Source organism: Arvicanthis niloticus, chromosome 3 (genome assembly GCF_011762505.2).
Source record: "Arvicanthis niloticus isolate mArvNil1 chromosome 3, mArvNil1.pat.X, whole genome shotgun sequence".
NCBI lineage: Eukaryota > Metazoa > Chordata > Mammalia > Rodentia > Muridae > Arvicanthis > Arvicanthis niloticus.
In genome coordinates this window covers 37271262-37343350 of record NC_047660.1, presented here as the reverse complement: position 1 = coordinate 37343350, position 72089 = coordinate 37271262, and positions in this window count along the sequence as shown.

The window sequence follows — 72089 nt, the reverse complement described above, 5'->3', positions numbered from 1 at the left end:
TACTTATCTGCAGATAATTAAAAGTAAGCTCTATATTTTGTTAGCCCTTGGAGGGGAAATATTTCCCCAGTTTTTAACCCAGTTTTTCAATCATGGTTATCAGCTTCACTTCTTTAATCAATGTGGAATCATTCTTGGAGACAGTGACACTCTAAGATGGCCAACATTTTGATCTTGTTGATTTTTAAACCTTGAGGTATTGAGGTAGAAAATGTTGCCGCACCAACTGTGAACAGTGTCAATTCCAGCCCTTTAAATTTTTATATCCCATTCTTCTACAGGCCAAAGCAAGATTGGGAAAGTTAAGAATACATCCATCCATGCCATTTATAAAAATCATTAAATTATTCAAAAAGAAATTGTTTCTGGTAGCCTCTGAATGCACCACAGATTTGCTAATACTGGTATAAAGAGTATTAATAATAAGTGAAAAGAGAACATATATGACTCTTTTTAATTTGTAAGAAATGTAATAAAATATAATTTACCAGCATCCTACATACTTTCATTAATATGCAGAAATCACTTATAAAGATTTTGTCAGTCAGTTTATTAATTTTTGGTAGGAATTATATTTAATCATTACATTTTTCTCTTAAAGGTTAAAATGTAAAACAAGTCTTAGTTTTCAAGTGTATAAATCATACTTTAAAATTATTAAATTGTAGCTTTTAGATATTCATTCCACAAAACATAATACATATTTTAGGTGATTGAGATAATTACATTTAATTATTCTATAATATCAATTTATGTCAATAAATCATTTTATCTCCCTCTCAATTATATATTATACATATATACATATATATATTTGTATATATACACAGAAATATAATTATCTAGTAATTTAAGAAAGCAAACATTGATACTTCTAATCTATCTGAAGGATTCTTCAGTTTGGATAAGTACATGCATATTTAAAGCTCTTTAAATTTTATTTCTCTATTTGTTTCTCTTATGCTTGGCATCTGCATAGGTGAAAAATTTAGGCTTATGAATAAATCAATTCTCTCTAGTGAATTTAATACTTATATGTAATAGTCATTTTACCAAGCATCATATCCATCCCTCTGATTCTTTCTCTACATTTAACTTTAAATAGGACATCCCTAAAGCTAACCTAACTGAAAGATCCTGTCATTTCTCTGATCTGGAGCCTCTTTAACATTTGTTATGGTTCTAGAAATAAAGAAATCTCTCTCTTTTTTTTTTTTATCTAGTTTTTGTCTTCTGGAAAATGAGTCAAAGATTCCTAAGTAAAGTTTCTGTTGATGTAATTAATATGGTTTTTTTTTTTTTTTTTTTTTGAAATTATGCTCATAAGGACCCAAGAAGTGTTGCAAGCCGCACTACCCCAAGTTTGGGGGCCAAAATGTTGCTGACCACTCTGCCCCAAGCTTGGGGGCCAAAATGTCAGGGACCGCTCTATCAGTGTTGGAACCCACACTGCCAAAGGCCTTGGAGACTAAATTGTTAGAGCCCGAACTGCCCCAAGCTGCTCCGGTTTGTGGGTCAGGGTTCAGCAAGAGAGAGAATGAGGATGTATGAGAAGAATGGAAACCAGACAGAGTGTGATTCAATCTCGTTTATTCTTCAGTCTCTCTTCTTCTTTCCAAGTCCCTAGTTCCCAGTCCCTAGTTCCTGGCACCTAATCCTAGTTTCAGTTGCTAGTCTCTTTCCCAGTTCCAAGCGTCTAATGCCTAGTATCTAATAATTTCTTCTGTCTGCCTCTTATATGTCTCACTTCTAAGTCACTCCTTTAAGTCACGCCCTTAAATCACCACGCCTTTAAGTCTTGTCTCTAAATCTGATCTTTAAGTCACGCCCTTAAGTCACACACCTTTAAGTCTCACACACCCAAGGGAAGATCCTGGGTATCTAAAACAAGATGTTATCAGAGTGTGCTCAGCTGTTGTAGGTGATTGTAAACAAGTCTCAAGATGGCTGCAAGGATGATGATAGCCGCCTTCTGTTGGCTCCCCACAAAGAACTTGAATGTTAACGTGAGGTGCTATTGTAAAGTGTGCTTTGATAGCTGTGAATATTGTGTTTTTAATATTGGCCAGAATAACAATCATTTTTAAGTTTTTTAACCATAAAATTAACATGTTAACTTTAGTTTTATTTTTTAATTTATTTTTTAACTCCATTTCCTGTTTTCCGTTTTTAACTATAAGCATAGTTCTTTTATCCCTTTCTCTAATAACCAGCCACATATTTTTGTGTTAGGATGACAGGAGTCAGAATTTATTTTCCTACATTTCTACGAAAAGGTTAAACCTCCAAAGAAAGAGAGGAGACATTTTTCTGCCCTTAAAACTGACTCTTTTTGCATTATGTTTCTTCCATTCCCAACATATGTGAACACTGTGAACAAGATGCTATTTTAATGTGGTTAGACCTTGCTCGTAAATGCTGCTTTGCAAATTTAGTGTTCAAGAATAAATTATCACTTCTTCCCCAGATATCCCAAATGGAATTATGCTGGATCAATGAAATAAACTATTTTACATTTTTTAAATTATTTTTATTTATGCATTTTACATTTCACTCACTGCCCCTCCAGGCTCCCGGTGTGTGTACTAGGTTACATCATGTCTCTGCAGGGCTAGGCATATCCTTTCCCACTGAAGCCAGACAATATAGCCCAGCTAGAAGAAATTATCCCCCAGACAGACAACAGCTTTTAAGATAGGCCCACCTCTAGTTGTTGAGGACCCACACGAAGACTAAATTACACATCTGCTACATATGTGAGTGTTTGGGTGGGTGACTTAGGTCCAGCCCATGTACCGTGTATGCTTTTTTATTGGTGGTTCAGTTTCTGAGAACACCAAGGGTGCTTGATAGTTGACTCTATTTGCTTCCTGTGGAGTTCCTATGTCCTTCGGGGCAGGGCATCTCAAGGACATGACAAAACCTGGGATAGGGGAGGCACCTAAGAATCCATGGGGATGACTATAACTGTGAATCACAATTTTGGAGATGTGGAACCTGCAGAGGCTACTTCCTGTATCCAGAGAGGAACCCCAGAGGAGCAATAGGGACACCAAGCTACTCACAAAACTTTTAACCCAAAATGTATACTGTATACAAGAAACACAGGGAGGATGGATCAGAGACTAAGGGGATAGCAAACCAATAACCTGCCCAACTTAAAACCCATCCATGGACAAACACCAATCTCTGACACAATTAATGATACTCTGTTATGTTTGCAGACAGGAGTCTAGCATGGCTGTCCTCTGAGAGGTTACATCCAACAGCTAACTCAGATGGATACAGACCCACAGCCAAACACTGGATAGAGGTTGGTGACTCTTGTGGAAGAGTTGGGGAAAGATTGTGGCCATTTTACATTTTACCCCTTTATTGTCTATTAACCACTATTAAATTCTTTAGGAACAGTTATTATGAGTACCACATGATTAATTATAAAATTAAAAAGTCTCTAATTGAACTTTATTGGTTTTTAATTTTTCTCTCTCCTAATCAAGACTCTGAATTTTTTATTTAATATTTTATCAATTTCTCCATTACCTTGAGGAAATTTGAGTCTCAAAGGAAAGTAATTAGGATCTAGAAATATATATTTTTGCTTATTTAGTATTTCTGGTTGTCCAGTTTTACAGCTATTGAGTGGGCAAACCTGAATCACTAAGATCTTGATAACCATATTAAAGAAAACTTTCAAGAATCCAAAGAGATAATTTAAATCCAAACAAGTTTGTCCGTTAAGAAATCAACCTATATCCTGCCTAGCAATCCTAAAGCATTTCTACCATGATGTTCTGACCTTCTGTGAAGACCATGACAAGTTATATTAGCTGGAAAGTTTAAAGATATCTGCATAAATAATTTTCTGATAAATTGTGAGTGATCTTTCTAATTTCATTATTCTTTTAATCCTCATAATTATAATATAATTACTTCATTCCCTTTCTCTTTTCTCTGTCAAAATCTTTCCATATAACCCCTCTTGCTTTATCTCTTTAGCTGTGTGGCCTCTTTGTTCAACTGTAATATACATATACATATATAATATATAAAATATATAACATATATTATGATGATATTATATATATATATATATGTAATATATATTACAACTGTGTTAAGGTACATTGGATGTCATCATTGATTAATACTAAGAACTTGAATGTCTGCTTGCATTCTTTTTCTGCAAATCATAATAAATTCCTGAATCACCTATTTAAACTTAGTGTATTCTCAAACACTAGTTAAATATTTATTAAATATTAAAGATTAAGTAATGTTTGTGGGGTGACAACATGAATTCACAACAGTATTTTTTATTTTCCTCATCTACTTTTTACTGAGGTACAATTTTGTAATGTGATGACCAAATATAAGAATAACCTGTAAACACTGAAAATGCTTTGGCAATAGAAATGTCTTATTCAGAAGCAGTGATAATAAAATGTGATACAGCAGAAACATCATCCCATACAATTTTTCTTGCAACCCAGAAGATTTTTGCTGCTGCATGGAATTGCTTTAACTTTGAATTAGTCAGTGGGTGTGACTTTCTCCAAAGAATGAGAGAAAGTTGAAAAATTCTGTGATACAGTATGATGTTCTTGTGTCAGAGAAAAAATTTTAAAAAATATTCAAAACTATAGAATATATATGTATATATCTTGACCTTTTCTGATCTTGTTTTTGCATTTTAGAGTAATTAACTATGCTCATGGTATGGGCATGCTGGGAATATTCTCTGGGCATGCTGCCTCTTGTTTATTTAACTTAAACCTACTTTTAGTCAAGGGAAAATTAAAATGCTTATATGTATATATTACAATTAAACTATATTTGAAATATTGTCATTCCAAACATAAATAATTAAAAAAATAAAAGAGGGAATTGATATCAAATGACAGTACATAATTTTAAAATTAAATAAGGGCTTAGCATTTTTAATTCTGTATTTGTTTCACATTTATTAACCCATTCTTCATGGTTCTACGATCCACTAATATGTTGAACTTGTTAATTTTTTTTCATTCTGCATGTGTCTATGTGTGTGTGTGTGTGTGATTGTGTTTATGTGTGTGTTTGTTTGTTTGTCTGTATATGTGTGGTGTCTGTATATAAGACTGTAGAGGAATGCTCTTGAGTGCTCACCTATAGAACCCAGAGGATGAAAATGCTGTCTGACACTACTGCTCCTTGTGTCATTGTTTAAGACAAGGAAACTCACTAAAGCAGAAAGCAGATCTTTTGACTTCTTAGTTTACCTAAATCCCTTCTGGGTTCTCACTCTCCCTGATCTCCAATATTGGAACTATACGTTTAATGATACCAGGATTTTTCTTAAATGGCATTAGAGATTTGAACTCAACTCTTCACCCTTGCACATGAATTTGCCATGCACACTACCTTCCTCACTTTTCTATAGCTGTGCTGAAACACCATAACCAAGGCAAATTTTATTAAAAACAGTATTAAATTGGGGGATTGCATACAGTCTTATAGTATCAGTCCATGATTAACATGATGGAAACATATAAGGAAGGTGCTGGGGCAGTAACTTAGAGCTCCGAGTCCTGATCCCCAGATAATAGGGAGCAAAAAAGAAACATTGGGCCTGGTGAGAGGATTGTAAACCTCATAGTCACTACCTGTCCTGGCCAGCAGGGCATTAAACAGGGGTCGGGAAGGTCACCTGAAAGAGAGCAGGGGTGGTGGGGTGGGGAAAACAGGCAAAGACACAAAAAATGTCTATCTGTCTATAGGCTGATCTAATTTCAAATTTTACTTTTTCACACAGGGGTTATATACACAAAAAGGCAAGATGTGGGGAAGGGGATGACACAGGAGTGTAGGTGTTCAGGGGGAGTACAGATATCTTCCAGAACAGAGTATCAGCTGGGCGAAGGTTCAGGTGATAAGATACTATGACTCTGCCTACGATTCACTTGTCCTTATCTAAGTTGGTACTATCCACCAAGGCTACCCAAGGTCTATGACTATTTAGGCTGACAATTTTCCACCAAAGCTGCTTGTTTGTAATAGTTGTGTCAGTGTTTTTCCACAGAGACCCAAGTCTTTGTGTTAGCAGGCTGACTTAGGCCTATGGCTGATTTTAGTCCTTCAATGTATAAACAAAACTGCCCCTGACAACTACCAATGACAGACTCCACAAAGCAAAGCTTCCCAATTCTCCTGAAACAGTTCCTCTCTCTGGTGACTAACCATTAATATACAGGACCATACGGAGCCCTTCTCATACAAAGCAATATACACACTAAGCAACCTCCCACTCCTTACTAGTATCTATAATTTTTCTATATACTTACATGTTTAAATTTATATTTGTTTAATGATGTTATGTTTTTTAAGGCAATCTAAAGGTATATGTATGTATTTAAGACATATTAGATTATTCTCTTCTCAATGAAAAGCATTTTACACACTCATATTGGACTTACATGTTGTAAACAAATGTCCACATTTTGACAACCCAATTTAAATGGCTATTGACCAAAGGCCTGTGGTTGCACAACCAGTTTAGTAACCATTGCAAGAACTTCTGAGTTCTGTTCTAGATTTTGCTTTTGCACACCCTTAGTTGCCTTTCTATGGGGTCTCTATTATTTTAAGCTTTAAATTTTATTTATTTATTTATTTATTTATTTATTTACTTATTTATTTATTGAGAGTAAAATAAAATGAAGTGAGTAGTTAGGAATGTGAGGAGACTATGAAGAATTGGAGGACAAGGAAGAATATGATCAAAATATGCTGTACAATTATTTTAATTAACAATGAATGAATATACATACTGTAGAGAAACTATTTGGACTCTTCTCTTATATTTTTATGTTAAGTATGCCATCAAATAAACTGAAATAGATTCTTGTTTCTCACCCACATCTATTTAGTAGCTGGGGCAGTCTAGTATCTATACACTATTTGATTATAGTACTTTCTTATTACTTGTGTGGGGTAGCTCTAATACTTTCCTGCAACTGATGTCTACTGTGTCCAAAAGAAATGTTCTTCTGTGAGAATCAGATTGAATACTAATTGTTTCTTAGATTGGAAGTATGGATGGGTTCTTCAGTGAGCAAAATCAAAGCAGAGAAACATTGTCACAAAGCTAGGTAGGTGTTTCATCAATGTTTGCTTTAAATAGAAACTGATATATACATGGGTAATGTAAACTATATAGAACAAAACTTGTTAAATCACCAAAACTGAAATACAGATGCAAGGGGAATGATTTATTTTAAACATGTTACTTTTAAAAAGTCAAAAGAAAAAAATATTATCTAAAATTTCCCTCATCACCCAAAATATATTTTTACTTACTTATGGGAAAACTGAGGAAATAGTTCTTTTTTATTTTTCAGTCTTTTAAAATTAAAGTTGCTTCACATCATGGTTCCCCAAGTCAATCAGTTAATGGGACATCTTTCTTCCTAGTGAGTAACTTAGGAATAGAATCATTCTAACATTCTATCCTTATTATTTATTTAATCAAATTACTACAGCTGGCACCAACAATTTTTCTTTGAATATATAATTATATGCAAATTAATCTTTCTACATTCATATATAAGATCAATTATTCTGTGCTTAGAGATTTTCCAGAATAATCATACTTCTCCCATAAAAATTTAAGTGGGTACTAATTCAAACATACAGTATTTATGTGAGCTTTTCCTGTATATAGGTGACTCATGTTTACATTCTTTGCTAGCATTTTTAAAGAATGATAAATGATTTAAAAATATGGTAATGGCCCCATAAAGTTAAAAAAGAGACTATAAGGTATTATCTAAATATAATGAAGTATTTTTATACTACAGATAACATATTTTATGTATATGAATATATATACATATATTATGTAAAATGCTTCTATCTATCTATCTATCTATCTATCTATCTATCATCTATCTATCTATGCTGTCTTTCTTATCCTATTCATCATTAAAACCTTTAGCTAGTGATATCAACAATCATGAATTAATGTACTTTATTTAATTTGTTAATAATCAATACATAGGAATTGGTTAGGTGGTTTAGATGTTAAGGGCTCATACTACTCTTTCAAAGGATCAAATTTGGCTCCCAGCACCCATGTCCAGCTTCAAGCATGTAATTTTAAATCCAGCCACAGGGAGTCTGAAACTTTTTTCTTTAAATTGTATTCATCTGAGCTTACAAGCACCACTTACCCACATATCCCATGTATTTAAAATTAAAACTAAACATTTTAAAAGAAGAACTTACACATATTAAAATATAAAAATAACATTCTTATGGTTTTTAAATAATTTTCTGGAACCCTACATATATCATGGATGCATTATGCCAATCATATGTTTCATGAATTTAACAATTCTGTTCATAATATAGTAGTCCATTTTCCCAACAGTGAATCTGTAATCCTTCTTCTTATCTTGTTAGAATTTTCTTATAGTCTCAACTTTATATTTTTTTTTCAGCCATGTTTCTTAAGGATGAAATAGCAACTCTTTTGAAATCTACCCAAGTAAAAAATATCGCACTGAAACTTGTTAAGAAATCTTTGAGGCTCTCATACTGATGTTCAAAGTCATTTCTTGTAGTCACTTTGAATTAGATGCATTTATTTAAATCATTTATTTAAGTCTTTGTTGCTTTTTAAAATTTATTTCCTTGAAGAAATGACCTTTTTCTTATTTAACCTAGTCCTTTTAGAATAAACCTTCAACACAGTTGACAGACTCATCTGAGACGGAGGTTTTCCCTGTTATCAGTTATTATCAGTTTCCAGCCCAATAATCTCTACTACACCTTCATTTAATTTTTTAAGACAATAGCTTCGTTGTGTGTTCTATTTGTTACAGATTTTATTTATATATCCTTCGTGGCATTTCAGTTTGCCTCTCATGCCTGAGAATATCACTTTTAAATATATTGTCAAAGTTATACATTCAGTATTTTTCTTGATTTAATAATAAGATCTTAAATTTTTCTCCTTTGTTCTATCATTACAAGTTTCCAGCTTAGTTAATGTCCTCTTTAGATTTTTGCCAATGCCAATTTTAAAAAAAAAAAAGAAATCCAAACAGTCTTTTATACCCAAATGATGTAGAAATTGTGTCTGGACCAAGAGCCATACCAAAGGAACGAACTCCAAGGAAAATCTATGTTGATGAGTTAAACTGACTTGATGTGACCTTGGATATTAGAAAAGTCTTTGTCCCCCAGGCTTGTGGAAAGATGTTTCCATGAACCACAATATTCAACAAGGATAGGATTATCCTCAGCATAACTCATGGGCTTCAGCTAACAGCCAGCAAAGACATTACAGTCACACCAATTTCAGTCACCTAGTATAATATAAACTTCCTTTCCTAGATGCTTTCAATACTCCCTGCCTACATATCAAGAGTAGAGGTAATTTGAAACTTGTAAAAATGTTTTTCTTAGTAAAATACCAAATGCCACTTTGAGCATTCACCTGAGATGAAAGGACACTTCAATGCTACATATCCGGATGAAGTAAATTTTCATTTCCAACCAGAAAATCTGGGAAGAACCTGAGTTGTTTCTCAATGGCCTGCCTTGTAAAATGTAAGCAGGTAATCCAAACTGTTGGAATTTCTGGTTTATTCCGAAAGCAAAAAGTGGAGTTCAGACAATATTTATTTTTTTCCCCAGATCATTTGTTTCACACACTATATTGTCTTTGTTTAGAAGGATGAGGCTAATGTATTAAAACAAAAAAGGATGGCAAGGCTCAAATGACATCCATTTTCCTCAAACAGTAACTGTTCCCTCAGAAAATCCTGGAATACTTAGGAAATCCTCTAGATTGGGGGATGTATCAAACATGACTGATGACTCAGATCTTTCTATATGACCCTCAAGTGTTCTATCAGTTAAAGACAAATTTTGTTTTGAAATTTTAGAGGAACTTCAGAAAAGTACCTACACCATATTCACTCCTTAGCTTGATAATACACTGTCATAACCATGAGCAAATACTCATTTGTTAGAAGATCTGTATATGCAATATTTATACCCTAAAAAGACTTCCCCTACCTGGGTGACTGTTAAAAAATATGTTAATTTGAAATTTGATTTTGATGTTTTGTTGCTATAATTAAAAATTTGAATACCAAGAAAAGAAGCAATGGAAACAAACTCAGACACTTTTACTTAAAATATATTTTCTTGAATGATAAAAGCAACAAGTCATGTCAATTTATAAAATGAATTTTTCCCAGTATTTTGATGAAGAACTATGACATTAAATTGATTGGAAACTGCTATTTTATTTTTCTAGTTTGCTAACAATTATATACCAGGAAATGAGAAATTGAAATAATGAAAAATAATATATAAAATATGTGATGACCAATGAAACAAAATGGCCTAGATTCTAATAAAGCAAGGAAGAGAAAAGAAAATAAGAAGGTATGAAAAACCCATTATTTCCCTGAAAACGTGTGAGAAGAAGAAATGTATTTTCTTCCTCAGAAATGACAGCCCTCTTCCATCATTATATTTATTATTTTATATGTGATGGCACTACTTAATACTTTCTTACTATAACCCTCTAACATTCTGCTTATGGTTATGAGAATCTGTTAATAAAGCATATGAAAATTTCATACTAGTTCACTTCTTAGTTACTTTTCTATTATTATACTAATAAACAATGAACAAAAGTCTTGGGGACAATAAAGCTCCAGAGTGTTAAACTCTAAAGACATCATAGTGGGACTCATGGCAACAAACAGAAGGGATTTCATTGGAAAGGAGGCAGAGAGCTTATATCCTGATCCACAGTAAGAGGTATAGAGACCTAATAGGGAATGATGTGGCTATTTAATCTCAAAGCTACCCTCCCCCAGTGTCAAACCTCCTTCAAGTATATACCTCCTAATTCTTCCCAAATCATTTCACCAACTGAGACTAAAAATCAAACATATGATCATATGGGAGGTATTTTCTTTCAGACCACCACATTCTACTCCCTAGTTCTGTTACTTTTGTGAGAGCCATATCATAATGCAAAAGAAATATATTCCAACTTCAGATTTCTCCATAGCCTTACATATTTTCAACATAGTCCAAATTCAAAGTTCAAATTCACTTCTGGTACACAAGCCAATATTTCATAGTCAAATTAAAATTAAATTTAAAAATTACACATTTCTATTATGTGATGACACAGAATATAAATTAGTATTATGAAAGGTATGAAAAGGATCATAGTGTAAAACCACTGGGCAAACACAGACCAAACAAAATCCAGCAGCATACACCCAAATTCATATAATTTTATGCTTTTATGTCAAAGATCTGAGCTTTTTATACCTTTCTAGCTTTGCTGATTTCAATAAGTTTTCTAGTCTGAAGTAGCAATCTTTCTTTGGCAGATACCCATAACTCTAGAAGCTTCAACATTTTGATGCATCCAACAAAGTCCAAGTGTCAATCTCACTGCTTCAAACAATATAGCCTCTGTGGTGGTTTGAATAAGGATGCCTCTTTACCTGCCTGTGGTGGTTGTCCATACCTTTCATGGCAGCACTCAGGAGTCAAAGCCAAGCAGATCCACTGAGTTCTAATACACTCTGTTCTTTAGAGAAAGTTCTAGTACTGTCAGGAGACTACTCCAAGAATCTAAAATAAATAAGTAAGTAAGTAAGTAAATAAATAAATAAATATGTAATTGAAATTACACATACAGTTTTGGCAAACATCGTGAATGAAAGGGTCCTTAGGGAAGGAGATTATACTCAGCAAATCAAAGAAGCATACAGGAGTTGTTAGTGATTTAAGGAGACACCATAACTAAGGCAACAATTATAAAAGAAAACATTTAATTGGGGGATTTCTTACAATTTCAGAGGTTTAGTTGATTCTCACAACCATAGAACCATGGCTAGGCAACCTCTGGGCCTCCATGTGGGGACAACCAACATCCAAAGTAGTGTTCCTCTGACTGCCAAGCACATGCCCACATTTACTTATTGAATAAGAGCATACACACACATAAACACATACATACATACATACATACATACACACACACACACACACACACACACACACACACTCACTCACACTCAGACACACACAAACACACAGAGAATCATAAAATTGGAAACAATAGTATATAAACTAAGTCCACTAAGACAAAGTGTCAAAATGGGAAAAAAAATACAAGATCTCTAAAAACTTTAAGAAATTAATCTGAGGCATGTTTTCTACAGATGCAGAAACAATAATCCTTATCAAAATATCACAAAAATATCTGTATTCCTGTAGGACCATGATAGGATAGCTGGCGCTGTCTGGAAAGCCCAGAGACCCAACAGGTGTCCATTGCCTTTAAGGGATGGACATCTATTCCGCTGTGCTCCCAGAATCTAGGCACCTAACAGTGGCGTGGAACTCCATTGACTTACACTGTTCCAGCACATTCAGGGCAATGCAGCCCCACCCAAAGAGCACAGATAGAGGGCAGGGTGTGACTACAGGCCTCAGGCCCTAGAGAGATTTACATATGAATGGGATGCTTGAAGAGCCAATTTAGCATTCTTCCCTAGCCCCTCTCCCTCCCTATTTAACTCTGGTCTTCCTTGAATTTCACTGGGGTGGGGTGGGGTGGGGGGGGGAAGGGGTGCATATCCAGACTCAACTACCATCCCTCATGAAAATAAAGCCTGTAAAACTCATGGACTTTCTCCTGTCATTGGGCTGCCCAGTGAGGAATTGTGGAGAAGGCCTTTAATGAGCTGCTGCCTTACCAAACTTCCTGCCTGGAGAACCTTTCTGAGATCCCACATAGCCCAGTTTTTAATATTGCTTTCTTCTGAAACCTCTCAAGCTGGGCTTTCAAAGTCCACATTACTCCCAGCTCTACTGTCACCAATATTTTACTAAAAAATCCAGTAAAATCTGGGTATAGCATTCAAACATTATTTTTTTCTTTTTAGTTCAAAGTCACCAAGTCTTCTAAATGCCTCCAAAAATCAGCATTGTCAGGGTTGTTACAGTTATACTCCACACCTGCTACCAATTTCTGTCTTAATTACTCTTATATTACTGTGCTAAGAAATCATAACCAAGGCATCTTATAAAATAAAAGTAATTAATTTGGGACTCATGATTTCAGAGAGTTAGAGAGACCATTATGGAGAAAAGAATGGCTGCAGGCAGGCATGTTGTAGAAGCAGTAGCTGAAACATATCCTTATCCTCAGGTTGAAGGCATCCATCAAGAGTTAATTGTGAGCAATATTTGTCTTATGGTTATTGCTATGATAAAACACCAATGCCAAAAAAGTTGCAGAGGAAAAGTTTCTCAGTAATGTTTCCATATCACAGTTGACTAAAGGAATTCAGGACAGAAACTAAAAGCATGACAGAGACCTGGAGGCAGGAGCTGACACATAGGCCATGGAGAAATACTGCTTACTAACTTGTTCTTTAACCTCTTGTCCACTTTCTTTCTTATACCACACAAGACTACCAGCACAGGGATGGCACCACTTAAAATGCATTGGACCCTTCCTTATCAGTCATTAAGAAAATACTCTTTAGGCTTGCCTACAGCCTGATCTTATGGAGGCATTTTCCTAATTGAGGATAGCTTCTCTTAACTTACTTTAGCTTGCTTCAAGTTGACATAAAATAGCAACACAGTGTGAGTTATTGAAACATCAATTCTCACTTACCAGTGACACATATTTTCTATCAAGACCACCTGCTAATGCTTCTGAAACCCCTCCACAAAGTAGGTACCACAGATGCAATTGTATGAGTTAACAGGGACCAGTCTCATTCAGTCACTCTGGTTTCTTACTGTAAATATGTTTTGTTTTGTAATTCCTAGCAAATATATTTGTCAGAATTATCAAGATAGTGTATAATTCAAAGTTGTCTTGAGCATGCTCACAGTTTTAAAGAAATAGGATATTGCAAGTGCACAATTTTCGGTACTAGATTGGGTTTCATGAAGGTGTGGCCATATTTCTGAGAGCACATGAAGAAAGATTGTAAGGTATGTAATCTAAAAAGATCATATTTAGCTCCCCAGAAATGGTCATTCTCTACCTACATCTAGAATTGTGTATAGATATTTACTAGTGTATATGTACATATTTTCTACCCCTCCTAAATACAAGGTCAGTTCTGTTTTTTCCTGTATACCTTTTATCCATTTTTCAGGATTCTGCTTAGAAACCTTGCTCTTAAAACACATTTGTTCAGATGAATTGACTCTGTATTTCTTCATAGCTAACTTAAATATTTTTCTTTGTTAATCTTTTTGTTCCTTGGAAGTATTGACACTATAAGGATGAATGATATTTCTCTAATTTTACTTTTATTACTGCTAAATGAAGATTATAACTTGTTATAAAAAATATTTGTTGAAAATGTTGTATCATTACAATCAAATATAATTTTTGATTGATAAAATTAAAATTTTATTTTTCAAATATTATTTAAATAGTTTTATCTAGTGAGTATCTATCTCATTGAATTACTTCTTTTTAAAAATCATATTTTCCTCATTATTCTAGTGAAATGACACAAAAGAATTTGAAAGTATTCTGTAATAAAATGCTGGGCTATATCATGATACCTTCAATCTCATTTACTGTTAAGTATTTACTTTCTTTTATGTGCAAAGCTTAAGGGAGCAATCTTTATTTATTACTGAAAGCAAAATAATAGTGGATAGTAGTTAACTGTTGTACAAGCTATTGATGTTTTAATTAGCCATGGTAACATATGTAGGGCTTGAAAGAGGAAGCCTTTGTTATATTTTCAGTTATCAGTCTATCCTAAAGAGCTTTTATTTTGCTTTATGTCTCATATTTATTTTAAAAAGGAGAGAATTTAATATACTGAATTAAAGTTTCATTGGCATATAATAATTATCCATTTTAGTACATGTATCTGTAGAAAGTTATGTATGCATCACTTAAAATTAAAATCAAGAAGCAACGCATACTGTAAATGAATTATATCTTCATATATGCTATTATTACCAGTGAACATAACAGATTATATAAACTATATAGTTATATGATATAACATAAAATTTATCTTTTCACTAAAATGTTATCACCATTTAGATTTATGTTGGTTTAGACTATACTGAAGCTTTTTTCTATTGCTAATAATAGCTATTGAAATATGACATAATTCATTAAACAAAATTGTAATATGCAAAACTATCATTCAGAAATCAGGTTTTTTTTTTTATAGAAAGGCATGACATGTTTCTTAAGTTTGAATTCATCATTGTAAGCAACTGAAATTTTATTAGGTGGCTTTATGCAAGAAAGAGAACAAGAAAGAAACTTCATTTGAAAATAATATCACATCAGTTTTTATAATAAAGCGAAGTTAAAAATTCAATGCCTGCCAAGTTCTTCAGTGTCAGTATTAAATCATTGGTATGTTGATATTTCAATACATTTAGACCACTCCCATTCACTAATGGACAAGAATTTTCAATTTCATGGTCTTCATCTTCTAAAGTTATGATTCAAATGTTACTTGTCTTTCTAATATCATCTGATATTTATACCTAAAATCTAATGCTATTTTACAGCAAACACTCTAAGCACCTTAATTTTATTCCTCAAATGTTTTACATGATACATTATGCAGTTTTATGAAGAACTTATGCTGATGACAGTTTTTAAAATTTCCAACAATCAGTATTTAATACTGGATAGGTATAAGTCAAAAACATGAATAGTAATTGTGAAAGTACTATAGCCATTAAATATCACAATTTAAAGATTTATATTTATTAGTGGTAATGATGTCTGGATATTTGATACTTTTCTCCTAATTTTAGTCTTTTATTTTTCAAAGTGATATTTTAAATTCAGCTCAGGCAAGTAATTGTTTCACAAGATACTTTTAAGGACACTAGGGTAACAGTATCTTCTAAAATATTTAATTAGTGTTTACAGTGAGATGTTTATCCATTATTAATTTGATTTAAGCAGACAGAAATTTTTAAAAATATGAGGAATTTGCTATGTGACATATCAAGAAAACACATGAGTTTGGGGGCAAAAGAGTTAGTTGAAGTAAAGTAGAATTTTTAACACGTATCTGTAAGATGAAAGTTCTGAACCTCTGTGTTTTAGTAGAAATTGCATACAAATAAACAAAACTATAACTATCTGTACTGTTTAAGATAAGAGTGAGATTTTTGTGAAAATACATAATTGGAGTTCTTATTCTTTCTCTCCCTTTTTTTCCTCTCTGCATCTGTCTTTCTTGTTCTCTGTGGCTTGTTCTCAGTCTCACTTTCTGTTACCTCTCTTTCTCACATTTGCACACATCTGTACTTCCATGTTAAAAACTCTCAGAACCCCAACTGTTCTCTAAAAATGTAGGTCACCATACATCTGTATTCTCAGATAATGCAGATTTACCATCCATGCAGACTCTGTAACCTTTCATCAATTAAGGTATTATGCATCCCGAAGTTCACCCTTGACTAAATAGGGTATTTCTTGTCCAGATTATAGGAAAGTGTCGATATATATGTAGACAATAAGCAGTTTTATTTGATTTTTAAAAATTAAAACCACTATTTACTTATATTTATTTCTAGCTCATTGAATACAAACATGAATTTTGTTTAAGTTGTCTGACTTGGCTTTTCCTTTCAATTTCATATTTCTTGTCTCTCTTGTTAATTGACCATATTTATGACAACTTCTGAGTTGTTTTTGTCAACATAATCCAAATATTCGGAGTTTGATTTCTAGCAGACAGATAGTTTTCGACACAACATTTTATCTTCACTGTCACTTTCTAGGTGTAGACCCCAACAGAAAAAGTAAATATAACTTTTGTTCAGATTTAATTAAATGTTATTAGGGATATGTTTTGCCAGCCAGCTTTGTGTCTTAGTAATTACATTTTTAAATTTAAAAATAGAATGCCAGAATTAGTGTTTGTCAGATGCTGTTTATCTCGTATTCTGACCCTTTAGTACAGGTGTGGCTCTGTGTAAGTCTTGTGAGATCTCTGCCCCTGATTTTTATACAAATGCTTAATGAGATGATGCTTGGAAAATATGCACAATTACTAATATCTACTGTTAGTTCACATAAAAAAATGGCTAGCCCTAATAATAGACAAGAAAACTAAATATTTATCTTATAACACATACACATAAAATAGCTAAAATATTAGGTAAAAAAAATATACAAAAATTGAGGAAACTTTTAAATGGAGTAAAAATGATATTTATATAGGAAAGAATGTCTTTACTCTAATTCAAATAATAAACTTTGTCTTTCAGTATTTTTAATTTTAATGGGATCAAAATAATTTTATGATAGTATTGAAAGTAGAAAAGACCCAAAATTACATAAGATAAAGTCAAAGGCAGGGGCCAGACTAAAATAGAGAAGAAATAAAAAGGAAAAAACAAAAGAACAAGAATATTGGGGGTGGGGAGAAGGAAACTGCCAAATTAGCCTACCTCCATCTTAGTCTTAAAAATCATCATATAATGAAGTCAAATTGGCTAATTCTGGTTTAGAATTAAACTTCTATTTCTCAAGGATCTGGCTATTCCTCACCTGTATTCTTAATTACAAATGGCTCTGTACGTCCTGTTCCAGAAAATGGCAATTATGTTTATGTTTCAAAAAATATAATAACCGTGTTGCAACCCTACCTTTGTTTTAACAGCTTATTGTGACCACCTATGACTACCTAGTTATGTCCACCTTCAATCATGACTTGTTTCCAGAGATCATTATGACTAACTTATACTTATATTCCAATCCTAGAACTTTACCTATTTTATCCCACCAAATATCCCATTTAGAAAATGCATTCTTCTGAAATAGAAAAGCACTGTTTTTCTCACATCAAATGCTGACCTCTTGAGCTCTCCCTTAGAGGAGTGGCAGCTCATGTACATGAATAAAAGTCCTTGCTTTGATTAATTGCTTACTTTAATTAATTTAGCCATCATAAACTGGGATCACAGTCATTCTCCTTGCATCTTTTTGGGATTAAGAAAGAGAAGAGGAAGCCAACAAAATTTCATATACTCTTTGTATCAAGTAGACAATGTAAAGGTTTTTAATATGTAATGATCACAATCTTGAAGACTAGATCTAGGTGATATAGCAGAGAAAACAGTGAATGATGTCAGCACATGAGCAAAAAGAAAAATGAACTGGGGTTTACCTGTCAAAATCAAAATACCTACTCTCATCCTTGCTTGTTATGAGATGTATAAGTGACCTTCTGGAGTTTAATGAAATTATGGCTACAATCCTCATTGCATTGGGGTTAAGGACCTCAATACTCAGGACCTTTTGGATGTAGCCTTTCTGCCATGGTAGTGAGTGTGGGGCCAGAAACATAACATAAGGCAAGATATCTCAGAATTTGATTGTGATAGTACTATGCGAATAATAAATTAGAATAAAATATTATGTCATCAATGAACAATGGCAGTCTTCACTAATATCTCTTATTGTTAATTCAGTTCCAGATTCAGTTGTTTCAAATTGAAATTGTGAATTGGTTCACATGTACTTTGTTTAGATGTGTCTCTGAATCCCTGTCCTGGCAGCCTGGTGTGTCATGAATCTGTTACTGCTCCTGATGCCACTGTCACTATCACAAGGCTTTCTGGATTCAATATCCCTTGAATCTCAGGAGCTAAAAACAGGAATTCCTCACATATCAGTTCAACCTGCTCTTGACTTCCTGGCTTTTTGTAGCTCATTTACTTTAGAAACTTTATGACAATCTATTTCTTCTCTGTTCAGTTGTGCTATATTTCTGCCTCTTGCTGCCCCTTGACAGTTTTAAAACCCAGAATTTCCTTCTCAGACACCATGAAGCCATGTCTTTGAAGGATAATATTAAGAAATATTGTGCTGCTACCTTTGAGGTGGAAAGCAGCTTCAACTGGGTCAGTGTTGATAAGTCAATTAGCAAATACAAATGATAAATCACACTGATAAGCTCTGCTCAGCAGCTGAAAAGCCTTCAACCTTTTCTTTCATATAAATCAGACTTTAAATGTGGGTCTTTCTCTGAGGACAGTATTCTGAATATGTTTTAGCTAGTCTTTATCATTTTTAGTAAGTGACCAATGATGTTTTTCAACAGGTTTTTTTTTTTTTTTCTACCTCTTACATGCTTTCACCTTTAAAACCTCTATAACACATAGTTTGGGTAAGAAAGAAATAGTTTGCATTGAAGGCATATGGTAGACTATATCTTTCTTGGATGATGAAGTTATTTCCCTTCCTTCTTTTTCTAAAGTAGATTTTTCTGGTCCCCAACTTAATCTCACTCAGAAGGAAAGAAAATATGACATTAAGATGTGCTTTAGTAGGATGTGGAAGAAAAGGAAGTGCTACTGTAAGTGAAAAGATCTCAGCAGGATGTGTTAGTGAATCTGGCTGCTGTTGCATTTCCCCTTTATATTCAAAGCAATCATAATGAGGAATCAAAAGCTGAAAGATATGCAACCAGGAAAAGCCTGTGAGACATTATGCCAAGAATAAGGGAAGTGTAACTTATAACAGGAAGTAATCTGCTGGCTTTCTTATATTCAGGTACTTAATTTAAAAAAAAATAGGTAAATACATTATAGGAAAAATCATTACCTAGGAATATATCAATTAATTGACACGGTGAAGAGAAATAAATAGAGCATTGTGTAAAGCTACTCTGATAAAAATGACACACAGCATGGTCACTTTAAATCTGCAACAACCCTTATATATTTAGATCAGTTTTCAAGAAATGAAATATACCCTTATTTCTGAATCAAAATAGTGTTTTACCTTCACAATGACATAATGCTCTTTAATGTGTGGAATGTTTCTTATAAAGTCATGTTTCTACGTATCTTCCATTGAAACTGAAAATAATATTTTACTTTTTGGTAAATGTATTTTACATTTAAATTTCTCTTGATTATTTTAATATTTTTTCTTACATTTCAATATATTAAAATTTACTAAAAAATAATAAATGATAGAAAATTTAAAACAAATAACATACATGTAGACTTCTCTTTCCCAAGAATATGAGTCTGCTAAAATGTATCATTGTAGTAACTTAGTTCTTTTTGTTTAGTATGTTTCTTATCACATATGAAGATCTTTACTTCTATTTTAATAATAGTGTGGTTATGGAAATAAACAGGTATGTCTTATATTTTAATGAAACAAAGAATATAAGTGGAGAATATAAGAGAATATAAGCATCCTTGTGGATGCTGTTTTGCCATAGATATGTAGAAAAACTGGTTTTAAAAGAGCAGAAAGGTTATACAAATTCAAAGGCTTTTTAAAGATAACATTTCTCTTTGTCTTTGTTAAACTGTTTTTCACTATCTTAAAACATTTAATAATGAAACTCTTCTTTTACATATTCTGTAAAATTCAATTAAAGCAATACATATAGTAACTAATCCAAAGTACTAGAGCATATCTTAATGTAGAGCCACTTATTAAAAAAAAATAACTTTCTGCTGTCCACTTATGACAACATTCTATGGGCTTCTGACCATTATCGATGTCAAACACTTCCTTGTTCTTTATTGTTGCCATTTTGTCGTTTCATGCAGTATATTCACTTTTCACTGTTGCAGTAAGACAGAACTGATATTGGCTATGGTTTCAGAGGGAGAGACATAATTATGGATGAGACACAGTGTTGGGGGCTGACTTTTAGCAGAAAGAGGCTATCAGCTTTGCAGCCATCTTGAGCCATATACCCTGACATGAGACTTGGATTGCAATAGCCTACAACAGCTGAGCACACTCTGATGATCTTGGTTTAGATACCTTGGGTGCGTGAAATTAAAGGTGTGTGAGATTAAAGGTGTGTAATTTAAGAGTGTGACTTAGAAGTGTAGAGATCAGATTTAGAGACAAGGTGTGACCAAAAGGCATGGCTGAGAAGTGAGACATATAAAGGCAAGAGGCAGACAGAAGAGAGATCAGAGAATCAGACTATAGGGAGAGAATCAGACACTTAGAGGAAGAGAGACTGAAGAATAAACGGGATTGAAACACACTCTGTCTGGTCTCCATTCTTCGAGTCCGTCCTCACTCTCTCTCTTGCTGAACCCTGACCCTAGGAGCAGAGCGCCAGCTTGGACCAGGATACAGTGGCCGCCAAATGCGGGGCAGCCTGGACCTCAACATTTTGCTCGGGCCACGACATTTTTGGCACCCAAATGGGGGACTAGTGCAGTTCTGGACAACACAGCAGTAAGAATCCAGAGGAGAGCAAGACGAGATGAAACCTTCGCACACACATACCAAGCAAAGAGTGCCAACTGAATGTTGGGTGACGACAGAGACTCATAAACTCATACTAGCAAGTACTCCTCCTCATGGAGGATCCAAGACCTAAACATTCTAAAACTTACCCAAACAGTACCAGCAAGTGGTCAAATACATGAACTAATGAAGTTCATTCTTATTCACACCATCCAAAGGAGAATATATGAAGTATCATAAAATATAAAATTTATTTATTTACATTCCAAACACTGTTCCAACTCCAAGTCCCTGCCTCTCAGAGTCAGTTCCCCCCAACTCCTACTTAATTTTGTATTAATTGGTTACAATACAGATGTTAGGCTTTCTCCTATTGAAGACTGAATCCAGGTTTGACAATTATAAGCAGCACTGTTATAAAGATAAACAAATGTATTTTGTATGTCTATTACTATTTTATTATTTTTATTGGATATTTCATTTATTTACATTTTCAAATATTATCCCCTCTTCAGGTTTCCCCTCCAGACCACCATCCCATCTCCCCTTTCCCTGCTCTATGAGGATGGCCCCCCACCCACCCAACCGCTCTGGCATTTCCTATACAGGGGCATTGAGCCTTCACAAGACCAAGGGCAGCTCCTCCCACTGATGTCCAACAAAGTCATCCTGTGCTACATATGCAGCTGGAGTCATGGGTTGCTCTATGTGGACTCTTTGTTTATTCCAAAGGAAAAATGCATAAAATTTGGATTTGGGGTCATGTGTAGTTGATTTACAGTATAGTAGAAAAATTACATTATTCCAAATATTAGGATGTTCTTTTCCTTGTCACCCATGTCTTTTTTTGCAATGGACATTTGTAACACTGGTTTCAAGTTTTTACTTTTGAAAGTTTCTAGTATGTTGGAACAAGGGCAAAAGAGTGAATATGATGAAAAAATATATACATATATATGTATATATATTCATGTTTAAATCTGCATATGTAAGCCTAAAGAGTGTCAAAAACACAGAAAAGAAAAATACTAGAAAATGTTTTAAACAGCAGGTTAATTGCTGGACAAAAAGGTTATCTTAAATCTGTATGAAAGAACATAGAGAAAGTTCAGGAAATAATAAGCTAGAATATAGCATATGAAAAAAAATCAAATTTCAATAAAAATAAATTAGGGCAAAAAGCTTGAATGTAGATTATTTGAAATGATTGGTGAGACAAGAAAAATTTATTAAATATGTTCATTAATCTAAGCAAATTAGTTGTAAGTAAGTAAGAAATTTGTGGAAAAGTCAATCACATATAAAACACATATTCAATAAAACAATGACAGTCTTTCTAATTGATTCACATAAGACTTGAGTTTACTGGGAACTAAAAAGGACAAAGAAAATAATCTAACTAAAAATAAGTTATTAACACCAGTAATTAGAAATAAGCACAGATGTACAGAAATTATAAATATATTCAAGATCTTTAGGAATTCAGATGAAGTGACAATCGACAAAATACAAAATATGACAAATGTAAGGTTTACAGTAAATAAACACCTGAATAATTTACCATGAGTGTTTTATAATTTATTAATAGCTTTCAACAAAAAAAATTGGGATTATCTTTGCATCAATTTTATCATAATGTTTTTCAAATATTTATTGTTATATAATCTTAACTGAAACTTATTTAGTCATCTAAACAATAAAAATGAAAACAATATGCTATGTTTTAGAAGCTATTATGCATTTGATTCTAAGATTTTTTTTCTTTTGTCAAAGTATTGAAAGAGAATATGTGACAGATTGGTTTTAGAGTAAAATTGTGCTTACAACTTTTTTCTTTCCTAATATATAAAGTCATACTCTTTTATCTCCGGAACGATGTGTCTACAATGATACAGCTTAGCATACTTTTATAAAGAGATATGTAAATTCGAAGTCTGATGGCTAATATATTGACACTGTAATGATTACAATACCTATGATAATACATGTATGTGAATATAAACATTATATTTATTTTAGGTAAACATTTATATGTACACACAAATTTATGCACATATATTAATATACTGTGAGAATGCACAATAAACTTCATAGATCTTAGCACATACTAAGTGCTATCGATATGATAGTAGTAGTAATGAGTTTGGCAAAATTTTCAGCCAGGATTTTACTCCTGTAAAAAGACAACATGATCAAGGCAACTTTTAGAAGGACAACATTTAATTGGGGCTTTCTTACAGGTTCAGGGATTCAGTCCATTATCATCAAGGTAGAAGCATGGCAGTATCCAGGCAGGCATGGTGCAGGAGGAGCTGAGGTTTCTACTTATTGTTCCGAAGGCAAAGAAGAGAAGACCAGCTTCCAAGCATCTAGGACAGAAAAACTAAAGCCCACATGATCAGTGACACATCTACTCCACCTTCTTCAAGAAGGCCACACCTCCTAATAGTGCCAAACCCTGGGCCAAGTATATGCAAACCATCACAATACATATGCTTTCATATTGGTAAATATTAGCATCATCATTTTCCTCAAATACAAATATATCTCAAGAAAAATATAAATTTTGGGAGCTCTTCAATATTCTCCATGATCTTTACACATTTATGGTGAAAACATGCAGAAATCTAATTTTGATAATAATTTTTTTTTTGACCTTAAAATACCTTTTATTGTTTGGATTTCATTGCAAAACTTCTTTTTCATCAGGTGAGTAACATGCATTTTTACTATATTGGTCATGAATAGTTTTAAATTTTTTATTAGATATTTTCTTGTTTACATTTCAAATGTTATTCCCTTTCCCTGTCCACCCCACAAGCCTCTACCAGTAAGACCGCCTATCACATCCTCCTTTCACTGCTTCTATGAGGGTGTTTACCCAACCACCAACCCAGTCCCTCTTCTCTAACATTAAATTCCCTTATACTGGAGCTACTAGCCTTTAGAGGATCAAGGGCCTCTCATTCTACTGATGCCCATCAAGGACATCCTCTGCTACATATGCAGATGGAGCCAGGAGTCCCTCCATGTGTATTCCTTGGTTGGTAGTTTAGTCCCTGTGAGCTGTGGAGAATCTGGTTGGTTGATATTATTGTTCTTTCTATGGGGTTGCAAACCCATTCAACTCCTTCAGTCCTTTCTTTAACTTCTCCATTGGGAACAACACTGGGAACCCTGTACTCAATCAAGTGGTTGGATGTGAGCATCTGCCTCTGTATTTGTCAGGCTCTGGCAAAGCATCTCAGGAGACAGCTATATCATGTACTTCTTGGCATCCACAATAATGTCTGGGTTTGCAGACTGTATATGGAATAAATCCCCAGGTGGGGTAGCCTTTGGATGGCCTTTTCTTCAGTCTCTGCTCCACACTTTGTCTTCAAATTTGTTCCCATAAGTATTTTGTTCCCCTTTCTGAGATGGACCAAAGCACCTACGCTTTGGTCCTCTTAATTCTTGAGATTGATGTGATCTGTGAATTGTATCTTGGATATTCTGAGCATTTGGGCTAAAATATTCACTTATCAGTGAGAACACAACATGTATTTTTTTGTGATTGAGTTGCCTCATTCAGGATGATACTTTCTTATTTGTTGTTGTTATTTTTGTTTTATTTATTTATTTACATTTCAGATGACATCCCTTTTCCTCATTTACCCTCCTTAGAAACAACTTATCCCATACCTTCTCCTCCTTTTTGCTTTTATACAATTTTAATTACATAGATATATTAAGGTCAGTTCTAGGTTGAGGAACTAGCAATACAATAGATGCAAATAATCAAAGGACAAGCAAGATAATAAATATAAATAGTCAAAGAACAAGCAAGGCAGTAAACAAAGTTCTATGAATACTCTCATGATGACTGTCTTTAAGGGCTTATCAAGATGACCAAAATATTTGAGTCTATTTCTCTGTCCTAGCTCAAAGTCATTTTCATGTCTGAAGCTTACTTCCTTGTTCTAGTCTAAAATTTAGATTCCTGCCTGAAATTAATTCTTTGTTCTAGCCTAATGTCAGATTCCTGTCTGAAGCCCAATTCCTTATCTATGGCCAATGTCATATTCCAGGCAAGCAGCCCATTTCATTGTTCTTGGCACATGTCAGATTCTTGCCAAGGAGCCCCAAAATCTCTTTGCTTCTCCCCCTTTTTTATTTCATAAACAAGGCTGAGTCTGTTTTAAGTTAGTCTACCAAGAATGCCTTCCTCACCCATGGTGGAATATGCATTATCAAAAGCAATGCACTTCTGTCTTAGGTTGGTAATTCTCTGTGCAGAATCTTACCCATCCTTAGCTTGACAGCCTGTTAATTTAATAACTCTGTCTGGGGGTCCATTTTCAGGTTCAAGCCATGTACTTTGGCTGCCAACATGTTGATGTTGTTAAAAACAAGCTTTAACATAATGTGCAGGAATAAGCATATTCCAAGGACATAAAGGGCTAGAATGATCAAGCTATATATGCCATTCTTAAAACTTCACTAAAATGAAAAAATTGACCTCAGGCCATGGATAATTTTATCAGCAGTATCTATGACATAAATGCTCAGCAAAGCAACATTTTTTTTTTAATTCATGAGCTCACTATGCAAAGTTAAAACATCCAGAGAGGTGTTAGAATTATGCCAAATGCACTGCAAGTGTCATTAAACTTTTCCTAATTAAAATGAGTACCATGGTAAATTTTAGAACTAACATGAATCTGGTGGTATTTGGCTTGACACTGGAGATGGATCCTTACTTTGAAACTCTGAATCACCTTCCAACAATTTGTATAGGATAAAGAGCATTAATCCGTTGTTCCAAATGCCTATCTAAATTCTCTTGTATATCAACACATTGGTAACAGTTTTTGCTAAATGATTGACAAGAGTAGCTGTCTTAACTTCTTGTGTCAAAGCAATTGCAGAAGCTGTGGTGCTAGCAACTAATGTAATTAAAGATGTTATACCAGCAATAATCAAGCCCAGTTCCCTCTTGCTTCTTCTTAAAGCCTGACTCATTTCTTCTAGTACTTACAATTTTTTTCTGAATACAAAGGTTCTGTGATATTCAGAACAACAACAACAAAAAAGCTGGTTGATAGGCCTCCATAATAGACATGCCAGGTTTCAACATGCTAACTCAATTGGAAAGTGTACAATCAATGCAATTTACATTAAATACTGTAGAAGATACAAAAATAATTTTAACTTGACAATTAAAAGATACTTAACACTTGTACTAACACTTGTTTCAAATACAGATCATGTTCCAACTTTATCTCTTGCTAGCATAACATCATAAAGAACTGTAGCTAACTTCCAAATATGTCTCTGAAAATGTCCAGAACCATATTTCCAAATGAAGACTGGTATTTCCAATACTGAGTTGATTTTACACCACTCCATGACTGAGTCCGAATATCTTGTCACATTTAAGAAAAATACAAGAGTCATTATAAATTTTCTTTTTGATTCTCTGTTCAACAAGGTCTAAAAACTTGAGGCAAGGCAGCTTGTCCCATCTGGGGTATTGGTAAGCAAATGTGGTTCAGTAACACACATCCAATACAACTTTGCCGTCACCATTGTCAGGTCACTAAACTAGCTCACTTGTCAGCATCCTTCTTTTTCCTGGCATCAACATGTCTCACCCATTGCTCTGGCAACCAATATGCTTCTTCAGCATCCTGCAGAAAAATCACAAACATGATCTCTTCCCCATATTAAATGCCTGATTGAGATCATGCTCTGTGCCAGTAAGTGATACTTCCCTTTCACTTATGCATAAGTATGCCTAGGTATAGGGTGCCATAGCCACTCGGCAGAAAGTTCCTTGGCATCCAAATATTTTTTAAAAATTTAAAATAAAGAAATCGTTATATAAAATAATTTGTGATGTATGGGGCTAAACCTTCCCTTTTTTATTTTATGAAGATATTGTTTTAAACTTCCATGGGCTTCTTCCACAGTCCCTTGTCCTTGAAAATGATAAGGAATCCTAGTAATATGGGTAATATTAATTTGCTGACAAAAAGTCTCAAATGGTCAACTGTGGTAGCCAGTTCCATTATCTGTTTATTATTATTATTACTATTATTATTGGATAGTTTATTTATCTATATTTCATATGTTAACCTCTTTCCCTATTCATGCCTGCAGAAAACCCTTTTTCCAGCCCCATCCTTCTTATCATATGAAGGTGTGCCCACACATCCGTCCACCCATCCCATCTCTCTTCCCTGGAATTCCTCCACACTGAGGCATCCAGCCAATACGGGAACAAGGCCCTCCTCTCCCCCTGAAGTCCAACAAGGCCATCATTCTCCACTACCTATACAGATGGTGCCTTGAGTCCCTCCATGTGTGTTCCCAGGCTAGCTGTTTAGACACAGGGAGCTCTGGTAGGTTGGTATTGGTGCTCTCCCCATGGGGCCACAAGCCCCTTCAATTCCTTCAACTGTTGCGCGCACCTCCCATGTCGTGTCCCCCCTCACCCGTGGGAGAGAAACACGAGAGACACAATTCGGGTAGTTACTGCAAAACGAGGCTTTACTCTGAATCAGCAAACGTGGAAAACGCGGAAGGACTCGGAAGGAAGGAGACGTGGAAGGGGCCTAGCTTAAATACACCCTAGGGTGACATATTCACTTCTGATTGACTGTTCACTCATCACCCAATATTACGCCTTGGGATTGGCCAGTGACTTTTTCTGCCTTTGCAGCTGTGCAGTTAATTGTTTACTACTGGGAAGACACGAGGCCAGCGCCATCTTGGAAGGGCGCATCCTGACATACTCACTACGGCTCCCAACATTCAACCTTCTCTCTAACTTCTCCATTAGGGACCTTGTGATTAGTTCAATGGTTAGCTTCGATCATCTGCCTCTATATATATCAGGATCTGGCAGAGCCTCTCAGGAGACAGGTATATCAGGCTCCTGTCAGTATGTACTTTCTGACATTCACAACAGTGCTTGGATTTGGTGATTGTACCTGGGATAGATCCCCAGGTGAAGCAGTCTCCAGATGGCCTCTCCTCCAGTCTCTGCTCCACACTTTGTTTCCATATTTGCTACATTGAGTATTTTGCTTTTCCTTCTAAGAAGGACCGAGGCACCCACACTTTGGTCTTTCTTCTTCTTGAGCTTCATAGGTCTGTGAGTTATGTCTCAGATGTTGTGAGATTTGGGGATAATATCCACTTATCAGTGAGCGCATGCCATGTGTGTTCTTTTGTGATTGGGTTCCTTCACTCAAGATGATATTTTTTAGTTCCATCCATTTGTCTAAGAATTTCATGAATTGATTGTTTTTTAATAGCTGAGTAGTACTCCATTGTGTAAATGTACCACATTTTCTGTATCCATATCTCTCTTGAAGGACATTTGGGTTCTTTCTGAGGAACCACCAGACTGATTTCCAGAGTGCTTGTACCAGCTTGCAATTCCACCATTAGTGGAGGAATATTCGTTCTCCACATCCTTGCCAGCATCTGCTATCACCTGAGTTTTTGATCTTAGCAATTCTGACTGGTTTGAGGAGAAATCTTAGGGTTCTTTTGATTTGCATTTCCCTGATGACTAAAGATGTTGAACATTTCCTTAAGGGTTCTTGGCCATTTGCTATTCCTCAGTTGAAAATTCTTTGCTTACCTCTGTGCCCCATTTCTTAATAAAGGTATTTGATTTTCTGGAGTCTAATTTCTTGAATTCATTGTATATTTTGGATATTACTCCTCTACTGGATGTAATATTGGTAAATCTTTTCCCAATCTGTTGGTTGCTGTTTTGTCCCATTGACAGTGTCCTTTGCCTTACAGAAGCTTTGCAATTTTATGATGTCCCATTTGTCAATTCTTGGTCTTTGGGCATAAACCATTGGTTTCCTAGTCAGAAAAGTTTCCCATGTTCCCATGTGTTTGAGGTTCTTTCCCAATTTTTCTTCTATTACTTTCAGTATATCTGGTTCTATATGGAGGAACTTTATACACTTGGACTTGAGATTTGCAAAAAGAGATAAGAATGACAAATTTGCATTCTTCTACATGCTGACCTCCAGTTGTACCAGCACCATTTGTTGAAAATGCTGATTCTTGTCCACTGAATGGTTTCAGCTCCTTTGACTCCTTTGTCAAAGATCAAGTGACCATATTTATGTGGATTCATTTCTGGGTCTTTGATTTTATTACCTCGATCTTCTTACCTATCTCTGTACCAATACCATTCAGTTTTTATCACTATTGCTGTGTAGTACAGCATGAGGTCAGGGATGGTGATTCTTCTTTCAGAAGTTCTTTTATTGTTCAGAATAGTTTTCACTATCCTTGTTTTTTTGTTATTCTAAATGAACCTGAGAGTTGCTCTTTCTACCTCTGTGAAGAATTGAGTGGGAATTTTGATGGTATTGCATTAAATCTGTAGATTGCTCTTGGCATATTAATCCTGCCAATCCATGGGCATGGGAGATCTTTCTATCTTCTGAGATCGTCTTTGATTTCTTTCTTCAGGGACTTGAAGTTCTTGTGGAACTTGAAGATTCGCTTGCTTGGTTAGTTTCACACCGAGGCATTTTTATATAATTTGTGACTATTGTGAAGGGTGTTATTTCTCTAATTTTTTTCTCAGCCTGCTTATTCTTTAAGTAGCCAGAGGCTACTGATTTGTTTGAGTTAAATTTTATCCAGCCACTTTGTTGAAGTTGTTTATCAGGGTTAGTTCTCTGGTGAAAGTTTTGTGGTTACTTAAGTATACTATCATATCATCTGCAAATAGTAATACTTTGACGTCTTCCTTTCCAATTTTTAATCCCCTTGATCACCATTTTTTGTCTAATTGCTCAGGCTAGGACTTCAAGTACTATATTGAATAGATAGGGAGAGAGTAGGCAGCCTTGTCTAGTCCCTGATTTTAGTGGGATTGCTTCAAGTTTCTCTCCATTTAATTTGATGTTGGCTACTGGTTTGCTGTATGTTGCTTTTACTACATTTAGGTAGGGTCCTTGGATTCCTGTTCTTTCCAAGACTTTTATCATGAAGGGATGTTGAATTTTGTCAAATACTTTCTCTGCATCTAGTGAGATGATCATGTAGTTTTTGTCTTTGAGTTTGTTAATATAGTGGATTACGGTGATGGATTTTTGTATATTGAACCATCCCTGGATTCCTGGGACAAAGCCTAACTGATCATGGTGGATGATTGTTTTGATGTGTTCTTGGATTCAGTTTTTGAAAATGTTATTGAATATTTTTGAATCAATATGCATAAGGGAGATTGGTCTGATGTTCTCTTTCATTGTTGGGCCTTTGTGTGGTTTGGGTATGAGCTTAATCATGGCTTAATAAAGCAAATTGGGTAGTGCTCCTGTTTCTATTTTGTGGAATAGTTTATAGATAATTGGTATTAAGTCTTCTTAGAAGGTCTGATAGAATTGTACGCTAAAACCATCTGGTCCTGGGCTTTTTTTCAATAGGGAAACTTTTAATGACTGCTTCTATTTCTTTAGTGGTTATAGAACTATTTAGATGGTTTATCTGATCCTGATTTAACTTTGGTATCTGGTATCTGTTTATGAAATTGTCAATTTCATCCATATTTTTCAGTTTTGTTGAGTACAGACTTTTGTAGGAGGATCTGATAATTTTTTTCAATTTCCCCCGTTTCTGTTGTTATTTTTCCCTTTTCAGTTCTGATTTTAATTATTTGAATACTGTCTATTTGCCTTGTGGTTAATCTAACTATGGGTTTATATATCTTGTTGGTTTTCTCAAAAACCAGCTCCTTGTTTTGTTGATTCTGTGTAACTTCGTTTTGTTCCTACTTGGTTGATTTCAAACCTGACTTTGATTATTTTTTGCTGTCCACTCCTCTTGGATGCATTTGCTTCTTTTCCTTCTAAAGCTTTAGTGTTACCTTCACTCACTGTCTATGACTGGAGCCTTTCTGTCTTGTTTTCTTGGCTGTGTCAGAACTCTACAGAGTCCAGCTGTTTCTGTGATCCTGTGATCCTGTGATCCTGTGATCCTGTGATCCTGTGATCCTGTGATCCTGTGATCCTGTGATCCTGTGATCCTGAGTGAAAGAGCTTCTGGGAGTCAGGATGCTTCTAGGATCTTGAAATCCTGGTATGACCAAACTCCTGAGATCCTATGATCTTATTATACTATATTCCTGGGTATCTTGGAGCTTCTGGGATTCCCGCTGCCTCTGGGTGTTTTAGAATCGGGTGCAGAGCTGGCAGCCTGGGACTGCTAGGGATACCAGTACAGACCTGAAAGAGCCACTGGCCATTAAAGAGTTCCTGAGTTCCCACGGGTTCCAATCATTCCCTGCTCAGGGGCGTAGGGGTTGTTGCTGCCTTCTCACCTGTCATCCTGGCATATTAGAGCTCCTGGGAGTCTGGCCACCTCTAGGTCTTTTGAAAGTGGGTGTAGGGATGGCTCCCAGGGACTGCTCAGGGCCCTAACACAGAATGGAAGAAGGATGATATTTTGTAGTTCCATCCATTTTCCTAACGATTTCATGAATTCATTGTTTTTAATAGCTGAGTAGTACTCCATTAGGTAAATGTACTACATTTCTGTATCCATTCCTCTGTTGAAGGACATCTGTGTTTTTTCCACCTTCTGGCTATTATAAATACTGTTATATGAACATAGTAGAGTGTGTGTTCTTGATATATTTTGGGGCATCTTCTGGGTATATGCACAGGAGTGGTATAGCTGGATCCTCAGGTGATACTATGTCCAATTTTCTGAGGAACCACCAGACTGATTTCCAGAGTGGTTGTACCAGGTGGTAATCCCACCAACAATGGAGGAATGTTCCTCTTTCTCCCCATCATTGCCAGCATCTGCTGTCACCTGAGTTTTGATCTTAGCCATTCTGACTAGTGTGAGGTGAAATCTCAGTGTTGTTTTGATTGGCAATGTTTTTTTTATGATTAAGGATGTTGAACATTTTTTTAGGTGCTTCTCTGCCATTCAAGTTTCCTTAGTTGAGAATTCTCTTTCTCTCTTGTTATCCTGGTTATTTCAGAACTCCTCTGAGTCTAGCTGTCTCTGTGATCCTGTGATTCTGGGATCCTGGGATCCTGAGATCCTTGGTATGTCAGACCTCCTGGGAGTCAAGCTGCCTCTAGGATCCTGAAATCCTGTTGTGACCAAATTCCTGATATCCTTCAATATTGGGCATTATAAAGCACCTGGGATTTGAGCTTCTTCTGGATGTTGTGGAGCTGAGTGTGGAGCTAGTGGCCAAGGCCTCATAGTACAGTGGTTCAGACCAGAAGAAACCCAGGCCCTCAATACTTATGTATGTATGTATGTATGTAATTATTTATTTATATCCCAAATCCTACACTTCCTTCTAGTCCCCCCTCAGAGAATTCCTCCACCTTCCAGTTTGCCACTAAGAGGACACTTTCCCTTGCCTTTGTATTCCCACAATCCATGAGCATCAATTGTCTAGAGGATTAACTTTATCATCTTTCACTGAGGCCACACTTAGCAGCCCTCTGCTTCATATGTGCTGAGGGCCTTAGTCCAGCCCCTGCAGGCTCTTTGGTTAAAGGTTCAGAGACTGGGAGCTTCCAGGAGTTCTAACCCTTCATCTGACAGAGGACTAATATCCATAATATACAAATAACTCAAGAAGTTAGACTAAAAAAAACAATAAAAATGGAATACATAACTAAATAGTGAATCCTTAACAGAGGAATCTTGATTGGTCTAGAAGCACTTAAAAAATGCTCAAAATCCTTAGCCATAAAGGAAATGCAAATCAAAATGACCCCAACGTTCTACTTTACACCACCAAGAATGGCAAAAATCAAATACTCAAGTGACAGCCTATATTGGCAAGGATGTGGAGAAAGAGGAACACTCCTCCATTGCTAGTTGGATTGTTTAACTGGTTCAACCTCTCTTCAAATCAGTCTTGAGGTATCTCAGAAAATTGTAGTTTAACCTGAAGACCCAGCTATATAGCCCGAAAGTACATGCATGGTATGTAATTACTGATAAGTGGATATTAGCCGAAAAAGTTCAGAAACCCATGTTACACACCACTGACCCAAAGAAGTTAAACCAGAATTAAGGCCCAAGTCATGATGTTTTAATCCCACTTAGAAAGGAGAAAAAATAGTCATGGGATGCAGAGCAAGAAAGAGACGTGGGTGAGAGATTGGTGGTGAGGAGAATAAAGAGACAGGGTATGATATGGGGAGAGTCCTAGAGAGCCAGGAGAATGAATGGAAATATGCAGCTGCCAGGGGTGGATGGTACATCTGCCTACATTTCTTTGATTTCAATATTTCAATATTTTATCAGAAAGCCACGTTAAATCTTGTAGGTTACATATTATATGTTATATTTAGATATAAGCTGATTTGCATAAAATAACAGTTATTTCAAAATAAAAGAATGCATACTTTCTATATTTTAAAAATATTCTAAAGTTGAATTTGGAAGCTGGACAAAATGCATTCTGCATTATGATATGTCAATGAACCATAAAGGCCAGGGAGCAGAATGCAGTGGTTTGAATAAAAGTATGTGTTCTTATTATTATCTATTTTCATCCTCCCAGGAGGCCTAAAGGTGACGAATCACATCTCCATTACTGAAAAAACAAAACAAAACAAAACAAAAAAGCAAAAAAAACAAACAAACAAAAAACGGACAATAATCCGTTTCTCTAAATTGAGGAAACAAAGATCAATAAACCTTGGCTTGAATTTTCTGTAAAAAACAATACTGATATGCTGTGGTCAGAAAAGTTATATTTCTGCAAGGTTAGTCATTATATGCTCTTACTGGAGTCTTCTGCAAATCTGGGTCAGGCAGTGTCAAAAGAAAGATCCTGGTAGATACTTCTTAATAGTAAGGATTCAAAGCACAACTTCGAGTATTTTGGGCCTGTCTCCTTCCTGGTCTCCAATTTTGTGCTTTTTTTTTTAATCAAAGGAGGAGGAGGCCACCATGAGAGGAAATAAGCCATGAACACATGGCCAGGAGAAACCACAAATAATAAGGGACATTATTAACCTAAGATAGAGGTTAGAATAGCTCCAAACTTTATCTAGGCTTATAATTTGTACATTAAAAAACTAGATTGTGTGTCTTTTATGTGGACTAGCTAGAATTCATAGTTCTATTTACAAGGAGAGGTATATAAAAGAGTTGAAGGGAAGAGAGGAAAGGGAGATTGATGTAATTATACAAAAATATCAATAGTAAAATAAATAATAAAAATAAGCCTTACAGAGGTAGCCAGTTGGGGATGGAGTAGAGACTGCATACTGTTAAATTTCAGAAATCTTTATGGAGTCACTGAAAGTAGAAATCTGATGGTTCACATGGCCATGAAGTTTTAAGAAAACAAAAAATCAAAATAGCAGGGGTTTTGTTGTTGTTATTTTGTTGTTTTGTTTCCTTTCATTTTGTTTTCTCGTAACCTGAAAAACTTAGGTTAATGATGAGACCCATCATGCCTATAAATATTTATAAGTGAATCTTGACAGCTGTGTCTTAAGTTTTGTTGCAATGAATCATGGTTGGGGGAGGATGCTAAATCTTGACAGCTTTCTGTATGATCAACTTAAACATGAAATCATTTATCTGAATTTGCTTTCAAGAGGACTGTGTTGATGATCACTGAGCAAGACAGTGTTGATTTAATACAACTAACATGAAGAATCCAGAGGACCCCTGAGCTATGTTACTCCGGACACAGAAGCTACCTATGTCACTTTTTATTTGTTTCAGCAAAACCCACTTACTCGAATCTCATTGATACCTGTTTGAGCATTTCTTTGCAGTTTGATTTCATGAAGTTGTCCAGTGATACTTTTGAAACTGAATCCTGTCCAGGCCAGCCCTTTCGTATATAATAATGACTTATTGGTTTCCATGCTCCCTCTCTGTTTCTTTGATGAGTCTTCTTTCCTACAGTGATTGCAGCCTTTTATTTCCCAAAATCAGCTGGAGTCCAAAAAAAGACATTTTAATTTTGTTAGTATTATACTAATTTGTTACTATCTAAGCCATCAGAGATGCCTGGAGCAAGCACTTCACTCTCTAAATGCTCCCATTCATTTTATATTTTCTTTCTAAACACAACTGTGTCAGCTGGAGATGGGCCCATTGATAATGCCTTATACGTAAAGTGCCCATAGGAACACACAATGAAAGAAATGAGAAAGAATAAATGGGAAAGAATGGTCCTAAGGTCTTTTTGTTTGTTTGTTTGTTTTTATTTTGTTTGATATTGATTTATATTAACCAGTGGAAAAAAATCTCTCTCATTTCATACTCGTGGACACACCAAAACCCAACATATTCTTAGTAAATATCTTAAGGGCTACTTTGTATTTTAATTATGAGTTACTGTAACTTTAAATTTTAGAAATGAGTTATTTAATTTCTATGATAAACATGAATAACAATAACATATTTATGAACTTCTGTATACAGATGGTGTAGAACATTTTAATGAACAGAAACAACAGTCTACTCAATGAAGTGGTTGTCTTAAAAATGTATGAATTTGACTGTACATTAGCAATTATGAAAATGATGTCAGACACATTCTGGGGGATCCATAGACCCATAGCCAGCGCTAGCACGCCCCTTCCGCCGCTTGCCCCTCCTGCAGTCTGAGGCCTGCGGGTAAGTGCACCCAGGAGCCCCCCAGACACATTCTGGGGGATCCATAGACCCATAGCCAGCGCTAGCACGCCCCTTCCGCCGCTCGCCCCTCCTGCAGTCTGAGGCCTGCGGGTAAGTGCACCCAGGAGCCCCCCAGACACATTCTGGGGGATCCATAGACCCATAGACAGCGCTAGCAAGCCCCTTCCGCCGCTCGCCCCTCCTGCAGTCTGAGGCCTGCGGGTAAGTGCACCCAGGAGCCCCCCAGACACATTCTGGGGGATCCATAGAACACATAGCCAGTGCTAGCACGCCCCTTCCGCCGCTCGCCCCTCCTGCAGTCTGAGGCCTGAGAGTGAGTGCACCCAGGAGCCCCCCAGACACATTCTGGGGGATCCATAGAACCCATAGCCAGTGCTAGCACGCCCCTTCCGCCGCTCGCCCCTCCTGCAGTCTGAGGCCTGTGGGTGAGTGCACCCAGGAGTCCCCCAGACACATTCTGGGGGATCCATAGAACCCATAGCCGGTGCTAGCATGCTCCTTCTGCTGCTCGCCCCCCCTCCGGCCTGAGGCCTGCAGGGTCTGAGCCCCAGACCAGACCTCTACCAGGTCTGCAGTTGTGTGGACCCCGGATTCCACCTGAAACATACTGGAAGGTCCGCTCAACCCAGAGCCACAGAGGAACAACTGAACTCAGAGTGTCAGACAACATACCCTGAGATATCCAAGAGGAGACACTGCACCCAGAACAGCAGACATCTAGCTGGACTGCTACCTTGGAGGCACCATATCCTGAGGCATCCTAGAGATACCACTGTAATCAGGGCAGCTGGAAAAAAATCACAAAGACATCTGGACTCCTAGAAGACCAAACAAAAGCAAGACAACTGGAAAGACAGGCTTCAATCAGAGACAGAAGTACAGGTAACACTAGAATTAACCAGATGGCAAAAGGCATGCGCAAGAATGTAAGCAACAGAAACCAAAGTTACATGGCATCATCAGAACCCAGTTCCCCCATCATAGCAAGCCCTGAACACCCCATCACACCAGAAAGGCAGGATTCAGAATTAAAATCACTTCTCATGATGATGATAGAGGACTTTAAGAAAGACATAAATAACACTCTCAAAGAACAGATAGAAACCCTTAGAGAGGAAACACAAAAATCCCTTAAGGAATTACAAGAAAATGCAACCAAAAGGGAGAAGGAATTAAACAAAACCATGCAGGATCTAAAAACGGAAGTAGAAACAATAAAGAAATCACAAAGGGAGAACACCCTGGAGATAGAAAACTTAAAAAAACGATCAGGAGTCATAGATACAAGTATTACCAACAGAATACAAGAGATGGAAGAGAGAATCTCATGTGCAGAAGATACCATGGAAAATATTGACACAACTGTCAAAGAAAATGCAAAATACAAAAAGCTACTAACCCAAAATATACAAGAAATCCAAGACACAATGAGAAGGCCAAACCTAAGGATAATAGGAATAGATGAGGGGGAAGACTCCCAACTTAAAGGACCAGTAAATATTCTCAACAAAATTATAGAGGAAAACTTCCCTCACCTAAAGAAAGAGATGTCCATAAATATACAAGAAGCCTACAGAACTCCAAATAGTTTAGACCAGAAAAGAAATACTTCCCGCCACATAATAGTCAAAACATCAAATGTACAAAACAAAGAAAAAATACTAAAAGCAGTAAGGGAAAAAGGCAAAGTAACATATAAAGGCAGACCTATAAGAATTACACCAGACTTCTCACCAGAGACCATAAAAGCCAGAAGATCCTGGACCGATATCATACAGACCCTAAGAGATGCCAGCCCAGACTACTATACCCAGCAAAACTCTCAATCATTATTGATGGAGAAACCAAAATATTCCATGACAAATCCAAATTTACACAGTATCTCAACACAAACCCAGCACTTCAATGGATAATTGGTGGAAAACTCCATCACAAGGAGGGAAACTACAACCTGGAAAAAGCAGGAAAGTAATCCTCCAAAAACCGTAAAAGAAGGTAGCTACACAAACATATCTCCATTGCCAATAACAAAAATAACAGGAAACAACACTCATTTTTCCTTAATATCTCTTAATATCAATGGACTCAATTCTCCAGTAAAAAGACATAGACTATCAGACTGGATACGTAAACAGGACCCAACATTTTGCTGCATTCAGGAAATGCACCTCTGTGGAAAGGACAGACACTACCTCAGAGTAAAAGGTTGGAAAACAATCTACCAAGCAAATGGTCCCAAGAAACAAGCTGGAGTAGCGATTCTAATATCAAATAAAATCAGTTTTCAACCAGAAGTAATCAAAAAAGATAAAGAAGGACACTTCATATTCATGAAAGGAAAAATGTACCAAGAGGAACTTGCAATTCTCAACATCTATGCCCCAAATGTAAGGGCACCCACATACATAAAAGACACATTACTAAAACTTAAAGCATACATTGCACCCTACACAATAATAGTGGGAGATTTCAACACCCCACTCTCAGCTATGGACAGATCATGGAAACAGAAACTAAATCGAGACACAATGAAACTAACAGAAGTTATGAACCAATTGGACTTAACTGACATCTATAGAACATTTCATCCTAAAACAAAAGAATACACCTTCTTCTCAGCACCTCATGGTACCTTCTCGAAAATATACCATATAATTGGTCACAAAACAGGCCTCAACAGATACAAAAAGATTGAAATAATCCCCAGCACCTTATCAGACCACCATGGATTAAGACTTGTCTTTGACATGGACAAAAACATCAGAAAACCGACATACACTTGGCAACTGAACAATGCTCTACTCAGTGATAACTTGGTCAAGGAAGAAATTAAGAAAGAAATTAAAGACTTTTTAGATTTAAATGAAAATGAGGACACATCATATCAAAACATGTGGGACTCATTGAAAGCAGTACTAAGAGGAAAAATCATAGCTCTAAGTGCTCACAAAAAGAAAGTGGAAAGAGCATACATTAACAACTTGACAGCAAACCTGAAAGCATTAGAACAAAAAGAAGCTAGTATACCCAAGAGGAGTAGACGGCAGGAAATAGTCAAACTCAGGGCTGAAATCAACCAAGTCGAAACAAAAAGAACTATACAAAATATCAACAAAACCAGGAGCTGGTTCTTTGAGAAAATCAACAAGATAGACAAACCCTTAGCCAGACTAACCAAAGGGCGCAGAGACAGCATTCAAATTAATAAAATCAGAACTGAAAAGGGAGACATAACAACAGAAACAGAGGAAATTAAAAAAATTATCAGATCCTACTACAAAGGCCTATACTCAAAAAATTGGAAAATCTGGAGGAAATGGACAATTTTCTAGACAGATACCAGGTACCAAAGTTAAACGAGGAGCAGATAAACCACCTAAACAGTCCCATAACGCCTAAAGAAATAGACACAGTCATTAAAAATCTTCCCACCAAAAAATGTCCGGGGCCAGATGGTTTCAGTGCAGAATTCTTTCAGACCTTCAAGGAAGACCTAATACCAATCCTCTTCAAGTTATTCCATCGAATAGAAACAGAAGGAACACTACCCAATTCATTCTATGAAGCTACCATTACACTCATACCTAAACCACAGAAAGACCCAACAAAGAAAGAGAACTACAGACCAATCTCTCTTATGAATATTGATGCAAAAATACTCAATAAAATTCTCGCAAACCGAATCCAACAACACATCAAAACAATTATCCATCAAGATCAAGTAGGCTTTATCCCAGGAATGCAGGGATGGTTCAATATTCGGGAAATCCATCAATGTAATCCACTACATAAATAAACTCAAAGAGAAAAACCACATGGTCATATCACTAGATGCTGAGAAAGCATTTGACAAAATTCAACATCCCTTCATGTTAAAAGTCTTGGAAAGATCAGGAATTCAAGGCCCATATCTAAACATAGTAAAAGCAATATACAGCAAGCCAGTAGCCAACATCAAACTAAATGGAGAGAAACTTGAAGCAATCCCACTAAGATCAGGGACTAGGCAAGGCTGCCCACTCTCACCTTACCTATTCAATATAGTACTGGAAGTCTTAGCTAGAGCAATTAGACAACAAAAGGAAGTCAAAGGTATACAGATAGGAAAGGAAGAAGTCAAAATTACACTATTTGCAGATGATATGATAGTATACTTAAGTGAACCTAAAACTTCCACCAGAGAACTCCTAAACCTGATAAACAACTTTAGCAATGTGGCTGGATATAAAATCAACTCAAACAAATCAGTAGCCTTCCTCTACTCAAAGGATAAACAGGCAGAGAAAGAAATCAGGGAAATGACACCCTTCACAATAGCCACGAATAAAATAAATTATCTTGGAGTGAATCTAACAAAGCAAGTGAAAGATCTGTATGACAAGAACTTCAAGTCTCTCAAGAAAGAAATTGAAGAACATCTCAGAAGATGGAAAGATCTCCCATGCTCCTGGATTGGCAGGATTAACTTAGTAAAAATGGCTATCCTGCCAAAAGCAATCTATAGATTCAATGCAATACCCATCAAAATTCCAAATCAATTCTTCATAGAGATAGAAAGAGCAATTTACACATTCATTTGGAATAACAAAAAACCTAGGATAGCGAGAACTATTCTCAACAATAAAAGAACCTCTGGGGGAATCACCATTCCGGACCTCAAACTGTACTACAGAGCAGTAGTGATAAAAACTGCTTGGTATTGGTACAGAGACAGAAAGGACGATCAATGGAACAGAATTGAAGACCCAGAAATGAACCCGCATACCTATGGTCACTTGATATTTGACAAGGGAGCTAAATTCATCCAGTGGAAAAAGGACAGCATTTTCAACAAGTGGTGCTGGCTCAACTGGAGGTCAACATGTAGAAGAATCCAAATTAATCCATTCTTATCCCCTTGCACAAAGCTCAACTCCAAATGGATAAAGGACCTTCACATAAAGCCAGGTACACTGAAAATATTAGAAGAGAAGTTGGGGAAGACCCTCGAATACCTAGGCACAGGGGAAAAGTTCCTGAACAGAACACCAATGGCTTATGCTCTAAGATCAAGAATCGACAAATGGGACCTCATCAAATTGCAAAGCTTCTGTAAGGCAAAGGACACTGTCAACAAGACAAAACGGCAACCAACAGATTGGGAAAAGATCATTACCAATCCCACATCTGATAGGGGGCTAATATCTAATATTTACAAAGAACTCAAGAAATTAGATGCCAAACAACAAAATAACCCCATTAAAAAATGGGGTACAGAGCTAAACAAAGAATTCTCAACTGAGGAAACTCGAATGGCCGAGAAGCACCTTAAGAAATGCTCAACATCCTTAGTCATCAGGGAAATGCAAATCAAAACAACACTGAGATACCACCTCACACCAGTCAGAATGGCTAAGATCAAAAACTCAGGTGATAGTAGATGTTGGCGAGGATGTGAAGAAAGAGGATCACTCCTGCATTGTTGGTGGGGTTGCAAGCTGGTACAACCACTTTGGAAGTCAGTCTGGTGGTTCCTCAGAAAATTGGACATAGCACTACCTGAGGACCCAGCTATACCACTCCTGGGCATATACCCAGAAAATGCCTCAACAAATAACAAAGACATATGCTCCACTATGTTCATAGCAGCCCTATTTATAATAGCCAGAAGCTGGAAAGAACCCAGATGCCCTTCAACAGAGGAATGGATACAAAAAATGTGGTACATTTATACAATGGAATATTACTCAGCTATTAAAAATAATGAATTCGAGAAATTCTTAGGTAAATGGATGGATCTAGAAAATATCATCCTGAGTGAGGTAACCCAATCACAAAAGAACACACATGGTATTTACTCACTGATAAGCGGAGATTAGCCCAAAAGTTTGAAACAACAAAGATTCAACTACCAGACGACATGAAGCTCATGAAGAAGAAAGAACAAGTGAGGATGCCTAGGTCTTTCTTAGAAGGAGTAACTAAATAACCAAGGGAGCAAATATGGAGACAAAGTGTGGGTCAGAATCTGAAGGGGGGTTGTAGGGAGACCATTGTGTCTGGGTATTCATTCCATAGGCAGTCATCAAAAATAGACGCTGATAGGGATGTCAGGATGGGAAAGCTGACAGCAGCCTGATAAGGCTGTCTCCTTAGAGGTCTCTCAGAGTCGGACATACCCAGAGACAGGTACCCACAGCTATCCATTAATATGATCAAAGTTCCCAATGGAGGAGTCAGAGAGTAAATTGAAGGAACCGTGAACCATAAGGGCTGGTGGCCCTGTGAGGAGAGCAAGAATACCAACCAGCCAGAGCTCCCCAGGGTCTAAACCACCAGCCCAGGAGCACATAGGGAGAGACACATGACTCCAGCTGTATATGTAGGGGAGGATGGCCCTGTTGGGCATAGGTGGGAGACAAGATCATTGGTACCCTGAAGACTGAGCACTGAGGGGGGGGGGAATCTGAGGGTGGGGAGGGAGGCTGGAGGTAGGTGGGTAAACACCTTCATAGAGGCAGGAGGAGGGAGGATGGGATAAGGGGTTCCTGGGTGGTGGGGGAAATATGGTAAGGGGATAAAATTTGAAATGTATATATTATTTCCAATAAAAGGGGAAAAATAGAAAAGCGGTTAGAACCAACATTCTTAATAAAATGTCAGCCCTCTTTAAAAAAAAAAAACCTATCTTGATACTAAAATTTGTTTTGAGAATTGTATATTGCAGAATGATCAACCTTGGTGTATCTACTCAACAAGCAAGCTGGGCAGACCTGCTCAAACCTCTGAGGTCCGTGAATTCTATCTGGAGGCAGCGAAGACACAGCATCAGAGGATTGTCAACTTGCACTCCCCCCCACCCCTCTTCTAATATCTCAACGCCCATAATCAGCTTGAAGAAGCTAATGATGAGTCAGCGCCCCTATTCCCTGGGCATGGGGACTAAGGTGGTAAATGTTGGGCTGTCTCCTAGGAAAAAGTAGTGGTTTTGTCGGAATAGAGAGGATTAGCTAGGGTTTATTGCATAGCCATAACCTATTAGTAGAAATCTGTATAATTAATATCAAGATGAAGATATAAATTCTTAAATGGCACCAATTTACTTTGTTTACAAATTTTAAGGTTTTCAGTGGCATGAGCTTTTTAGTGATATAAGAGTGAGATGAATATTGTTACTCTCATAGGCATTGTACCAGTATAACACACTTAGGAATACAAAGCTTAGACCCAGTCCTTCTTTAACTTTTTTAACTGATTTGAGATGGTCAGCCTGTGAGTTAAGGGACTATAGCAAATTCATGACTTGGAGTTTATTATAAGGGTGTTCTCTATGTTTTATTTAGAAATAGCTGAGTGGAGTTAACAGGCAACAGTCCAGATTACCTTACATGGATAGCTGGTTTTCAAAACATCAGAAATCCTTAGAATTGACATGACAAACATTTCAGTATTAATGTTCATTTTCATTAGAGACCTGTCTGCTCCGGACAGCTTCCTATGTTAAACTCTAAGAAGAAATTGAGCATCCTTGGAGTTACTCCAGTTGTGGTGAGACAGCCACTAGGCAAGAATTGCCACTTTCCTTCTACAGACAAATTACTGTCCAGAAAAGGACACACTTGCAGAATAGTCGACTGATTATATCTGCCTAGACAGAGTAATCAGCCCTTAATAATTCTGCAGCACTAAGGTCTGTCAGATGATCCTGGGCCAGAAGGCAGAAGAACAGATGCTCCAACGTTTCGAAGTAGAGCGAGTGTCCAGGTGTTCAGAGGTCTCTATAAATTGGCTAAGTTTTAGAAGCTATGCTTGGTGCTTCCCACAATTATAGTCAACTCAGTCATTCTGGATTTCTGATGGGGTTGAAAACTTATAGCTATTTACTGTGAGAGAAAAGATCTGAGTGTATGGTCATCAGCTGACATTCATCCTAAAGCCAAGGAAAAAGCCAGGTTCAGAACTAAGTGTTTTAATTAGGATAGATGACAGAGGTGCTGGTTAGTCAACAAAAGGATGGACTGGGTATTTTTTGAGTGACTATCTTGTACCTCACTGGTACAAATAGGCATAATTATGCTCTAATTGTATTTTGAGAGAAAAGTTTCCTTTTAACAGGAAGGGTGATGTGTAGGAGGAGCTAAGGTGGGAGGAGTACTGAGAGGAAGAAAAGGAGTAAGAAGAGGAGAAGAAGAAGGAGAGGAGAAGCTAGGTGATGAAAGAGAGATAGAGGGGGGAAACAGGGAAGCAGATGTTTATGTATCTCCACCAGTCAAAGATAGTTGATATATCTAGGTTGGGTAGTGGGTTACACCTCTGATTGAACAATACCAAACTTATAAAGCCTATGATTAACATTTCTTAAAAAAAATGTATAAATGCAAAAAGGAAAAGGGGGCATGGGATAGGGGTTTTCTAAGGGGGGGGGGATGGGGAAACGGGATGGTATCTGAAGTGTAAATGAAAGATCTAATAAAAAAAAAAAAAAGAAAATGATGTCATAATGCTGTAACACTACTTTAGTAGATGCCTTGCCCCTTTCCTACACTTTGCTAATATGAGTGGCTTTGTCATCTACAGTAATATTAACACAACTGAAAAACTTACGACTGGCTTGACTTTATGATCAATGTCTCATACAAATAATTCACTGCTAGAAATATCTTTTTAAAAATTAGTACCACAATTATTAAATTATGATTTCTGTTAATAATGTTCAGAATTCTTTTGAATAGTATATTTTATATAATTTTTCCTGTCCCCTCTTCTAGAATGTTCTCTGAACTTAGGTTCAGGGTTTTTTTCAAAGATATGTACACTGTGCCTGGCTCTTTAACTCTGTAGTTTAAATGATAGTATTTCTTTGTAATGGTCACCATCTGTTGCAAAGAGAAATTTCACTCATGAGGTATAAGGACTATATTTATCTCTGTGTATATGGACATATTTTTATAACACAGTTATGGATCGTGCTCGATTAGTAAAGAGGTAGATGTTGGCACTTCTCCCAAATTGATGACTTCAGAAGTACTTAGTAGCTAGCTAGTTTCCAGCGATAGGCATGATTTCTGTCTTGTTAAGTGGGTCTAAGAATTAAAGTAACCAGGAACAATCAGTAACCTGTAATGTCTGAGGATCTGTAGAGCCCTGCTGCCCAACAACTCCCAAGTGTTAGTGCATCTAGCATTGTAAACTTTTTGCTTGCTAAACTGTTGTATCTTGTAGATGCATTCTACTGGTTACATTGCTATGTGGAGATTTTTTAAAACTCTTTTTTAGACACGTATACTTTAAAAAGACTCTACACTATATTATGTTTCCATAAACTTTTTCAGAATGAATTCACAATTAGTTGGCTCTAGACTTACTCCTCCTTCTCTTCTGTGGTCTCCTATTCCCAAGCAATTTAACCTTCCTTGTTCCAATGTTCCCTTTAGAGCCTCTAATTACTGCATTCTGTCTCTGACCCTGAAATGCCTTCCTCCCACAGAACCAATTATTAATTTTTTGACTATTCGCATTTTCAAAATAGAGCACACATATGTAAAGATTCAAAAAATTTAATGTGTGTGTATGCATGAGTGTGTGTGTATGTTCATATAGACACATGAATACATTTGTCCACACGAAAGGGAAGAAAACATTAACTATCAGGGAGCTAGACCTACAGGCAATCTTGAGCTTCAGGGAATGAGTGCTGGAAACTTAATTCTGATCCTCTGATAGAGTAAGGATATGCACTCAAAAGGGGAGCTGCATCTGTTGATCATCCATTATTACTTTCTTTTGTACAGTACTGTAGGTAGGAAATATTTTTAAATATTTATTTCATTTTTTATTGAAGATAGATTTATTTTTTATACTGTACATTTTGACTATGGTTTTTCCTCCCACAACTGGTCTCTCATTCTCACTATCTACAAAATGCAGTATTTCTCTGTCTTATTAGAAAATAAGCAGGCATATAAAATTAATAATAAATGAAATATGATAAATAAAAACAAAGAAACTTGAATAGGAAACAAAGAAAAAGGGAGAGGAGAAAGAAAGAAAGGACAAAACACAGTAAACACATCAGAGAGGAAGGATACATATATTCATGCACATATAAATCCCATAAGAACCATAAAAGCAGGATTTATATTTGTCCACAAAATACTTGTGAAGATTAAAACAAACAAACAAACAAAAAAGAAATATCCACAATATATCTCTTTATAGTTTGTTATGGTTTGGTCATTTAATGCTGGGCGTGTGGCCTTCCCTTAAGAGTAGTTTATGTACCCACTGAGACTCCATTGGGGAAAAAAAAAATAAATTTTCTCTTGCCAGTGGTTGTCACTTAGATATAGCTTCTGGGACAGGGATAAGGGCAAGTGTTCACTTTTCCCCAGTCCTAGCACCTGTGTCTCTGAGTTCATAACCTTTTTTTTTTTTTTTTCCTTAAACATGGAAGGTGTTTCTTACATATACTTTTGTCATTTTATCTCTTCGTGGTTGGTAGCATTTTTCTTCTCTTAATTTAGGAGGGGATCCTGTTGTTTGATGTTATTTTGCTTCTTGCTTAAAAGTCTCTTGAGCAGGAAGTGTTTGGTTTTGTTTTAATCATTGTGGTCCCTGGATTTACATACACATCACAGGAATGTGTGTTACATCAAACCTCTCTTGGTTTGCTCTGCTTGTTCTGCATAGGCATACTGTAGGGAGTGAGTGATCAAGACTGTACCTTAGATTATCTTTTCTTTGATGGTGTGGGAAAACAAACAACCAAACAACCTTCCCTGGGTAATTGCAAGCATTCAATGCTGTTTCCAGTCTAGATTGTTCAGTTTCCTCAAAGATATTTAAGAGGAGATGGAAAGCGTTAATATTTAAAACTGAAAAACAGTCCAGATGATCTTATCACCAAACAAGATCTGTTTACCTGTCACTGGCACTCTGCACCAAACTCTGAGGTCTGATCTTTGAATCCCTAAAGCTTAGAACACTTAATGTCATACAATAGCCATTCAGTTAATATTTGCCAGATGAGTCTTCCCACTGAAAGGCTATGAATTGATTTTATGTCTATCTCTGCATGCTGCCTGTCCATTAACACAGTAAATGCCTCAGATCTTCTAGATCAGCATCCCCTGAGTAAGGCCTGATTTCTCTACATAAACATATGTGGAAGATAAAGCTTATACAAGTAAACATGGGAGGAAAAGAGAATCAATGCCCCTTTCATACAGAGAAGCCCATCTTCACTTTGTTATGTTGCAGTAAGTCAAATCTCCTAAGTTCTTCTGGTATCTGTCATTCCAGAGACACTTTTTGTCCCCCACCAACTGCTGAAATACTAATAGGCAGCATTGGCGAAGTAGAAAAATGTAATTACTTCCAGAAGAACTACCGTAATTGTACTGTTAGAAAACTAAGGAAATTCCTTTAAAATCAGATATAATTCAATGTCTTTAACTCTTTTTATAGAATTTCAAATTTATTCAGAGTTAAAACTGGGAAATTTAAGAGATATATAGGATGTTATAGAGCTCTAAATATTGTTTATGCTCTAACCTGCTGCTTTAAAACGTGAAAAGTTAAATAAATATGATTTAAAATATTTGCAAATATTTTATAAAAATAATCAGAACTTGTATTATAATCATTTAAAATATAAGGCTTAAGTCTGAAGTTTTTTCTTGAGAAGAAATGTTATATTTGATGTTTATTCAGATTCACATATTTTTGATATGCAAATTTTTATTTGGACTGCTTTAGTTTAATATAATTTAATACAAATCTATTTGAGTGAAAAAAAAACAGGTGTTATAAAAAAGCAGCCTCTTTAACACCATCTTTTACAAAGGAATATCAAGGTGAGATAATCTAATTTGAAGACAATCACATATTAATAACTACTCTTCTCATTTTATCTAACACTAAATATTTCATAGTGTTTTCATTAATCACTCCATTTGTTTACATCTCAAATGGCACCCTATTTTCTGGTTACCCCTACACGAAGCCCTCATTCCACATCCACCCTCTCCCCTTTCCCACCCTCATAAAGGCAGATCTAGTTTTCTTATGAAAAACTATCACTTAGTTTAAATATGACAGAAATATCGAAATAAAAATGTGAGTCTATCCAAGTTACTTTGAAAAATACTTTTAAGTATTTAATTTTTGAGATTATACTTGCATTTGTCCTCCCTCCCCTATCTTTTCTCCATAGCCTTCTTAAATGCTTCTCAACCCTTCAGATTCATTGCTTCTTTCCTTAATTGTTGTTTAAGACTTAAATTGAGACTTAAATTCTGACTCTATATAATGTAAATTGCATGTATATATTTTTTCTTACTTACTCTCTTTTTTCTTTTTTCTCTTTATTATTACTATTTTTTCAGAAAGTGTTTTATTATGTAGCTCTGTTTATCCTGGAATTGGAACTCAGAGTATAGATCAGGCTGGTCTCTAAAACTGCATGCCATGGCATATAATTTTTCAAAACTAAACATTTGGCAATAATAACCCCTTGGTGTGCTTTTCCCCTGGGAAGATGATTTCTCCTACTTGTTCTATTTTTAAGCAACCTATAATTATTTTATATGGTTAATATTTCTTGTGCCAATTCATCTTATCTTTATAAGTATAGTTATTGTGTTGGTTTTTTTTTTTTTCAGATCATACATAGGCACCAAGTAGGTAGAACTTTTCACATGTACTCTTGCACATTTTACAAATTCTTTTTTAGGTTTTGCATTCCTACTTACTTTCTCCATGTACAGCATTAAGGATGGCAATTGCATTCTACTACATGTCTTTTACTCACTGGTTCTTAATTCAGAGAAAGATCTTGCCATTCTTTTCATCCCTTACCAGAAAATCACAAGGAAACTTTATCATGTTAAAAGAAATTAGATTCTAATATATTCTTTTTCTACTCATGTCTTCATTTTTTCCTGGTGTTGTCAGTTTATGACTCCATGGGTGCATTCATATTATTAACATAAGCTTATACATCTTCCATGTTTGGCTAAAATTGTTTGCACAGCTGCTTAGGTCATGTGTAATTCAGTTACATCATAGTATATTATGTTCTTATTCTCTGAAAAGAGAAACTTCTAACTATATGTTGAAAATATTAACAGATGCATCATTCCTATGTACAGATTGTACACAAAATATTTTATTCAAAACTAGATATCTATGACTTTAAAAATTATATCATTTCAATTTTTTTACAGAACTGTTATGTGTCTTGGATTTAAAGATGTTCTAATGATTTGTATGGTCTGGTAAAAGAAAACTGAAAAATAACATGGTATATAGGTGCTTTTCATTTTGTTTGAACCTACTTCATTTAAAGTTTCAATTCTTTGACAAAGAGTTATGTTCTTTGTAAAGACTTGAAATTTACAACTTATGAGTTGTAGTTAGTTTGTTAATATAATTGCAATTATATTAAACTATGTGTAGTCTGTCAAACATGACATTATTGAATTATTATTGTAATATCATATGATCAATATATTATTCTATTTTTTCACATTTAATTTTACACACACACACACACACACACACACACACACACACACACACACATATATATATATATATATATATATATATATATATATATATATGGTGGGAATGCATATATTACTGTCCATTTGTTGGTCATATGATAAGTTGAGAGTGTCTTTCATAACATCTAGTCCATTCCATTGATTCTAAAAAGTCATCAGTCTTGGCATCAAGTACCTTAAACTGATAAATTATAATGCCACCTGATAAATAGATAAATAGATTTAAAATGAGTAAAAATAATTTATTCATCATCCCCATAAATTTTCAGCTAATATTTAAATTTGCAGAAATAATAATACTGATTATTAAAATGAGTTTAATTACTTTAAATATACCTTTTATCTACTAAAAGGGATTAAATTATTTGTAACCTTTAAAACATATGTTTTTATTCTAAATTCAAAGAATAAGAAATAATTCTTATACTGATCTAAGAACTAAAAACAGGGACTCAGCAAAGGCTTACTGTCTCTTAGGAGAAGAAGGAAAACTTATGTGTGCTTCAATGTGTCTTTGAAGTTAACTCATGGTGGCTTCAAACTTTAGATTCTTTTTCCTTAGCATCCTGAGTGTAGTCATAGAGGCATGTATCATAATATATGTAAATATATTTGCAGAAATTTCAACATATTACTTTTATCCAGAAGGCATAAAGTATATTTTGTAGCAAGATATTCTGAAAAACAGCCTAGAATACTATTTAAAAAGAGCATTGAATTGCTACCTCTGATACCTATATGATAACTTTTTTTTTTACACTCTGATACCTATATGATAACTTTTCCACTTGATCTAAAAGTGTTATTTTGAGAACAAAATCTAGTTCTGTTATATTCTGTTTTCTGCGGTCATATACTACTCCAGAATAGTTAGTTTCACAGTCCTGTGTAGAACTGAACTTGGTGCAAATTTTGAATTTGAGTCTACAAACATAATGCTGTGGCCTTTGGTTAGAGAATGATAGATAAAATACAGTTCTGATTCCATACTGTGATGATTACGTTTGCTTAGATCACTTGAAAAGCAAATAAAAGTTGAATATCTTTTTTAAAACTCATTTACAAAATACTTATTAGTTTTACTTTTTTCTAATTTTTTAAAAATTATCAAATAATAATTTTTACTTTTTAACACAGGGGTTATAAACACAAAAATGCAGGGTGTGGGGAAGGGGATGACACAGGAGCATAGGTGTTCAGAGAGAGTACAGATATCTTTCAGATCAGGGTATCAGCTGGGTGAAGGTTCAGGGGACAGGTCACTGTGACTCTGCCTACGATTTACTTGTCCTTATCTAAGTTGGTACTATCCATCAAGGCTGCCTATTTACAAGGTCTATGACTACTGGCTGGTAAATTTCCACAAAAGCTGCCTGTTTACAATAGCTTATAGCCATCTGTTTCAGTATTTTTCCACAGAGAACCAAGACTTTGTGTTAGCAGGCATTTATGTCAGGCCTATTGCTGATTTTAGGCTTATGGCTGATTTTAGGCCTTCAGTATATATAAGCTGGGCTGCCCCTGACATCTCCTTTCTTTTCAAGTATAGAAAGGCCATGGTGATTCTAATCTTGCCAAGATTGGGTTAGAGGCCTAACCTCCAGTAATTAAAAAGGACCTTGTAATGGCTCTGGTCCTCTTGTGGTTGTCTAGTGAGCCATGAGGGCCATACCCATCCTAATGTCCTTTTCCTGGAGAGGGGATACTTTTGACATCAACCCCTATGCAGTCAGGCTTGTCCTCTAGGGAACCCAGAAACATATTTTAACTTTTATTTATATTCCCTTGTAATGCTTAGCCTCGCAGCCTAAGCAAGAATTCAGATCGCCAGTCAGAGGGGGTTCTGGATGGCCCCTCTCTGCTTGGTCTAGGGGCAGAAGTCCCCTCTTTTAGGCTGGGTGGAGATGGGATTTGGGAACACCCTAGATAGAATAACAACCTCATCTTGAGTCTCATGGTCCTCCATAGCTAACTTATGATAATGTATCTGAGTAGATTTTGCTATCAGATTATCTATCTGTTGTTTCACAAAGTTAGTTAGCCTATTTAAGGCCCAGGGACCAAAAGAAATAAGCAAAAATAACCCAATTAATGGTCCCAACATGAAAGGAAGTAGGGTTGACAACCATGAGGATGTTGAAAACCAGTTCTTCTACTAGCTCTTATCTTTCTCTTTCTTTCTCCATTTCTTCTCAAGACCTTCTCTGACCTTTTTCATGCTCTTTTTAATCATCTCTGTTTTGTTTATGTAAAAGCCACATTCTTCTTTAAGGGCTATACACAGTCTAAAGCTGTACACAGTCTTTTGTATTGTAAAAGAGTAAATCAAGTCCAATAAAGTCCTTTGCAATTTTTGGAGATCACTTCAGACAGCGAAATGAGGGATTTCTTCAGGTTAGTGATGTCAATCTCTAGCTGTTTGATGTCCTTGTCAATGGCCCACTGAAGGTCTGAGTAGTATAAGTCCAGAGGCCAGCATCAGGATTAGAACTCCTAACAGCAGCCATCATGGGTCATTCATTTTTACCTGGAAAGGAAAAAGAAGGAAATTCTCAGGGAGATTTCTCTTCCCTGGATGTCAATTGTTATTCATGTTATTCATGATTGGGTCTGGTTTTGTGGGGGCATCTATTTCATTAATCTTTTTTGGCGGCCATTAGCTATGCCTTCTGTGGTATCAAACAGGCATATCAATCCTCAGCCCCATATGAGAACTGGGTCCTGGCCATTCCATTTAAGGATAAGAAGGTCCTTCCACATAGCTGTGGCATAGTTTGTATTGGACTCAGCGATACCAGAGGCAGTCAGAGGCAGATTTGCCATGAGCCTTCAGTTTTAGAAAGTTAAAAGTGAACAAGTCATGATGGAGAGTATTTTTGGAAGACTCATTCTGGGGGTAGAGTTTCACCTCTATTGTTTTTAAAGCCAATTTTTCAGGGTTCTTGTAAAATCAGTGCAGAAGCACCAACACCTTCCACACTCAGAGACTCATGAAAACACTAAAGAAATATAAATCTTTATTAATAATCTCTTTTATCAAAGGACCATTATAAAACAGCCAACAATTAATCTACATAGTATATCAATTAATGATAGCTTCTTCTACTTTGTAAAATTACTCCCTTTTTGTCAATTAATTGTTGAGGGAAATTAGATTTGCATCTCTCTTGAGAATATTAAACAGAGACTTAAATTCTTTTGTGAAGAACTTAAAATAAGATCTTAGCCAATAAGCATCTCATGGAAACCTTTGAAAATATTTTGAAATAAGTAAACTATCTAGTTTTTTTTTTTTTTGCCAGACTCATTATCTGTTATTTTTTAAAATTGTATATTTTACGTATTTACCTTTCACTGTTATCTCCTCTTCCATTCTTCCCCCAAAACCCCATATCACATACCCCCTCTTCCTATTTTTATGAAGGTGTGCTCCCACTATTCTCCCAACCCCGCCTCCTTGCTCCCACATTTCCCAACACTAGGGATCTAAATTTTCAAGGACCATGGCCTCCACTGATGCCTAACAAGGCCATCCTCAATTACCTATACAAGTGGAGCCGTGAGTCCCACCCTTTGTGTTCTCAGGCTGGAGGATTAGACCCTGGGAGCTCTGGCTGAGTATTTTGATATTCCTTCTAAGAAATACCAAAGCACCCACACATTAGTCTTCCTTCCTCCTCTTGAGTTTCATGTGGTCTATGCATTGTGTCTTAGGTATTGTGAGCTTTTAGGCTAATATCTATTTATCAGTAAGTGCATACCATGTATGTTCATTTATGATTGGGTTACCTGACTCGGGATGATATTCTCAAGCTCCATCCATTTGCCTAAGAATTTCATTAACTCATTGTTTTTAATAGCTGCTTAGTACTCCATTGTGTAAATGTACCACATTTTCTGTATGCATTTCTCTGTTGAATGACATCTGGGTTCTTTCCAACTTCTGGCTAATATAAATAAGGCTGCTATGAACATAGTGGAGCATGTGTCCCTGTTATATGTTGAAACATCTTTTGGGTATATGCCCAGGAGTTGTATAGCTAGGTCCTCAGGTAACAATATGTTCAATTTTCTGAGGTACCACCAGACTGCTTTCCATAGTGGTAGTACCAGCTTACAATCCCACCAACAATGGTGGAGTGTTCCTCTATCTCCACATCCATGCCAGCATCTGCTGTCACCTGTGTTTTCGAACTTAGATATTCTGACTGGTGTGAGGTAGAATTTCAGTGTTGTTTTCATTTGCATTTCCCTGCTAACTAAGGATCTTGAATACTTCTTTAGGTGCTTCTCAACCATTCGTGTTTCCTCAGTTGAGAATTCTTTATTCAGCTCTGTACCCCATTTTAATAGGGTTATTTGATAGTCTAGAGTCTAATTTCTTCAGTTCTGTGTATACCTTGGAAATTAACTATCAGATGTAGGATTGATAAAGATTGTTCCCAATCTGCTGGTTGCCACTTTATCCTATTGACGGTGTCCTTTGCTTTACAGAAGCTTTGCAGTTTTATGAGGTCCCATTTGTCAATTCTTGATCTTAGAGCATAAGCCATTGGTGTTCTGTTTAGGAACTTTTTCTTTGTGCCCATGGGTTTGAGGCTTTTCCCAATGTTCTCTTCTATTAGTTTCAATGTAGCTGGTTTTATGTGGAGGTTCTTGATCCACTTGGAATTGAGCATTGTACAAGGAGATAAGTATGAATTAATTTGCATTCTTCTACATGCTAACCTCCAGTTGGACCAGCACCATTTGTTGAAAATGCTGTCTTTTTTCTGCTGGATGGTTTTAACTCCTTTGTTTAAGACCAAGTGAACATAGGCATGGGGGTTCATTTCTGGGTCTTCTATTCTATTCCATTGATCCTCCTGCCTGTATCTGTTCCAATACCATGCAGTTTTTAACACTATTGCTTTGTAGTATAGCTTGAAATCAGGAATTGTGATTCCCCCAGTAGGTCTTTTATTGTTGAGAGTAGTTTTTACTATCCTGGATTTTTTGTTATTCCAAATGAATTTTAAGGTTGCTCTTTCTATCTCTGTGAAGAATTAAGTGGGAATTTTGATGGGGATTGCATTAAATCTGTAATTTGCTTTCAACAAGATGACCATTTTTACTCTATTAATCCTGCCAATACATGAGCATGGGTGATCTTTTCATCTTCTGAAATCTGTTTTGATTTCTTTCTTCAGGGGCTTGAAGTTTTTGTCATACAGGCCTTTTACTTGCTTGGTTAGAGTCACACCAAGGTATTTTATATTATTTGTGACTATTGTGAAGGGCGTCACTTCCATAATTTCTTTCTCAGCCAGTATATCTTTTGAGTAGAGGAAGGCTACTGATTTGTTTGAGTTAATTTTATACTCACCCATTTTACTAATTTGTTTATCAGGTTTAGGAGTTCTCTGATGGAAGTTTTGAGGTCACTTAAGTATACTATCATATCATCTGCAAATAGTGAAATTTTGACTTCTTCTTTTCCAATTTTTAATCCCTTTGATCTCCTTTTGTTGCCTAATTACTCTGGCTAGGAATTCCAGTACTGTATTGAATAGGTAGGGGGGGAGTAGGCAGCCTTGTCTAGTACCTGATGTTAGTGGAATTGTTTCAAGTTACTCTCCATTTAGTTTGATGTTGTCTACTGGTTTTCTGTGTACTGCTTTAACAATGTTTAGATATGGACCTTGAATCCCTGATCTTTCCAAGACTTTTATCATGAAGGGGTGTTGAATTTTGTCAAATGGTTTCTCAGCATCTAGTGAGATGATTGTGTGTTTTTTTTTTCTTTGAGTTTGTTTATATAATGGATTACATTGATTGATTTCCATATATTGAACCAACCCTGCATTCCTGGGATAAAGCCTACTTGATCCTGATAGATAATTGTTTTGATGTGTTCTTGGATTCTGTTTGTGAGAATTTTATTGAGTATTTTTTCATTAATATTCAATAGGGAGATTGGTCAATCTACTATAAAAAATGTTAGTTTGAAACTTTGCATACAAGTTTTATTGAGCTTGTATATTTCCATTTTAAACATTAGTTGGAAATTAACAGAACATATCCAAGTGAGCATTTAAATATAGAGTTTTATTAAATTACAGAGCATTCTGTAATATAGAGAGTAATCACATTCAAATGTGATTTTAAATATTACAATTTAATGATGTTATCTTAAAATTTAATAAAGACTGAATTAGGCTAACATCAACATTTTGTTTCAACATGTATGTTGTTATTCAACAAATGCATAAGAGATTAAATGAATATATATGGAAAATATCACTCACAGTGATATCTGGATATTAATATTTTTAAAGAAGATGAATAGTATTTTCATGGTAATTATAAGAAATAATATTTAAATAAGTAGTCTATTTTTTCAAACAGTGGGATGTATACTGAATAAGGATATAATATTCTAAGATTAAGAATATAAAATGTTTTCTTTGAAAAATGTGTTTTTTTATGTTCAAATGTTTATTTCAATTAATATAACACATTTTGTATAAATGTATACTTTTAAATGTAATTTATTTCTTTCAGCATTACCTTATTTGGAAACTTAATAGATATTTGAAAAATGATAACAGTTGCAGAGATGAAGAATCTGGCAAATAATTGTGACCACACTACATACATCAGAATATAAAAGCATTACAGAATGAGGAAACACATTCTCCATAAAATTAGCTCTATTTACTGAATTTTCCCATTACTTAATTTTATCTAGAGGTAATAAGTATAATACTTTTATATTAATTTTCTTAAAGCACATACTCTTAAGCATGCTAGACCAGACATAATTTAGTTACCAAGTGAAACTTATCAACAAAGATATGAGATAAATATCTGCAGTGAGTGATGTTTTCAATTAACTCCTTTGCATTAAAATGCCTTTCTTTTTCTTTTTTTTATTGGTTATTTTATTTATTTACATTTAAATGTTAACCCCATTTTTGGTTTCCCCTCTGAAAATCCCTATCCCACTCCTCTACCCCTGTCTATGAAGGTGCTCCCCCACTCACCCACCCACCCACTCACTTCCATCTCACCACCCTAGCATTCCCCTATGCTGGGGCATCAAGCTTTACAGGACCAATGGCCTCCCCTCCCATTGATGCCAGATAAGTCCATCCTCTGCCAAAGCCTTACCAATAAAGTTGTAGATGCTCACAGCCAACAATCAGACTGAGCATGGGTACCCCAATGAAGAAGTTAGGGGAAGGTCTGAAGGAGATGAAGGGGTTTGCAACCTTATAGGAAGAACAATGATGTCAACCAAACAGGCCCCCAAAGCTCCCACCAACCAAATTATACACATGGAGGGACCTATGGCTTTTTTTCTCTTCTTTTATTGAAACAGACTCTTCTCTCCTACCACAGATTCCCATTCCCCAACTCCTCTGGGTTTTTATCACTTCTGCTTTTTCCCAGATCCATGCCCCATTTGATTTTCCTTCTTAAAAAGAAGAAAGTCAGAGATGGAAGTTGATAGAAAAAGGGAAGAAGGAGAGAAGAGGAAATGGTAGGAGAAGAGAGCTAGGGGTGAAGGGAAGAGGAGAAAGAAAAGGTAATGAAATTCTAACTGAGGGAACTAACAAAGTAAGCAACATAATTTTACAATTATTAGCTGTATATTCACCTTGTAACTTTTCTCATGAATTTTGACCAATCATTAATTCACTTATTAAAACAAAAATTAAGATAAGCAAATGAGAAAGAGGACACCTATCTGACTTAAATTAATATTTTATGATACTAGGTATTATTTTTTAAAACAGAGCCTTCGTGGGTAGAGAAAACTGACCTGGGATTTATGATTAAACTCAGCTTACCTTCAAAACCTTGATTCTCCTGCTTCATTCTCTTGATTATCAATGAGTCACTCTTTTTTAATTAAAATTATTTTAAAATCATTAAATACCAGTTTCTATGTTGCAGACAATGTATTTCTGTTGATAAGTTATACTAAAAACTAGTTACTAAATAGGTACATAAAATGTCCTCTGTATGTGTGGAGATGGCTTATTGGCTAAAGAGCTTTCTGCATGAGTCTATAGACTTGTTGAATACTCAGGTATAAGTCAGGTGCAGCAGTGAACCTTTTGTTTTGCTATGCTACATCAGACAAGAATAAAGTAGAGACTCACTATGCAGTCATAATGATCAATTAATAAACTCCTGGATCAACTGAAAATACTGTCTCAGAAAACAGGATGTGGAGAAAAATGCTATAGTATGATATTATTGTAAATATGGAAATGTTAGAATTTTATATATAATATAGTCTCAGAGAAATAAATTCACATACATTTTTATTCTATATGTTTTTTAAGATTTTTAAAATCTGTATAATAATATTAATCAACATTAAATATTTAAAAATACCAATAAATAAAATATATTTTTTAAAAATTATAACAAATACTTGCAGAGCTCCATGAATTAAAGGCAAGCCTAATCATCACAATGAGTCAGAGCTCACAGGGAGATTTTAACCCTACTTAGAAAAAAATTGTAATTAGTTATACATATCTAAGCATATATAAATAAATATATTGTGCATTATGTAATGAGTAAAATTAATTAGGCGTAGTTGCTCTTGGCTAGTTATTCCCTTTCTCCTGCATCAGAATTTGTCATAAATTCTGTTCTTTTTAATGTATGTTCCCAGTTCTCTTTCAATTTAGAACTATTCCTAAGACTATCCTTAATTACTTAAGTTATATTTCTATTTCAAAGCTCATTTTTTCTTTTATAATTGATCAAAACCACCTATGTGATGTTATTACATCAGAGACTATAAAAGCTTTTACACTGAGAGCTGGATCAATGTTCATGTGAGTATAAAGGGATGGTTTTACCTTATTCTTTAATAAAGATTAGGATACCAACTTCTGGAAGGATTAACTCATTTTTCCAACTTCTCAAACAGCTAGTTTTTTCATAAAGATCAGATTTGGATTGTCATTATAATTTAGTCTGGTTTCTTTTAATTTTATTGGTATGTGTGTGTCTGTAGATTTATATTTTTAAAACCTACTTTAGTAAGTTAATTAAATTCTTCAACTGCCCTTCTAGCCCACCAACCAAAGGAAACAGGAGAAGAAAGGTTTATAAGAAACAGGGGATTTTGATATGTTCAGAAGTAGTTCTTTAGTTTGATTCCAACATTTGTTGTCAGGATATCAGTTCAGTACAAAACAAAAAGCATGAATCAATAGCAGCACTTTAGCCGAATTGGTAAACATCAAACATAAATCAGTAGCAGAATCTCAATCTAGAAGGAACTGCAAGACTTTACTGAATTTGCATGAGTCTGCAGAAGTGGCAAGAAGCAGCCAGAATACCAAGAAAAGTTTGTCAGTGCTTTTTTTCTCTATGAAGACCAGGGAAGCATTGCAATTAACTAAACCAATGCAAGAGCAAATGCTCACTGTCCATTGGGTTATACTTACAACCTGTTCAAACATCATGAGTGCTCAAAAGTATCTGCCTCAGCAAAACATCCTCTCACATGTCTATCTCAGCAAAAGATTCACCCACATATGTGCATCAACAAAACATCCTCTTATAAGACAGCTTCCAGAAAAACATCACGTAACACAACTGAGTTGCCAAAGAAATGAGAAATTTCCACTTTGTGTGTTTGTATATACATGACTGTGGCACCCAGAAAACAAACGTATAGAGTTTCTTCAGTGATAACCTTATTTTTTAAATTATATTTATTTATTAGATATTTTATTTATTTACATTTCAGAGCTCATCAACTTTCCCCATTTTCACCTCTCCCCCAGGAACCTCCTATCCAATTCCTCCCTCCTCCTTTTTGCTTTTATACCATTTTAATTTTATGCAAGTATTAAAGTAAGTACTAGGTTGAGTAACTAGCAATACAAAAGGTGAAAATAGTCAAGGAATAAGTAAACAATAAACACAAACAGTCAAAGAACAAGCAAGGCGATAAACAAAATACTGTGAACACTTCTATGATTACTGTTTCTAAAGGTGTATAGGGATGACCACAATATCTGATACTAATTTCACGTCCTGCCCAAAGTCAATTTTATGCCTAAAGCCTACTGCTTAGTTCTAACCTAATATTTAGATTCCTGTCAGAAATTAATTCTTTGTTCTAGCCTTATGTGAGATTCCTGCCTGAAGCCCATTTTCTTGTCCTTGGCCACAGATTCCTGCCAAGCTGCCCATTGCCTTTTATTTGGCCAGTTTTAGATTCCTGCCAAGCAACACAAAAGCTCTCTGCCTCTCCCCCTTTTTTTATTTCATAAACAAGACTGAGCTTGTCTTAGGACATTCTGACAAGAATGCCTTCCTTACCCATCGTGGAATAAGCATTATCAAAAGCCATGTATTTCTGTCTTAGGCTGGTAAGGCTCTGTACAGAATCTTACCAGTCCTTGGCTTGCTAGCCTGTTAATTTAATAACTCTGCTTAGGGGTCCATTTTCAGGTTCAAGTTACATACAACATGTTGGCTGCCAACATGTTGATTTTGTTAAACACAAGCTTTAACACAAGGGAGGAATAAAAATATTCTCAGGACAAACAGTACTAGAATGATCAAGCTATATATGTCTTTCTTAAAGCTTGACCAAAATAGAAATACTGACCTCAGGCCACGGGTAATTTTATCAGCAGTATCTGCTGTATTAATGCTCAGCAGAACAGCATTCTTTAAATTCACAAGCTCACTATGCTAAGTTAAAACATCCAGATAGGTGTTAGAATTGTGCCAAATACACTGCAAATGTCTTTAAACTTTTTCCTAATTATAATGATTATTATTGTAAATTTTAGAAGTAACACAAATCCAATGGTATTTGGCATGACACTCAAGATGGCTCCTTACTCTTGAACTCTGAACCACCTTCCAGTAATTTGAATAGGATAAAGAACAACAATCCATTGTACCAAACACCCATCTAAATTCTATTATATACTCAACATGTAAGAATTTTTTTTCTAAGTGATTAACAAAAGTAGCTATCTTAACTTCTTGTGTCAAAGCAATTGCAGAAGCAGTGGTGCTAGGAATTAATGAAATTAAAGCTGTTATACCAGCTATAATAAAGCCCACTTCACTCTTGCTTCTGCGTAAAGCCTGACTCACTTCTTCCTGTACTTGCAAGCTTTTTTTCTGAATACCAAGGTTCTGTAATACTCAGGACAATAAAACAAAAGCTAGTTGATAGCCCTCCTTAACAGACATGCCACACTAGTTTCAACACACTAACACAAAGAGAAAGTGTACAATCAATGCAACTTACATTAAATACTGTAAAAGTTATAAAAATAATTTTAACTTGATAATTAAAAGAGCCTTAACACATGTACTAACACTTGTTTCAAATCCAGATCCTTCCAAACTTTATCTCTTGTTAAAATAACATCATAGAGAACTGCAGCCAACTTCTAAATATGTCTCTGAAAGTATCCAGAACCAGCCTTCCTAATGAAGACTATTATTTCCATTTTTTTCTAGACTAGTTCATGATTTAGTCCGAACAACTTGTCACATTTAAGAAAAATACAAGAGTCATTATAACTTCTTTTTTTGATTCTCTATTTCACAGGGTCTAAAAACATGAGACAAGGCAGATTTTCCCATCTGGGATATAGGCAAGCAAACGTGGGTCAGGAACATACATCCAATACAGCTTCTCAGTCACCATTGTCAGGGCACTCAGCAAGCTCACAGGTCAGCATCATCCTTTGTCCTGGCATCAGCTTGTCTCACCCATCACTCTGGCAGCCAGCATGCTCCTTCAATATCCTAAGTTCCTGGGCATGTTAGATCTCCTGGGTATCCAGCTTCTTCTGGGTGTTCTGGGATTGGGTGCTGAGCTGGGGATCTAGGTCTGCTCAGGGCACCAGCACAGACTAGAGGACAAGTAATAATTTCTAGGTTCTATATCATCATAATTTTTAACTTAAATACATAAAACCTAAGATCTAGCATATTTTTCAAACAATTTATCTATACCTGTATTAAAAACATAAATTATGTAGTTTATTCTTTTGATAGGCATTGAGCTTTTTACTATTGGTATCATAGTGTACAATTTACTGTTCCAAGCAGGAACTTAGAAGTCACTTATTTAATATGATAAGCTAATTTCAATAAGTCAATATGAAACAAACAGAAGCTACATGGAACTGTTTATAACATAGACATGATGTTTATAACAAAATCACTCATTTACTTTGTAGCAGAGATACATCATTGTATTATTAATAAATAGAATGTGTAATGCAAGTGCCATGTACATTCATTTTTTTCTATATAAGATATTAACTGGAGCTGACTTACAAACATATTAATGTGATAGCTATAGTGTGATATTTCATGCAAAGTATGATCAGATAAAATCTTGGGAGCAATTAACCTCAGAAATTATATATTCCTTTAATATATTTGCTTAACGGTTTGCTGTCAAAAGTATTATCAAGTAATCATAGAAGAACTCCCACACAATAGAGACTGTATCTAATAATCATTAGAAGGGGTCTGACACTTTCATGAAATTCACTCATAAGACCATTACTCTATTAATGCATATGTCATTTTATTTTTAATTATGAAACTCAATTATATTTATTGTTCTTTTATATTTAAAAAAAGCTATGTAACACATAAAATGGGGTGAAGAAGCTTTAATGAAACCCATTCATATGACAACAAGCATTGTCTTATAAGGTTTATTGTAAAATAAAACTTTTAGACATTTTTTTCTCAAGTTATTGTTCATTAATTTCTAATTACATCTCTCTGGTAACAATGACAACTCATACTATCACACAGCATAACACCTTAATCCCTGGCTTATATTTTCCTTTAATTTAGTCATACCAAATTTCATATAGAAATTCAGTATTTTTTTTTAAATTATTTTGAGTTCAAATGTGTGGACTATTCTGATTTCTGCCTTATTCAATTTTTGTTAATGTAGTTCTCTAAGTACAGATGATTTGTTTTCAAATAACAGAATTTTATGTGCTCTTGAACTGGCTATACTAAGAATTTCTTAGAATATTTATAGTAAGTAAACTAAGTAATTATGTTATAAATTCTAATTCTCTCATATGCCTACATACACAAAGTTTTAGGCTAAAGATGGGGGACTTGTGTTAGCAAGAGATTCAGTTACATTGAAAGAGACATAGCTAACTATGAATGAACAGTGCTTATAACAGAGAAGTGTTATTAAAAGAAGAAATATGTTTTTCTGACAAAAGAGTCTAGACAATAGTTTGTTATTTTTTTTCACTGGAGTGAAAGGATACATAATATTGAATTAAATTTTTTCACTATTGAATTTCTTTCAACTATTGACTCAAATATGGAAAAAATAGATTAAATTGAAATGAGCATTGATTCATCTCTTTTATAACAGAAAGTGCATTTTGTTAATAAATATTTAAACAATTTTATAAGAATTTGTGGGAACTTATATTATTTTTTTATGATATTTATAAAAAACAGAGGCCAAGTAAAACCAAGATTTAAGCTATTCTTATCAAATTATGAATATTTTAAGAAATAATTATTATACACTTGTAATATTCAATATTTGTTTCAATTTCTACATCTTAATTTCATCTAGTCTGAATATTTCTAAATTTTTCTAAAATATACTTTCCTTAGAGTACCAAGCTTAGCATGCATGAATGTTTTAAGAATCATTATCAGTAAAATAAAACAAAAAATTGTACTGTATTTATTAGTCTGGGTTTTTTATTATTGTTGCTATTGTTGTTTTAATTGTTATTTTGGTTTTTGGTTTGTTTCTTTGTTTTTTCTTGTTTGTGTGTTTGTTTGTTTGTTTTTTCCAGACTTCAGTTTCTGTGTGTAGTCCTCGAACTCACTGAAATCTCCCCTATTCTGCCTCCCAGGTATTACTTTGATTAGATATGTGTACCACCATTCCCTGACCACATTTGTGTGTTTTAAGTTAGCTTATAGTTCTAGTGTATTTTGTAAATTTTAGGAATGAAGATAGAATCTTGCATTGATGCAAATAATATTACTTTAAATGTTGTATTTATAATATTTCATCCTTTATATATTGTTATAATATAAGGGAAAATATTTCATTATTCTGACAGAAGTAATTATTGACATATAAGCAGCTAGTTTGTAAATTGTTCAGTGGATATGAAAGGATTTTAGAAAATCTATAATACAGACACATAATATAATGTCTTCTATGTTATACTAACAGTAGAAATTTAAGCACAGTGCAGAGGTGAAGTTGAAAACAGTTACTGTAGGAATTTTAAATTAATATATCTATTTAGAACAAGGACCTTTTACCATGTAAGTATTATATTACTTATCTGCTGATGAAAACTATAAAATTTATTACTTTGATAATGGATTTTTCACTTCTTAGTATGACTATTTTAATGAAAAAATATAAAAGTTTGCTCAATGAATGGTTGAATTATCAAAAGTTTTCTGTTTAAAGTTAAGTTTCAAAATTTTTCTGACAGTTGTATTTGGTTAGGTAAGGTACGATATTTTCAAAATAAAGACCTACATTTTATGGCTTAAATTCAGAAATTATATGAATTTATATTAGCTCAGGTAATTGAAAATGCATTCTCAAAGTATTTTGTCAAACTTAATACTTAGGTCATATCCATTCCTGTTTCCATCTTCAAATTCTAGCAGTCTACCAACAAAATCAACTCTGTTTCTCTTGTCAGAGAAATCAATGTGGCCCCACTAGTATCTTCCTTGTTACTTAGATGCTCTGGGTCTGTAGTTTGTAGCATATTTACCCTTTACATAACAGATAATATATACTTATAAATAAGTAGTATAAGAAAGACGATTGTTGTCTTTTGGGGTCTGGCTTGTGTCAGGATGATTTTTTTCTAGTTCCATTCATTTGTCTGCGAATTGCTTGATGTCCTTGTTTTTAATAGCTGTATAGTATTTCTTTCATTGTGTAATTGTTCAACATTTTCTTTATCCATTCTTCAATTAAAGGGCATCTGGGTTGTTTTCTAGTTTCTGGCTACTATAGATTAAAGCTTCAATGAACATTATGGAGTGAGTATGTTGTGTTAGTATAGAGCATCCTTTGAGCAAATGACCAAATGTGTTGTAGTTTGACTTTGAGTAATATTTATTCTTAGTCTTCTGAGGAACTATCATAGTGATTTCCATAGAGATTATACAAATTTGCTAGCATACCAGCAATAGAGGAGTGTTTCCCCTTATTTCATGTGCTAACATGAGCTAACATTTGTTATATATCATCCATTTTGATATAAGTAAGATGGAATCTCAAAATAGTTTTGATTTTCATTTCTCACATGCTTAAAAATATTGAACATTTCTTTAAGCGCTCTCTGTTAAAATTTGTACCCAAATATAAATTGAATTAATTGTCTTCTCAATATTTAGGTTTTTTAAGTTATTTACATATTTTGAACAATAGCCCTCAATTGGATATGGAGAAAGTGAAAATATTTTCAATTTCTGAAGCCTTGCATTTGCTCTTGACAACAATGTAGATGTCTTCAACCTCTATACCACTTTTTTTGATACAGCCCTTTTCACAAAGTTAAATCTGAAAAGATATAATTATAGAAAGTCATCTGTCAGTTGTCTTATCCATTTTCTACTTTTAGAGTCTTAAAATTTTCATTGTGGAAATACATTACTCCTTAATATATTTATTTTTTTCCTAAATTTCTTTGAAAGTTATTATGAAAAGGATATTTCACTTAATTACTTTCTTGCTACATTTGGAATTCATAGAGAGAAATGTTACCTTTTAATAGTTTTAATCTTTTAAATTTGCTAAAGGTTCTGATCATATTTTAATTTTTCTGATTGAATACATAAGCTACTTTAGATCTCTAAATGTGCAATTTATACATAAGAATGCTTTCACTACTTTTTTTAATGTGTGCATTCCTTTGTATTTTTAACTACCTAAGACTTAGAGCACACTACTGAACAGCAGTGGAGCAAATAGATATCCTTCAATCAATTTGCAGTGTAGAGAGGAAGTTTTAAGATTTTCCTAATTTTTTATATACTTGGTTGATGTTTTGATTGATAAGATTCTAGTGTCTTTATATTGTATGTATTGAATTCCAGGAATCAATGTTTTAGGTCTCTTTAAAAGTTTGATATAATGGAATAGTGTATCACTCCAGGCCTAGTAGAGAATACTTTACCTACCAATTTAGTCATATTGTTTTGCATGTATTTATTTAATTATTTATCTTTCTGATTTAATTTTGTAGGTCATTTGTATTTGTGAGTTTGTTCAGTTACTAAAGATTTTTATGTTTGAAGCACATATGTATTTTAAGTATGCTATAATGTCCTGTTCAATTTCAGTGCATTGTTTGATGATAACATCTTGGTTTTTTCTCCAATATCATTAATAAATTATCTTTAAATTAATCAGTTTGGCTAAAGACTAGTCATTTTCTTTTCTGAGAAAAATTTTTATTTGATTGATTGTATGATTTACTATTTTAATCTCTTTTATAATTTTTTCTTATTCCTTAAAGCTGGCTACAAAAACATTTATGTTTGATTTACTTTTATATGTTAAGAAAGGTGAATAATAAGTTAATTGATGTTTCTCTGAAAGTTCTCAGATATAATAATTTCAAGATATAAATTGTTCATTTCTAAGTATATCCCTTAGTTTATTGTTTTTTAATTTGTGGAGTTGACATGGTTGCTATTGAAGTAATTTTTTAGCTTAATTTGTTCCCATCAGATAAAATATAAAAAAAAATTATGTATATTTTATTTTTTTCTAATCTGCCTTTGTACCATTTTAATTACATGCAAATATTAAGGTCAGTTCTAGGTTGAGAAACTAGCAATACAATAGATGCAAATAGTCAAGGAACAAGCAAGACAAAAAATACAAATAATCAAAATACAAGCAAGGCAATAACCAAAGTTCTGTGATCACACCTGGGATCACAATTTCTAATGGTTTATCAGGAAGACCAAAATATCTGAGCCTACTTTCCTGTCCTAGTCCAAAGACATTTTTATGCTTGAAGCCCACTTCTTTCTTCTAGCCTAAAACTTAGATTCCTGACTGAAATTACTTCTTTGTTCTAGCCTAAAGTCAAATTCCTGCCTGAAGCCCATTTCCTTGTCCTTGGCCCATGTTAGATTCTGGCCATGCAACCCCAAAAGCTCTCTGTCTCTCCCCCTTTTTTCTATTTCATAAACAATACTGAGCTTGTCTTAGGTAGTTCTGACAAGAATGCCTTCCTTACTCATCATGGAATATGCATTAGCAAAAGCCATGCACTTAAATTTTAGGTTAGCAAGGCTTTGTGCAGAATCTTACCTATCTTTGGCTTGCCATCCTGTTAAATTAATAACTCTGTCATTTGAAAGCCACATACTTTTGCCACCAACATGTTGATGTTGTTAAAGACAAGCTTTAACAGGATGGGCAAGAATAAAATATTCCCAGGACAAAAATGGCTAGCATGATCAAGCTATATATGCCATTCTTGAAGCTTGACCAAAGTGGAAATACTGACCTCAGGCCATGGATAATTTTATTAGCAGTATCTGAAGCATCAAGACTCAGCAGAGTAGCATAGTGAGATTACATTTCAGTTTTTAAATTTTAATTTAAATTTTTTTACTTCTTTACATTCTACTCACTGCCCCCTCCCAGGTATCCCCTTCCACAATCCTTTCCCATTTCTTCTCCCCTTCCCCTCTGAGTGGGTAAGGCCATCCTAGGTATCCTCTTCCCTTCCTGACATTTTAAGCCTCAGAGCTGCTAGGAGCATCCTTTCACACTGAAGCTAGACAAGACAGCTCAGGTAATGTACAGGCAATGGCTTTTTGGATAGCCTCAGTTCCAGTTGTTCAGGACACACACATAAAGGCCAAGCTACACATTTGCTTCATATGAGCAGGAAGGCCTAGTCCCAGACTGTGTATGTTCTATGTTTGGTGGTTCAGACTCTGAGATCCCCAAGGGTTCAGATTAGTTGACTCAGTTGGTCTTCTTGTGGCATTCTTATCCCCTTCAGATCCTGCAATCCTTCCTCCTATTTTTCCATAAGAGTCCCCAAGCTGAATCCACTATTTAGCTGTGGGTGTCTGTATCTGTCTGAATAAGCTGGTGGGTGGTGCTCTACAGGTGCATGCTCCTATCTGCAAGCATAACAGAGTATTGCTTGCAGATATCAGGAATCGCTACTTGCCCATGGAATGGGTCTCAAGTTGAGCCAGTTATTTGTTGACCATTCCCTTGGTTTCTGTTTCCTCTCCAATCCCTACATTACTTGTAGACAGGATAAATTTGGGGTTGAAAGTTTTGTGGGTAGGATGGTTTCTCCATTGCTCCACTGGGGTTCTTATTTGGCTACAGGAGGTGGCTTGTTTAGGTTCTATATCCCCAATGTAGTGAGTCACAGCTAAGGTCATCCCATTGATTCTTGGGAGCCTCCCTTATTTCAGGTCCCTTTGTTGTCCTGGAGATTTCCTCTGAAGTAAATTTTTAGCTTACTCTGATCCTGTGGTGGATAGCCCTAGCCTCTTGTTGTCATGGTAACTCCACTCCTGGGAGTGGCTGCGAAGGAAGAGTGAATATTGTAAACCTTCTGTCCAATCAAATTTGTTAAATAAAGGCTACAGCCAGTGATTGGGCAGTAGAAGAGGAGTGGGGGGAACCAACCAAACAAACAAACCTTACAAGGTGATAAAGATTTAAATAGTCCTAGGAAATTGACTCCTGATGCTGAGAAGGAGTTAGCCTTGGTAGAAAGAAAACTGGAGGATACACATCTAGATCGTATTGAGCCAAAAATGGCCTGCATCTTAGTTATTTTACCTTCTACTCACTCTCCTACTGGAATTTTTATGCAGAGAGAAGATTATATTATAGAGTGGATATTTTTAGCCCATAAACAGAGTAAAAAGTTAAAAACCTACGTTGAGAAGGTTTCTGAATTAATACTGAAAGGAAAAATGAGACTTAGACAATTAGTTGGAATGGACCCAGCTGAAATTGTTGTACCTTTTACTAATGCAGAAATTACCTCGTTATGGGCACAAGATGAACATTGGCAAAGAGCATGTAGTAACTTTTTGGGAGAGATTACCAACAAATATCCTAAAAGCAAGCGGCTTCAGTTCATAAAAAGAACTAATTGGATTATCCCTCGTATTTTAAAAGGAACTCCGATATCTGGAGCCCCTACATTTTACACTGATGCTAGTAAATCAGGAAAGGCAGGATATAAATCAGAAGACATAAGTAAGGTGGATGAGAGTCCCTATAAGTCAGTTCAAAAATCTGAATTATACGCAATAATCATGATATTGTCAGATTTTCAAGAATCCCTTAATATAGTAACTGACTCTCAATATGCCGAAAGGGTTGTTTTACACATAGAGACTGCTGAACTTATTCAAGATAATTCTGAATTGACCTCATTATTTTTTCAACAAATTATTAGAAATAGAAGTAACCCCATATATATAACACACATAAGATCCCATACAGGTCTGCCAGGCCCTCTAGCACAAGGTAATAATGATATCGACCAGCTATTGATAGGAAGCGTGCTAGAGGCTTCAGAATTTCATAAAAAACATCATGTTAATAGCAACGGTTTAAAGAAAGGTTTCTCTATTACTTGGCAACAAGCCAAGGAAATTGTGAGGCAATGCCCTACTTGCTCATTATATAACCAAACTCCATTGCCTACAGGAACTAACCCTAAGGGTACTCAAAGAAATGACATTTGGCAAATGGATGTCTTTCATTTTACAGAGTTTGGCAAACTGAAATATGTGCACCATACTATAGACACATATTCAGGATTTCAATGGGCAACTGCATTAGCATCAGAAAAGGCTGATTCTGTAATTACACATTTGTTAGAAGTCATGGCCATTATGGGAATACCCATACAAATTAAAACAGACAATGGTCCAGCATATACCTCTAATAAGATGGAGAAGTTTTTTACATATTATAATATAAAACATGTTACAGGCATATCACATAATCCTACGGGACAAGCAGTTGTGGAGAGATCCAATCGAACTCTAAAGGAGATGCTTAATAGGCAAAAGGGATCAATAAGAACCCCCAAAGATAGATTACATAGTGCTTTATTAACTCTAAATTTTTTAAATGCTAATGAACAAAACTCCACAGCTGCTGAGAGACATTGGACTGTGGAAAAAACTTCTGAACTAAATCAACCTGTTTATATTAAGGATATTATGACGTCAGAATGGAAAGTGGGAAATGTATTACGCTGGGGGAGAGGTTATGTTTATGTTTCCACAAGAAAAGAAAAGCTGTGGGTTCCTTCCAAAATGATAAAGATCAGAAATGACAAAGGGAGACCCCCTGAAGCACTAGTCGACACAGAAGAAAAGGGAGACTAACTCAACCAACCAAATGGGTGATGTATATATGGTGTTATGTCTCTTATATGGACTTAACTGGCTGGGACTAAAATGTCAATACAAAGCCAAGAACATTTAATTGGGTAATAATTTCTCATGACTTAATACATGCCATCCTTTATGAGGGCAAGTATATAAGTTATATATAGTTTGATTAAGTAATCAAACTAACCTGAAGAGGGCAGTGGCCTTTCTTTATTGATCTTCATTGACAAAGCTGTGTGCCCTACATGTTCCACGTGAATGTTTTTATAAAACTACCTGTTGCTTTTAAGTTTTATATGTTACAGGATGAAAGAAGAGAAACTCAGCCCTAGCATGATTTATACTCGGGGATTCTGAGTCTCTAGGACCTCCTATTCCAGCTTCGTGCTTGATTCTACTGCAACTGCATCGAAGCCGCTTCTTTTAAGGACTTGCTTCCAGAACTTTTCCAGAATATCTAGCTTGCCTGTCCAACCTTTCTGACTGTAACAGTTATGGTGTCAGCTTTGCTATGAACTTTCTCAGTACACAGTGACTTCAAGGCAAATGATGCCAGCTAGCTCTCCTTTGACTAAGCCAATTTTCCTGTTTCTCTTTGGGCCCCCAGATGGGAATTCTTTGCCCCAATTCAGCTGGAAGCAGACAAAATGAGATCATCTCCCCAGTTCCTTATGTTGGGGTGGATGGTTCTGGTTACTTTGTAAATTATACATGTGTTGTAATTTAAGGAATACTTTACAAATGTAGCTTCAGACAGGAAGGGAATTAGAGAGCTCAATCTCAGGAATTAAGTGGGATTAATATATTACTCTCATGTAGGCATTGTACCTATATATCTTATTTAGAAATACAAGGCTTAGACCCAGTCCTTTTTAATAATAAAAAAAAAATTAGTGGAAAGGAATTAACAGACAACTGTTCAGATTGCCTTACATAGTTGATTTTCAAAAACGTCAGAAATCCATAGAATTGACATTACAAACATTCTTATATAAACATTTATTTTATTGGAGACCTATCTGATCCTGACAGCTTCCCAGTCTTGGATTCTAAGAAGAAATTGAGCATCTTTGGAGTTACACCAGTTGTGGTATGACAGCCACTAGGCAAGAATTGCCTCTTTTAATCTACAGACAAAATAGTGTGCAAAAAAGAAACACACTTGCAGAATAGTCGACTGATTATATCTGCCAAGACAGAGTAATCAGCCCTTAGTAATTCTGCATTACTAGGTCTGTCAGATGATTCCTGGGCCAGAAGGCTGAAGACCAGATGCTCCAACGTTTTGAAATAAGGAACTGTCTAGATGTTCAATGGTCTATTTAAATTGGCTGAGTTTTAGAAGCCACGCTTTGTGCTTCCCATATCTTTAATTAACTAGTCATCCTGGATTTCTGATGGGGTTGAAGATTTATAATCTCACAGCCAACCCAGGCTATTTACTTTGAGAAGATGATTTTCAGATGCTATTCATTTTGAAGACAGGACATAAGCCAGGTTCAGAACTAAGTTTTTTAATTGAGAGAGATGGCAAAGGTTCTATTTAGTTAACAAAAATGATGGACTGGGTGTTAGGTTTATCTTGTACTTTAACAAACACAACATGGTAATATAGTTAGTGTTCAATTAATATGTGAAAAGAAAAAAAAATTTTATTATTGGACAAAAAGGGGGAAATGTGGTGGATAGCTCTAGCCTCTTGTTGTCATGGTAACTCCACTCCTGGGAGGGGCTGCGAAGGAGGAGTGAATCTTGTAAACCTTCTGTCCAATCAAATTTGTTAAATAAAGGCTACAGCCAGTGATTGGGCAGTAGAAGAGGAGTGGGAGGAGCCAGAGGAGGGGAGAGAGGGCGGCCCGAGGTTGGCAGTTGGTTGAAGCTAGAGGGCAGTTGGTGGAGAGAGAGAAGACGAAGAAGACCTAGGAAACTGCAAGTTGTTAAGAGCTCTCTTAGCCAGGGAATAGTGTAGTTTAATGGTAAATCTGCCCAATCTAGGCATGCAGCATTCATTTGATACTTATTGACTTGTGTCTTTTCTTCTATGGACTTCCAATGTGCGAGAGATTTACTGCAACATGTTCCTATCTGATAAAATGCAAAAAAAAAAAAAAAAAAAAAATGAAAACAAT